The sequence below is a fragment of the Topomyia yanbarensis genome, chromosome 2 (assembly GCF_030247195.1).
Source record: "Topomyia yanbarensis strain Yona2022 chromosome 2, ASM3024719v1, whole genome shotgun sequence".
NCBI lineage: Eukaryota > Metazoa > Arthropoda > Insecta > Diptera > Culicidae > Topomyia > Topomyia yanbarensis.
Genome location: NC_080671.1, coordinates 259,701,866 through 259,762,813, shown reverse-complemented (window position 1 = coordinate 259,762,813; position 60,948 = coordinate 259,701,866). Strand labels below are relative to the sequence as shown.

Sequence of the window (60,948 nt, the reverse complement as noted above, 5' to 3'; positions counted from 1 at the left end):
ACACCGCTTTCTCGATCCCAGGAAATGGCCTTTTTCAATTCACACGGTTGCCGTTTGGACCGATCAACAGCCCGGCAACTCTGAGTAAGCTGATGGATCGAGTGTTAGGCTATGGTGCGCTAGAACTTTCCATTTTTGTCTATCTGGATGATATTGCAGTGACCAGCAATTCTTTTTTTGAGGACCACATACAAAAATTACGAGAATTTGCGAGACGACTGAGAGAGGCTAATTTGGCAATTAACTTTGAAAAGTCAAACTTCTGCTGCCATGAATTACCGTACCTCGATTACATCTTGTCCCGGGAAGGATTTAGGCCTAACCCAAATCGAGTTCAAGCGATCCTTGGGTATGAGGCTCCGAGCTCGGTAAGATCCTTAAGACGATTCCTCGGTATGGTGAACTATTACCGCAGGTTTAGCGATAAATTTAACGAACTCACTACACCTCTCACCGGCTTGCTTAAAAACAAGCCGAAGAGAGTGCAGTGGAACAACGCAGCAGGGGAAGCTTTCAAGGCTATCAAAGAGAGACTGATTTCAGTGCCTCTGTTGGCCAATCCGGACTTGAGCACACCATTTTCAATACGAACGGACGCTAGTGATACAGCTCCCGCAGAAGTTCTTACCCAGTTTCAAAACGTAGAGGAGAGGGTAATTGCATACCATTCAGAGGAACTGAAGGGAGCAGAGCTGAGCTATCATGCAACGGAAAAAGAAGGGCTCGCCGCTCTCCGATGTATAGAGAAATTCAGGTGCTACATTGAAGGCACGAGGTTCATGCTGGTGACCGACTCATCCGCACTTTAATTCATCATGAAGGCGAAATGGAAGTCATCGTCAGGTCTTAGTAGTTGGAGCATAACTGTACAACAATATGACATGGAGGTAAAGCATAGGAAAGGAAGGGAGAACATGGTTCCTGATGCGTTGTCCCCGACCATAGAAACAATCGACACGATAGCTGAGGATAAGTAGTAAAATAATTTGTACAGTTCGGTAGAGCAATGCCCGAAGAATACTTCCGGATCGAAAATGCAAAGCTGTACAAGCTTGTTTCAGCACGTTCGGATATCCTCAACTATCGATTCGAGTGGAAGAAATGCGTACCAGAATCTAAGCGGGTACAAATAATGAAAGAGAAGCATGACGACAATTTCACATAGGGTTTGAAAAGTGCATTGAAAAGCTGAAACAGTGATTCTATTGGCCTAGAATGTACGCTGACCTAAAAAAGTAAATAAGTAACTGCAAAATGTGCAAAGAAAATAAACATTCAACGGTTTCTACTGCACCACAGATGGGCAAGCAATGGATTACATCCAGGCCATTTCAAATTGTGTGCATGGATTACATTTTGTCTCTTCCCCGGAGCAAGCAGGGTAACGCTCACTTATTAGTCATTTTAGACATTTTTTCTAAGTATTGCCTACTTGTACCGGTGAAGAAGATCTCGTCCAGTGATCTTTGCACTACATTCGAAGAAAAATGGTTGCGAAGGTTGTCGGTTCCCCAATTTGTAATCACTGACAATGTCACGACTTTCGAAGGCATTTCAGGAGTTGCGGAAATACGAGGTACAGCATTGGGCGAATGCTCGTCATCGAAGTCAGGCGAATCCAGTGGAACGCTTAAACAGATCGATCAACTCCATGATCCGTAGATATGTTCGCACGGATCAAAGATTATGGGACACTAGAATTTCAGAAATGGAGCATATTCTGAATAACAGCGTGCATTCGTTAACCAAAATTACCCCACAACGAGTTGTTTTTGGACATGAGATGGCAACTCGTGGATCAGATCATTGTTTCGAGAGAGAGAGAGAGAGAGAGAGAGAGAGAGAGAGAGAGAGAGAGAGAGAGAGAGAGAGAGAGAGAGAGAGAGAGAGAGAGAGAGAGAGAGAAGAGAGAGAGAGAGAGAGAGAGAGAGAGAGAGAGAGAGAGAGAGAGAAAGAGAGAGAGAGAGAGAGAGAGAGAGAGAGAGAGAGAGAGAGAGAAAGAAAGAGAGAGAGAGAGAGAGAGAGAGAGAGAGAGAGAGAGAGAGAGAGAGAGAGAGAGAGAGAGAGAGAGAGAGAGAGAGAGAGAGAGAGAGAGAGAGAGAGAGAGAGAGAGAGAGAGAGAGAGAGAGAGAGAGACTCAGTGAAGAGGAAAGGATGAGCAGGATGAAAGGAGTGAGTAGGAAACTTTGGGATTTGGTGAGTCACAACTTGAGAAAGGTTCATAAGAGCACGAAAAGGCAGTACGATTTACGCCACAAACGGTACTACCCCATGTTTAATGTCGGACAACTTGTTTACAAACGATCATTCCATAACAGTTTTAGCCTTCGCCTTGAAAGGTTGTGTTTGCTGATTGGTTGTAGCAACCAAGGCTGTGCAAGCCGTGAATAGGCTAGAAGTTTGTGTATCGTGTCAGTATTTGATGCTGTGTTGGTGCGGAGACAGGCAGGATTGTTGGCTGCGAGAGCGGTCGTTTGGTGGTGGTACCACTCGATAAGCGAGTGTTGGTGCGAAGGCAACGAAGTCTCAGGTAAGCGGCGCCCCACCTTGGTGGTAGTAGTAGCGCTTGCGACGGAGTGAGACAGAGCTGCATCTGGTTAGTGAAGCGGCTCGCTTCATCATCATCCGTATTAGTGCAGATACGGGATTTTGAGTATTTGTGTACCTATAGCCACGCTGCGTAGTAGGGGAATACCTCTGGACCCACAGGTAAGCGGCGGCCCCACCTTGGTGGTGGTAGTGGTTACGCTGCATACAGCCGGCGCTAAGTGAGACAGAGCTGCATCTTGTTGGTGAAGCGTCTTGCTTCATCATCACTTATTCATCTGTGCTAGTGCAGATACGGGCTTTTGTGTATTTGTGTACCTAGCCACGCTGCGTAGTAAGGAAATACCCCTGGACCCACAGGTAAACAGCGGCTCCATCTTGGTAGTGGTGGTTGCTCTGTGTTCAACCCGAGCGTGTGACAGAGGGAGACAGCGTGAATCTGCAACTCTTCGAAGGACAGGTAGATTTTAATATAATTTTGCTAGTGTTAGTATTTAATTAACTTACTGTGTATGGTAGGCGAGATGGAGGATAGTGAGATGGAATCCTCCATTTCACAAGAGCAAAATTCTTCTGATCCCCCTCTCTCAACTCCCCCTAGAATAAAATTATACCTTCAAGGGTCTACTGGACCTTGGCTGGTTTTCTTCAGGCGGAAAGGAAAGCCATTAAACCTTGTGCAAATTGCACGGGATCTGACTTCACGATTTTCTGCTGTAACAGAGATCGTGAAAGTAAATAAAGAAAAACTTCGAGTAAGCATTGATAACATTAGACAAGTGCAGCGCCCATAGTTTTCGGCCAGCATCAACCCTGGAAAATTTCTCCAAGTGGTGCACCATGGAAGCTAATTTCCTGGGTTACATCACCAGCTACAGCCTTAAGCTAAGCTGATATTTTGATGCACTCGCGCTTTCCAAGCCATATGCTTGCGGTAAACGAATACACACTTTGTTGAATTAAACACAGTTTGGTGCTGCTAGCATCAGACGGCGACGCTTTTGTAGAAAGTAAAGGCTTCCTAGTATGAGTCATAGTGAACTACTGATTCATCCACCGGGGTCTTTACTCTCGCGAGCGTGGAAAGAATGTTTTGTTTAGGTCTGAGACTCTCCCAGAGAGAAGTCTACACAGACGAAATGATAAAAGTCTTTTGCGTCAGATTGGAAGAGGTCAGTCGTAATAAGTTAGTTAGTGTTCGCGCGTAGCAGGCGCGCGCGTGCGGAAGTCAGCCAGTCGCAGGTCACATTACCGTAAAGCAAATATAGTGATCACGGTACTCATAATTCGGAATTAAAGAATATTGTAACAAGTACTCACATTACCGTAAAGCAAATATACTCATAATTCGGAATTGAAGAAATTGTAACAAGTGGGCATTTAAAGTAAACTGTGGAGAATTAAAACTATTCATACTATTCGAGGTGATTGTAATAAAACTGTGTTGAAAAAGGTAACTCTGAGGAAGTATTCCTACATTCTGGTGACAGCGGAAACTTAAAGCCGCAAAAGTGAAAGGCCAAAAACCTTGACCATAAGTGCAGTCACCTCGACTAGATTCGTGAAAAGCAGAAATTCGGCGATTTCTGATTGTGTTAATATTGAATGTGAAGAAAAAAATTCTCCACCTGTCTGCGGAATTTTATGGTGAAAACTGAAGAAAAATAACAAACCACGAAAAATGCGACAGTTTAAATGTGGAAAAAGGCAAACACTCAGCATATCTGATCGATTCAGTGCAAGTTTCTTTGTTCACAAAACTTTGACGGAGTGCGTCAACGATCTCTACAAATACATATGCGCTTGCTACGAGTTTTAAATTTTAACGACTGCTATCGTCAAAGACTTAAACACATCGAGATAAGCGTTGGTGGGTTGAAAAAAAAAATTGCGCGCAGAGTGAAAAGGCAAACGGAGCCATAAGCGAGCAATGCGAGCTATCGTCGGAATCAAATGACTAGTTTCAAGCGCGAGTGATAATCTTGTTCGAAAAAAAAGTTGAAAGAAGAGAAGTAATCAATTTTTATCGAATAAAACCAATTACAAAAGTGAATACCACGAAAAAAATAACAGACGAAAAAGGGTGCAATTCAGGTAAGTGAACCATTTTTACTTTATTTCTTCACACACACCAAAAAGAAAAAAAATCTGAATTTTATCGTTGACGTGTTTGCAAACATGACACAATTCAACGAACCGTAATTGACGAAATGATGGAACATTGCCGTGTTCCGTTTAATTTTGCATGAAACATATGCTTTACATGCGCAGTGACATGGGGTTACGCTTCCTACCGTTCAGAGCAAGCGCTGTGTGTGGAGTGGAATTGCATGATTTACGAGGTTGAGCGTCATGTGGGATTGGAATCAGATGTGGGACTAAGTCATTTTTGATGCTCGTGTATGTCAGGGTCAGGAGACGCAAATTTACACTATTTTTTCTAGGTGTGTATCCAATATTCTCGCTTTTTACCAAATATCTAATAAAATTGAGTCATACCGCTCGGAATCTGGCTAGCAAAAATCGGGCTTTGAGCTAGACAAGCGGAACAATTTGAACTGTCAGTGGGGCTCATGAATTGTGCGCCCGCCGAGATGTTGACTTGTGTCAGTTCAATACAAATAGGATAGGGGTGCTATACGGGGTTTAAAGTAATTATTCGAGCAAATAATCACTAACTTTCAGATTGATGACAAAACTAATTCGATGACAAATTTGTTATACTAACACTAACGGACCGTTAGAAATGGCGAGTCCAAGCTATCAGGTCAGTTTGTTTTATTAATACCGACCCTCCTTAAGGATATAAGGATCACTGATTACAGATCCACTGAAAGCGCTACCAGGGTATCATGACCCGGAGCAGCACATTGTAGGTGACACGCAAAAAGTAGCTGTCCAAGATAATTTGTCCATTGCGACGATGAAAACCATCGCAAGCAATGCAGTTGTTTTCTAAACAAACGGTCAGAGGTTTGATGCCGCGTATATGATGCACACAGCACTATATGTGTTTGTGTTTGCTTTTAACGAATTAATAAGCAAAGAAAAGCGTACGAGATACGCAGTATAAACATGACAGAAAGTTCAAAAATTAATAAGAATTAACCATCACTCAATACCAGGGAAACATACATTGTTAGTATCGCTCGGAACAAGCCTGTGGCGAATCAATTTAAAAATGGGAAAGCACACAGCACTATATGTGTTTTTGTTTGCTTTTAACAAATTAATAAATAAACAGAAGCGTACGAGCTACGTCTCCGACTGAGTTTCACATTATCAATATAGATTTGGTCCCAATCTGGGTACTGCTAAGTACAGTTCACATCCCAAAGTTGCATTGCAGCTGTTTTTTTTAACACTTTCGAACGGTTCTTACCAGTCTCACCCGTGAACAAAATTCTTGGTCAGCATTTTTTCTTCGCTCCGCTATGCAGCACAGCTGTTTAAATAAACAACGGTAGAACTAACTACGTAGCGCAAAACAGTTGGAAGAACGAATTAAGGGTCAGGTTCGAGCAAATGCAAGCGTCGGAAATTGAAGGTCAGGTTTCAATAACTTGACCGCGAAAATAATAACTTAAAACCATGCAGGCCATTGGAATACGGGGTTTACCTTTGGGTAAAAACACTGTTATGTGCTGTCTTGACCACGGTCAAGACTATATTATGTAACACGATGCTTTGCGCAAAGTGACTAATAAATTAATTTATGAATCACGTGCAGCAATGATGAAATTCTTTTTAATTTTTTTTTGGAAACATAAGCCCATCAAAGTTATATGAGTGGAATTAAAATTCGAATTTGCCACTATGAATATTGGAAGGAATGGTAACGGTGGCAGAAATGCTTACCGATTTCCTATGCTGGAGGCAGTACAATGCATCCCAGAATTTTACGGCTCAGCCTATGAGTTGGTGCCATTTTTAGGGCAAATACAGCTTTTTGCCGATGAAATTCCAGAAGGAGAAAGCCAGAAGTACCTACTGAATGTAGTGTTGATAAAAATGAAAGGTGAGGCGGCTAAATTTATAAGACGAATAAAAGCCGAGACCTGGAATGAAATGACTCGAAATTTAAAAGAGCAATTTAGCATGAAAATATCTGCAGAAGCAATTGAAGATTTAGAGCGAAGTTTTAATGAATCTTTTAAGGAGTATGCCGTTAGAGCACTCTGTATCATGGATCAAATTGATGAATTTTACAACCAACAGGGCCAGCAACCGGACCCTTATGCAGAGAAAAATTTGAGAATTCATTTTATAGCTGGTCTGAAAGATGTAAACCTCAAGAATTCAGCGAGAGGCTACCGAACAGCTTCGTTTAAAGAGCTGGTAGAACTTTTAGAAGAGGATAGTGTTCGTATGTACCATCTTAAAAATATTAAAAAACGGTTGCAGTCGTGGCGTTGGGCTAATAAGCAACAACCGGAAAACTATTGCGCCAGCTTCAATGAATATGATTGCTACGCTGAACAGTCTTGTCAGCGGGATTTTTATAACAATAATAACGACCGGTATGTCAACTCAAATGGTCCGATTAACCAAGACGTTGAAGATGACCTCAGCGCAATACATTACAATGACAAAAATTTCGAAATTTTCCAGAATGAGGAAAACGTTAGCAATTGTAGCAATTCGATAATGGGAGACTTCGAAAACTTGAAAGAAAATCTTCCGGAACAATATTATACGCAAGAAATTGAATATGATCATTCACCGCAAATGCATGCGAGAACGAACTGGTCCGATTATGATCAGAATATTGACACTAACAAACAAGAACCATATGTTAACTACGAACAAGTGGGTCATTATGGAGACCAAAGTAACGAAGTAAGTGTGAATTGCGTTATAAACAATAAAGAAAGCGCAAATAATAATTTAATACATCATGATAGAAGATATTACGACCTCGAACGGTCTTTCACCATATCGGAAAACGGTAATAATCCAGTTCCGATGTTACCGGATGAAAATGAGTTATTGCATCAGCAAGAAAAAGTTTGCACTATCACAGATTTGGAGAAAGTGCATAATGACGAATTAGAAGAAATAAATTTGACAGATAAGGAAGGTCAAATGGAAATAAGGGATAATAAAACGCCCACAATGATAACGCATGAAAGTACAATTATAGTTGAGGAAGCGTGCCAAACAGAGCAAGCGATCACGAATAGTAATGTTGAAACTCATGATGATGAGAAAAGTAGTAGAACGAAAAATATTGTTGACTTAGAAGAGGAGAACGACAATAATTATGTTACATGTACGGGAAAAAATTCTGAGGATGAACAAGAACACAACGAAGAAAGATGCATAAATAGTGTGATCCCACAATGCGGATCAGAAAATATTACGGAAGTTCAACATGTCAATGGCATTGATAAAAGCCCGTTGAGGGAAAATAACTACTTTGGGTATAATTATGGGAATTATGTCAATGACGAAAATTCCGTAGACTCCGGTTTTAAGGAGCAAACCGGAGAAAACGATAACGACAACCAGTATAGCTTAGCTGAGGGCGAAAGCGAAAGTAATCAGTTACGGGGTAATGACCGAACTGTGAAATCATCAGAGGCTACATACTCGAGCCATCTAGAAAAAGGGCTTTTCCACCGATGGAAAGTGAAAAATTCCCCAATAGTCCACACCTTGTGGAAATTCAATCCCGTTAAGCAAAATGTACATAGTTGGGCAAACGTGTGTACATATTTATATTATCTAAGTATTTATACAATAGTTTGCAAATACATATAAATATACTTGTTTCATTTAAATGACACTAGAAATAAATGACAAACATAACGAACGAAAGACAACACATCATACAAAGACAAAATTAAATTGAGGAAAGCATAAAGAATTGATCAGAAGTATTAGATAAAAAAGCAGTGTCTGTCGAAAAAATCAATTTAAAATGGCAGAAGATATAAAGCCAGAAAATGGGAATTTTTTTATTTACAAGTCAAGAAGACTGTCGTACAAAATATGGGATACAATAATTTTTTTTAAAAGGTCAAATACAAGTATAAAATTGAATACATGGAAAAAAGTGCAATCAGAAGGAAGTTTGCAAAACAGTGATAATAAAATCGAATACAAGAGATGGTCAGAATCTGAGAAACATGAACCAAACTAAGGGAAAAAACGGAAGGGCCAGAGTCAAAGGACCTGAGCCGATCACAATGTTACAAAAAGGATTAAACTGTATCGATTTTGTTGGCTATTTTCGGCAAATTTGAGACTAAGAGAAACGAAAGCAATGAAATTGAAAGACGGATAGGTATTCTAGAGCGAATCAGTTATAAACTTAGAACGGAAAACTAGAACTAGGCAGGCTCATATGGGCGTGATCGAAAGGAAATGTGAAGAATTTTTTGCCTTCTGCATAGTAGGAGTTGGGCGTTCCACCCAAGTCTACCGCATGGTCTATGGTAGAACATAACTCATCATCATGTTTTACCGCAAAACATGATGATGAGTTATGTTCTACCATAGACCATGCGGTAGACTTGGGTGGAACGCCCAACTCCTACTATGCAGAAGGCAAAAAATTCTTCACATTTCCTTTCGATCATGCCCATATGAGCCTGCCTAGTTCTAGTTTTCCGTTCTAAGTTTATAACTGATTCGCTCTAGAATACCTATCCGTCTTTCAATTTCATTGCTTTCGTTTCTCTTAGTCTCAAATTTGCCGAAAATAGCCAACAAAATCGATACAGTAGAACCTTGCGGCAATTAAAACATAGTAACACAAAAAGGATTAAAACATGAATACACATAATGAAATGCAGATGAATATTAATGGCGAATAAAATGCCCAGATGGGAAATATTTTACGAAAAGGGCAAACATGCCAAAACAAGAAAGTTATCAACAAGTTGCAGTAGAGACAGACACTGCAGAAGAATTTCATTTTAAAATTCACAAGAGTCGCAAATCTGCCAAAGTGCGTTATTTTTTTCTATCTTTCTAAATGTTAATAGGAGAATTTCGATTTGGTTTCACAAGTTGCGCATCAGTCCACCTTGGCAATTGTAATTTTCAGGTACTCTCTAGGATGGATGTAGTTGATTATGGTAAATAAGATTTCAGAGTATTTTTCTTTCATAACCGCATGGTTACAAATACCATGTATCTTTTCGGGAATTTAAGTCTTTATTTACAGGTACCCTCCTGAATCAACCTCAATTGGATAGGGGGAGGTGTCGAAGCAACATACACGATAGCCACAATAGACAGGAAGGAAGACAATCAAGTATTCCCACAAAAAAATACTTACCTCGCTTCGACAAATGTTGTCGGAACACCATTTTTGAAAAAAAATTTAAAGAAAAAAATATTTTATTATGAAAAAAAAATTTATCATGAAAAAAAATAAAACACAATTAAAAAAAAGACACAACTCGAGGAACACACAAAAAAAATATATTATCCATCTCGAGCATAAAACAATATTACAAAAAAAATACTAAAAACCGAGCACAACAGGCAAAAGAACTCGAAATTATTAAAACGAGGAAAGTAGCAAAAGATCTCGAACAAAAAAAAAACACATCTGGGGAAAAAGAAGGAATTGGGGGAAACATACTAACCACTAACACTCTTTTTTTTTTGCAAAGAATCACCGACAAAAAAAATTAGAAGATTAGGAAGATTGCCAATCGAGTCGGTTTTCACTTTAAAATAAACTATAAACAAAAGTAATTTCACATATGACAAATTTTAAAGATTAAAGCAAATGATTGAAAACAAACATAAATTTAAATAATTAAATAGATATAGTAAATTACAGGTTGAGAATGAAAATAACACAAAAAAAATTTAGTTTGTTCATATTTTTAATACAATAATAATCTATAGCAGTCAAATTATCAAAACCGTACAACAAATAAGCAAATAACGTATATTGACAAAAATAATAATAACTCTTAAACATAGGAGATTTTGTATAAAGTGGAAGCAGAAGTCCAGAGAAGTGTGTGCCCTGTGGAGAAGGTAGTCACGAGCACTACCCACCGCGTTCGACAAGGATGGATTAAGGTAGCTTTGTTAGACTACCCAACGCGTTCGATAAGGATGGAACCAGTCGAAGGTGGTGACGGGAACGATTGAGGGGCGCCACAGAAGACAACAAGAACAAGAAACGGAAAGCCAAACCGGCATGAAATGAGTATACGCTACTGGAAGTAAGAAGAAGACGTAGGGAGTGAAGTCGGTACAGCCAATACCCGGCTCACTCCAAAACACTAGCAAAAAGGCCACAGCCCGGACATCACAACCCGACTACGGTCATATAATTAACTACAAAGTGAACAGCCCCACAATGGTAAACACCTAAAAATGCGCAACCAACAATTCTAAGGTTGACCTGACAGAACTCGCCACTAGCGAATTTGCAAACGCAGCAGCTTAAGTCGCGGTGCACATAGCACAACAAACGTGAGTCACTGTGTTGCTCGAAGAATTAATGATTGTTTATAGGTATCCGCGGTAAATAATCGATTTCCAATGACACCGGCTGCAGGTGTTTATACGATTGTATAGAATTTGGCTGTGCCAATATTAATTAACGTAATTATTTACATAGGCGTGGCGTTTTTATGATTGTGAGCGCATCGATACAAATGCATCATTATGTTCGGGAAATAGAGCGTTCAACTACTTACGAATAGCTTTAGTTAGAACAAGAGAACACGAGGTTCTAGCGAGAGCCGAAGGCTCACTAACACTAAACCAATTAGGAAGTACTCACGTTCGGGGAACCTTCGTAAAATAATAGAAGACAGCAAGAGTTACTTTAAGATAGAGGAGAATAGGAATACATTAACATAAAAATTACATACGAAGGAGAAAGATAGAAAGCGATGCGACACTAATACAAATATAATGTCAATCGCATGCTGAACAGGGATAGATAGTCAATAATTGAAATTTTGCTGAAGTAAGCAAGAAATTTACTATATAAACTTCAGAAGATTTAGAATCGAGGCTTTTTTCTTTTTCTCCCCTTTTTCAATTAACTCGATCAAGGCTGGGCCTGTACTGTGCGTACCTCTGGCTGCCAACAACCGAGATCGATTTTAAGTTTCGAATAGTTAGGCGCGAAAAGAATCGCGAGTTAGGGCAGTTTAGAATAGTTTAAAAAAACGTGTAACCAAGTAGGAATAATATACATTTGCTGAATTTTTCAAGAGACCAATTTGTGTTTTCGTTCTTGTTTTCCGCGGGTGCGTGAGTTGCTCGAAATCGTCGGGAAGTATACACGGTGCTTGTGTGGTATTTTAGGAAATACGGAACAGTGAACGCCGCATATCATGCGGAACGCCTTTTGTGATCTTGTAACATTAGGAAATATCGAAACAAGTTTCGGTGCTTGAGGCGCCGCATTTGGTGACAGCGGAAACTTAAAGCCGCAAAAGTCAAAGGCTAGGAAACGCCAAAAACCTTGACCATAAGTGCAGTCACCTCGACTAGATTCGTGAAAAGCAGAAATTCGGCGATTTCTGATTGTGTTAATATTGAATGTGAAGAAAAAATTCTCCACCTGTCTGCGGAATTTTATGGTGAAAACTGAAGAAAAATAACAAACCACGAAAAATGCGATAGTTTAAATGTGGAAAAAGGCAAACACTCAGCATATCTGATCGATTCAGTGCAAGTTTCTTTGTTCACAAAACTTTGACGGAGTGCGTTGGTGGGTCAAAAAAAAATTGCACGCAGAGTGAAACGGCAAACGGAGCCATAAGCGAGCAATGCGAGCTATCGTCGGAATCACATGACTAGTTTCAAGCTCGAGTGATAATCTTGTTCGAAAAAAAAAGTTGAAAGAAGAGAAGTAATCAATTTTTATCGAATAAAACCAATTACAAAAGTGAATAACACGAAAAAAATAACAGACGAAAAAGGGTGCGATAGAAAAAGCCGAGCGCTTACCTCGGCGCTTTAGAGTGGCGTTCCTCAGTTTGGTGGGGGAGGTGATACCAACCACCAGCTAAACTATCGATCTAGATCATTTCGACAGGAACTAACGAGTAGATCAACAATGCAGCTCAGGTAAGTGAGGAAAAGAAATTTTCTTTTATACTACGCAGGGACAATATAAAAAGATCAACTTTATTGAGCATTTACGCCGCGATAGTAGGATCATAGGAACTACATCTGGCTATTTTCGTTTTTTTAAAGCGGATTTTTGTTCAATTTCCGCTCAAGATGGATCAGTCTTCTGGTTGCCATTTCCCTAGAGTCACCCAAGGTGTTGGAATTTTCCAGGAATAGAAGACGCACTACGAAATGTCCAAACTCGTTTCGGGTAGTGTGCTTCAGAAAGTGATCCTCACACTGTGTTTCTTGGTTACTGAAGTACGGTTTAGTGTTAGCATACTCTTCGAGCTCCCAGAATTGTTTTAACTGTTTCGATAGAAGATCATCAGTAGAAGCCAATAAGCATAATGGTAAGCTCGATTCTGCCGATTGTTTGGGATATTCGTATCCACCTGAAACCACCCATCCTAATTTGGTGTTTTGAAGAACAGGCAACCGGTTCTCTAGGCAGAGCTTGATGGTTCCTGGTTCGAGCAAGTTGAAAAAAAGCTTGTTCCCGAGCAGCATACTGATTTTGCCAGGACGGTGGAATTGGGGATCGGCTAGATGAATGGAACTGGGAATAGGCCAATTGCTGATGTCCACCGGTTTTATTGGTAGCTCGGACGTGATACGATCCAAAACTACGCACGGAATGACGTTTTGGTACTCCGAGCAGCTAAATGTCACTAATGCACCCTTACTGGCATGGCCAAAGGTTCCAGAAATTCCACCAAATTCAAAGTCGACGTCAGCGGTTGATAGACCCAACTTATCGCACAAATCTGTGGTTATGTAACTGGTGTGAGAGGCGCAGTCAAGAATTGCTCTGCAAGCGAGGGGCCTCCCATGTTTGTCCTGGACGTTGATTGTAACTGTCAGCAGGAGGACGTTAGTATCGACAAGGTCATTTGTCAGGTTGAGGTGTGAAACCAGTGATTGAGACACTGAATGGGGACCGGAAAGCTCCATAGCGGATGACGTGCTAGTTGCAGTTTGAGCGGCTGGTGGGTGGAAGGCTTCGTGCAAACGAGTATGATGGAATTGGTTACACCTTCTACAGCTACCAGATTTACAGGATTCGCCGGCATGTAGCTTCAGGCAGTTTTGACAGAGCTTCTGTCTGGAAATATAGGCAAAGCGTTCATTAGCCGTCGAGTTGAAAAACTTACCGCACTGATATAACTAATGCGGTGATTTGGCGCAGTAACCGCAGATCGTATGTGAAACATGGTTGGTGGATACGAGTGTAGGTGTTCTAGGTTGAACCTTGGCGGGGAGCTTGAATAATGTTGTTGATGTTCTCGAACGACTTGGTTGCATAGATTTTAAAGCGCAGCTATGTGAATCGACGAATTTCAAAAATCTGTCCAGCGTAATTTCTTCATCCGTCATGTCAGCCTTCTTCTGGAACCACAACTGTTTCGTATCGGGATCCACTTTATCAACGAGGATGTACAGCAACCAGATATCACGGCCCTCACGTTTCATGGCCTTGAGCGCTCGAACAACTTCGTCAGACACATCGTGTAGAGAGCGCAATCCAGTGGCGGATGGAGACGTCATTGATGGTTGGCCCAGAAAGCGCTGTATATGCTGTGCAGCTATTTCGAGTGTCTTATCGTATCTGTCCCTTAGTTTGGCAAGCGCGGGTGCGTAATTGGCGTCCTCGATCCTAAGGTGAGAAATCAAAGACCCAGCTTCGCCAGCGAGGTTGGTCTTCAAGAAATAAAGCTTCTGACTGTCCTGCAGGTTCGGATTTTTGTGAACAGCACTGTCGAACAAATCGTAGAACGATGGCCACTCGAGAATGTTACCGCTAAATATTGGAAGATTCATGCGCGGTAGTTTAATATCAGAAAAAATCTGTGCGTTCTGATCAACACTTGTTGCAGCGGTGCTCGAGTTGGCAGCTTGATGCACAAAGGAAAAATTGGATGACAAATGGTGGAAAAATTCTGCTTGCTGTTCTGCGAGTTGCCGAATGGCGTCGGTGCCATTTTGCATTAGCGGGACCTCGTGTTGAGTGGAGGAGAAATCCATCCTTTTTAGCAATTTGTTGAATCCATTTTTCAATAAAACGACGTCTTCCTCGAAATTGGCCAATTGATCGAGAAGGTCATCAATTTCGGTGTCTTTGCATACCTCCACCATCCGTCCGTGGATCGACAGGTACCCACTCCAAACTTCTTGGAGGTTGTCCAGCTCAGTCTGGATGTCTATATCGTCCAGCTCCTCACTTGCTCGGAACCGAGCAAAAATCTTTTTTATGCGATCCAATCGTGATTCCTGCGATTTTCTCCCGCGAACGAGTGAGTCCATTGTGGATAATCACGCACAATTTTTTTGCTCTTGAGGGTTTGTCTCAAACTGGCGCACTTTTGCGAATCGCGGTACGACGGCGAAAACGGATAAAACGCGCTTTAATTGTCACCGACGGTCCCGAGATCCGGTTCGAAGGACCAATTTGTTGCGGCCAAAGTCCGAAAAAACCGCGAAAGGGAAAGAAACCGAAAGAAACAAGTTCGTCGAACGGATTGAAAAACGCGTGTTGACGACTCGATGGTATAATTCACTGTAATATTTTATTCAGAAGATGCGAGGATAGTGGTAACAAATTAGTGGGTAAAAAAACAAATTTGTATAATGTTGTGATTTCCTGTGTCTGTACCTGATAAACGGGTAGATTAGTAGTGGTAGTTGACCGAGTCGCTCGTAGGGGCACATCCAGAGATTTCGCGCCAACTCTAGCATAGCTAACACCAAAGAGGTTGTTGAACTACTACGCAGGGAAAAAATTATTGAAATAATCAAAGAGCTGGGTGAAATAGTCCAGGTAAAATTACACGAAGAACTAATACTCATTCAAACCCCACATACTCCCATTAAAGCGACAGCAAACCAGCTAAAATTCTACGTAAGAACCTTTCTCCCAACAATATGCGGAAATCTCATAATGAACACTAGAAACGGTGTAATGACACACCACGAAGCAATGAAAAAACAGCTAGGAGGCCAAATCATTGGATGCACATACTAATCCCTAAATGTCTAGGCTATATGAAATCAGTGAATACATCTTACACGAATACGAGAATTCAAACAAAAACAAAGGAAGAGCCAGAACGCTCCAAGGAATCCTCACAAAAAAACATTTACTTAAGGAAGCCTTCGAAGAGTTCGAAGCAGTATTAAGTAAATACGAAAACAGAGTCGAAGTTAGTGTTTGGAATGAACTAACCGACAAATTAGACATAGTACAGAAAAAATACGACCAGTCAATAAAAATCATTGATAGGACAATAATACTCGAAAAGAAGTTAGATATAAAAGGAGTTATACCCAAACAAATACGCTTATCAGAAGCAAAAATAACCAAACAAAGAAGCTTATCAGACAGTGGATGCGAAATAAAAAGCAACACCATGCAGCGTAATGCACAAGAGGCGGAATACCGCTTCCCTAAAACAGAGGCTATTCAGTGTATCCCTGAGTTTAACGGGTCTCGGGATGAATTAGACGCGTTTTTATACCACGTCGATCACTTTGCCGAACAAATACCAGCAGACGAACCGCATACAGATCTAGTCTATGTGGTACTACTGAAATTGAAAGGAAAAGCGGCAGCAGCAATCGCTAAAATCAAAGGCGACACTTGGAATGAAACAAAGACGAACTTGATTAAAAAATTTGGGGATAATGTATCCATAGAAGGTATAATTACCAAAATAGAAACCCTAAGGCAAAAACCACAGGAAACATTTAAAGAGTACAAAAAACGAGTGATGGAAATAAATACCCACCTCGAATATTATGACGAAGGACCAGGGGAAGTAGACAGGGCTATGACAAAAAGCTTGAGGCTACACTGCATATGCGGTGTATATAATAAAGAACTTAAGCAAATAGCCCAGAGTCAACGTGAAATGCCGCTAGTCGAGCTACTGAACTACTTAGAGGAAAGACATGCAGAATGCGAGCATTTGACGGAAATAGGTAATAGACTGGAATCATTGGAATTAGTACAAAATATAAACAAATTCAAAGGAAGATGGGCGACAGACGGGAGGCTTAACAATCCACCAAGACAGTTTAGGAACGACGACCATAGAACTCGACGCGAGGATAACCAAAACGAGCGTGGTAGATACAGAAACGGCTATCAGCCACCAAGAACAAACAACAATAGAAGCTACCAACAAAATAGACAAGGAGAGAGTGGGCGCCCAGGAGGTAGTTACAACTACCAAACGAATAACAACAACCAGAGGAGCATGCGCCCAGACGGAAACAACAGGACCGATTGGAGGCAAAATGAACCGGGCCCAAGACCATGGAGGGAAACGCAGCAAACAGGCTGGAGGCAAAATGAACCTGGCCCGAGACCATGGAGGGAAGCACAACAAGTAGGTTGGAGGCAAAACGAGCCTGGGCAAAACCAGTGGAGGGAGCAGCAACCCCCCTGGAAACAGAATGACTCAAACCCTAGACAATGGAGGGAGCAACCAGACTGGAAAAGAGGCGGGTCACCATACAAGCAAGAGCATAGAAGAGATGAAAACCAAAGAAAGAACTGAACGATGGGGAGTTCGGGCAGATAGATGGCAGAACCCCCTACAATAACAGGCCAGAAGATAAACCGTTTAAACAACCCCGACAAGTATGCGTAAATTGCGGTACATACAGTAAAACAAGCACAAATAAGAATTTAAGAAATTATAATACAACTAGACAACGACTGAGTATTAAGTCGCTCAATATACGATATAATGGCCACGGACGGCCCACCACATTGCAAGAAAACACGAGTAATCAATTCCAAGGAACCATGCCTCCATATGAGAAATTGGACATAGAATGTACCAGAAATCATCAATTATTAGTAAATATCGCCTCAATAGAAAGGCCTGATATTAGGATTAAATATATGCTTGATACAGGAGCGTTTCTTAATGTAATAAGATGGGATACGGTCGCGAAAATTGGAGCCAGATTTATTAACTATCGGGATAAGTTATACATTACAGGTTTTAATCTGACACAATCAGAAACTATTGGGTCAGTAGAAACCACATTAATAATTGGGAACTCGAAGTATCCAATAAAATTTTATATTGTAAAGGATTTGTGCGTCCCGGGAATTATAGGAGCGAAATTTCTTAAGGAATGTACAATTTTTATATCTCAGCAATTGAACTACATAGCCCTCCGTAAGTGCGACAATGAGCCAAATGGAGATAAAATGCAAAGTCCTGATACTTTTGCGTCAAGAGAGGAAAATATTCCGAACTACGCGGATGACATGAATTCAACTAAAAACATTGAAGAAGTACGTAACAAGACCCCCGGAGGAAGGGATGGGATGAATAATAGATATCAAAATAAAATAGCAAGGGATGATGAAGTGCCCTTAAACATGACGCGAAAATGCGAAATTCTGGCCGAGAAGGCATGCCAGACAGAGGCAATTACAAAATACACTGATGATAAGACACAGTATGATAACGAAGAAATGAATCATATAACAGATATGACCAAACTAATAGAAAACAGAAATAACAATAAAACGTCAAGGAAAAGTTTTATTGAATCAGACACATCTCACAGAAGAAAGTGCATGACTAGCATGATCCCGGAATGCGGATCAGAATATAAGATAGATTTTAATGATTATGGTACAAACAAGAAAGATTACTATAAAAAGAATTACACGAATGAGTCCAACGAAAAAAATTACATGGATTCCTACTATGGAGAACAGGTTTTAGAAAACTTGGATGACAACCAGGACTATAGTCTGGTTGACAATAAAAAGTACGATCAGTTACGTGGTAATGAACGAACTGAAAAATTATTAGAGAACCTTAATTTGGATCATTTGAAAAGAAACAATTTCCAAGCCATGGAATCAATTATGGCGGAATATAGCGATGTGTTTTACCAAAAGGGAGACCATCTAACAACTACAGACGCGGCTGTCCATGAAATAGAGACGACGTCGAACGTACCAATAAATAAAAGAAAGTATAGATTTCCCGAAGCAACAAAAAAGCATATAAATGCAGAAATCGAGGAAATGTTGAAGCAAGGCATTATTAAGCCCAGTAAAAGTCCATGGAATGCACCGGTTTTGTGCGTACCCAAAAAGGACGATGAAAACGGAAATAAAAAGTATAGAATCGTGGTTGACTTTAGAGCGCTAAATTTAATAACAAAACCGTTTGTATATCCGATCCCACTGATCGACGAGATAATTGATAATCTCGAAGGAGCTAAATATTTTTCAACATTGGACCTGAAATCAGGTTTTTATCAAGTCCCAATTAACTCAAAAGATGCGGCTAAAACAGCCTTTTCAACCCCTAAAGGGCATTTTGAATTTACAAGAATGCCTATGGGCCTTAGAAATAGTCCATCAACATTATTATTATTATTATTATTATTATTATTTATTTATAAAGGTTTTAACCACAAGGGTCATTCGCCTTTTTTAGAAATAATAAACATTTCAGGAAATTACATTTCAAAAGTATAAGAAAAATGCGAAAATTATTGCGATCGTCTGTCCTGGGCGCACTGCTTGCTGTTTCTCGTTATCTTTCTCGGGGGCGAAGCGTTATTGCCATTATTCCCTTTACCGTTTGCTGCTTGTTGGTTAATCTGTGTGTCCTCTTCATCGCTCTCGTGTACGTCCATATCACTATCGCTAGAGTTGGTTGATTGTTCACTGTTGGCTGATATTTGATGCTTTTTGTGTTTACTAGTGACCTTGGTGTATCCGTCTTCCTTTTTAGTCATTCCTGCGGCCGGTGTACTGGATGTTTGCTTTGGGCTATCGGAGATTATCTTTTGGCCGGTTGACTGTGGTTTAGCGGTGGAAGGCTGTTTATCAGTGCGTGTTGTAGTAGATCCATTTTCCGCAGCAGTTTTAGCGCATGGTTTACCGTAGTGTGCCGTTTGGTTGCAGAACTGGCACGTGGGCGTCTGTCCAGGGTATGTGCAAAGGGTTTTTTGAATGTAGGTAATCCCTTGAGAAGATTTGCATTCGAAGGTCAAGTAAGATGGTATAGGTTTGTGCAGCTGCATTCTGACGATACGAACCCCGTTGAGAATACCGGGGAAAAAGTTTCTCCATGTGTCATTCTTGACGGATTCCACTTCTCCGTATTGGGACATGTATTTTTTAATGTACTCGGAGCTGGTGCGCGGCGCCAAATCATGCAATAAAACTTCAGTAAAATCTCGGTCTATATAGACGGGGATCTTGGTTTTAATGTTTTCGTATTCGATTTCGTGTTGCATATTATTCATCACACTAAAGAATTCTGCATCGGATAGCGTCTGGAACGTTATTAGTATCACGTTTTTAGTATGATGCAGCTGGAGGTGTGTAACTGCCGCAAGATCAAGATTCATGTTCACTTTTATTAACTGTTCCACCTCACGCACTGTAGGTCTTCGTCGAGTTTGCGTAAAGTCAATCACGACAGTGTTTTCCCTTAGCGGGCGCACTTTGCTTTTTTGTTCGCTCATTTTGCTCACCGTGGGGCAACGAGGCTTTTTTCTGTTACTGGTGTAAAGAAGAAACGAAGCGACGCGGGTAAAAATTCGTTCGTTTGCTTTGCTGTGAACGAGCGGTGTGTATTTAGCTTCTGGTCTGTGCGAGATCAAGAACTAGACTGACCATCAACATTTCAGAAGTTGATGAACACAATATTGTATGAAATTGAAGGTGTGAAAGCTATCGTTTACTTAGACGATATTATCATTAACGGTTCAACTATTGAGGAACACAATGAAAACCTCATAAAAGTTTTGAAGGCTATGCGCCGACACAATTTGAAAATTGAGGTAGGAAAATGCCAAATTTTAAGAACCGAAATTAAATATCTCGGACATGCAATTAATGCTGAAGGCATTCGGCCAATGGAGGATAATATAAAGGCCATCAAAGAAATGACTGTGCCAAAAACAGTTAAAGGAGTCCGTTCGTTCTTAGGAACGGTTAATTTTTATGGTAAATTCATACCACAAATAGCAGAAAAACGTAAACCATTGAACGATCTGCTAAAGAAAAATGTAAAATTTATTTGGACCAATGAATGTCAGAAAGCATTCGAAGAATTGAAAGATTTTTTAACTTCAAATACTCTGTTGGTAAGACCAAACTACAAAGATACGTTTGTGATCACAACAGATGCTAGCGAGTATGCCATTGGTGCAGTACTCTCTAATGAAAAGTCCACCGATAGACCATGCGAGCCATAGCCTATGCGAGCAGAGGTCTAGTAGGTGCAGAAAGAAGATACCATACGATAGAGAAAGAATTACTCGCAATTGTATGGTCAGTGAACAGATTCAAACATTTTATTTATAATCAGAAATTTATCGTCTACACAGATCATAGACCTTTAATCTCTATTTGGAAATTGAAGGAAACATCACCCACCCTGACACGACTTCGTTTGAAGCTCCAAGGGTTGGAAATGGACATACGCTACAAACAAGGAGAAGATAATGTTGTAGCAGATTTTCTATCAAGACTTAATCCTGATGCTGAGATAGATGAAAAATCTCACACGGTCGCTGTAGTCACACGGCAACAAAAACTGCAACAACAGCAAGAAGAAGACGAAAAACTTGCCAAGCAAACCGAAACAAAGACCACGAACCAGATTACAGACCCATCGGGAAGATTTGGGCTATTCAAGGACACACAGCAATCCGAATGGAACCCTCACATGGACGGGCTAGAAAATATCGATTTTGAATGGGACGAAAAAGATGATCTAGAAGTAACAATAACACATGAAGATTTTGAAAATGATCTAGAACAGGGACGTATAGATTTTAAACTATTAAAGTTTTCAAAAAGCAGGATCGACGAGAGCGAAACAGACGCCACATTCGTTATCGTTAATAGTAGGTCAGCATATAAAGAGCTGAGCGAATTGGTCGACCTCCCTCATGGGTTGAAAGATTTTTTTAAATGGTAGAATATTTGCCATCCCAAACAGAAAAATATGGGGTATGATTCTAAATGGGTCAAGCCGATCAAGAGCTGACACAAAAGTATTTTTCCAAGGATTAGTTGACGCGTTCGGGAACTGCCCCGAACACATGAAAGAAGATAAGAATATTCAAATTATCTCCTTTAGAAACATACAAACGCCACCAGAAACTAACATTTTACGATTTGTAGCAGGTAAATTCAATAAAGTATTCACCCTCTTTGCGCCAGAGAAAGACCGAATGCATGTACCAGTAGGAGAAAGAGAAACCGTTCTTAAAGAGTTTCATGACTCTCCGCTGGGCGGACATGTCGGCAGTAAAAGAATGTTGAAACGCATAAGCCCACTATTCGAGTGGAAAAATATGCGACGAGATGTAGAGAACTACGTCAAACAATGTGATTCGTGCCAAAAGAACAAGATTGGACGATCCAACAAAATTCCAATGAAAATAACAACCACATCGTCCGAACCATTTGAAAAGTTATATATGGACATTGTGGTATTACCAGAATCCGATTGGGGTAACAAATACGGTCTAGTTATGCAAGACGACCTAACAAGATACTTGATTGTAGCACCGATGGAGAATCAAGAAAGCGCAATTCTTCTAAAATTCTTCTTCTAAAATTCTAAAAATTAAGAAAATCACTACGAGTACCTATCATCCACAAGCAAATTTAGTGGAGAGGTCGAACAGGGAACTTAAAATGTACCTGAGACAATATGTTGGAAATGCCCCGAAAACTTGGGACCAACATTTGCCTTTCTTTACATTCGAATACAACACCACGTCAAACTCATCGACGGGCTATACACCATTTGAATTAGTATATGGTAAAAACGCCAACATTCCTAATTCAATTTACAAATGGAACAGTGATGGGCTATATTACGAGGACTACGTCAACGAAATGCGGTCCACGTTCAAACACCTGCACAAGAAAGCACCTAATATTGTCAAAAGAAAAGAGGAAGGACCTATACGATAAAAACGCCCACGAGTGGCAACCTATGCGGGGCGATATGGTACTGGTAAAATCCATCCCCACGGGTACAGGGCAAAAACTGCAAGCTCTGTGGAGAGGCCCATATGAGGTCGTAGAACTCCCGAGTGAGTGCACGACCGTGATTAAAAACGGAAACAGATTAGAGAAGGTTCATAATAACCGACTCAAAAAGTATATGGATTAAACTACAGAAGCGAAAAATGTACATGGCTGTAGATACTAGTGTACATGTTTAAAATCAGTAAATAGCTATTACTCCTCGTTTAAGGCTAGCCATTAAAATCAAATTGTCCTTAATAATAAAATAGTAAATAAAAACTTTATTGTATTAAACCAATCAATTATTGAAAACACTTCATATAAGAAAGACGAGGGATAAATAAAACAAGAATGTGATACGAAATAAATTGAAAAGAATAAGAAAATTTTGATAAGCAAGAGACACAATACAAATTAAATGAACATCGTTGTCATTAATTAACATGGATATAAGCAATTTACAATATGAAGAAAAGCGAAAGTAAAAGGAAAATAAAGAGTAAATAATCAACAGCGAGAACATAAAATTTCGGAAATATGGGATTTTTTCTTGTGAAAAAAAAAATTAGATAAAGGTAAAGGTATACAAATATGATAAAAAGGAACAAAATTACCACGAAATGGGTAATCGTTCGTTTGATATAAGATGAAGAAAAGCTTTTAAAATGCGAATACAAAAAAGGAGTATAATTGACGAAAATATTTATTTGTAACTAAGAAAGTTATATTTGCAAAGCCAGAAGCAAAAGTATGGAAGAAATAAATAACATACTACAATATAAGAAGGAAAAGATAAAGACAAAATTTATTGAAAACTCTTAGATTATAAAGACACTACGGCGCAATATAAATAAGAGGTTAAAAGCTTTGGAATGAAAAAGTATATCAGAAAAGCTGCGAGTAACGCAGAATTACAATGCATGATTTACAAATAATAAAAGATGGAGACTCACTCTGGAAATCATGAAGCAGAACCTAGACACAAAGAAAACATGGACAACAATATACGAAAAGAATGAACAATTTTTAATTGGAATTATTTTTTTTCACCCTACGCTGGCCAGCGGATAAAACATATGCAATATTGATTTAGAATCATTTATATCACCTAATACAAGTATGAAAGCTAATACACATATGAGTGGACAAGGAAACCGGAACCCGGAATGAGTATGAATATCTTTATTTTGTGAACGTGATGACAAATTCTATTTACATGACGACTAAGAATAGCAGTCGAATTAAAATATACACGAAAAAGAAAAACGTAAAACATGAACGCAGCGACAGAAGGACACAACAAGAAGAAACACAAATATAACATGACCTACAGAGAAGATAATACAATAAAGAGAAAAAAAAAGTTAAACAAGAGGAACGTTTAATTAAAGCGGCAAAAGTGGTAAAAAAACCAATGCAATCATGAAAAAGCAAAGAAAGTATTCAAGGAGGGCTAAAGAAAACAAAATAGAAGGGTTAATAATAGGAAGCTTTCATACTTCCGGGCAATAATATTTTTACGGTATCTTTATAGGATCACCCTGGGTTGCCAAATTTAATTAATAATTAAAGGAGTAATGACATACAGGATACAGATGGAAAAAAATGGTTGAAGGAATGTTTCAACAAACACGTAAAATATATAAATAATACTGGATACGAATCAATCAGAAACCCATGCCCAATAGCAGGGAACTTCATAGGATGAAATTAAGTAATATAACAAAAACACCTAACAGACAACATATCGGGAAACGGGAAACAAGAGAAAAACAAATAAAGTGGAGAATTATGTATAAATAAATAAAACAAAATAATAAAGAAAGAATCTAAGTCTAATTTCAGTAAAACCAGGTCCCACCTGCAACCACCTTACTGGAAATGGGGGAGGAGGCCACACCAATCCGAATAAAAGATACCAAAATCTCGCCGAAAGAAGGAAACATAGGTAACATTCAATCACATTTACAGCGCACTAACAAACTAAGCTAATCACAACAATTCGAAGCATATTACTAACAAACTACTATGTCTTCATATATAAAAAAAAGAAAACAGCATATTACTAACAAACGGTTATTTCTCCATATGAAAAAAACATTACATAACTAACATTACTAACCACTTGTTCGAAAAAACATAGATCAGATAGAATACCCGAACGTGAAGATAGACTAGATTGAATGCCTAAACGCCAATATATGATTTGATAAGCGATGAAAATTACATAATAAGAAAGATTAGATTGAATGCCCAAACGACAATATATGATTTGATAAGCGATGAAAATTACATAATAACATTAATAAGCGGATAAAAAAAAAATTTACACAATTTAATATCAATTTATTATCCACAAAGAATTTTTTTTGAAAAGCAACAAACAAACAAGTGAAATCTGAAGATCAGTGACAAAAGAAATTTTTCACCCCCAGGAAGCCAACATCACCACATACTTTTGGTCTGAAAATTTATGATGACAAAGGATGAATCAAGCGGAAGACAGAGGGTTGAAGGTGTTGGGTTGTGACGGCAAGGGCGGAGCAACAGTGAAGGATGAGAACTGGACCAACGAACAAAAGGGCAAGACCGGAGCGGGCAAATAAATCGAAGGTAGAGAATGGTCGCAAGACAAGCCGCAATATGAAGGAAGTAAAAGAAAAACCATAGCAAAGAATCGGAGTCGCAACCACTGAATAAAATCGACTCAAGCTGGACATACTGCCAGTCATTATGTAGTATTCAGTAAAGCGCACTCAGAACCGTCAAACTCTGGCTGGAGCTAAAACACCAACTAAATATATAAACAATGAACTAAAGAAACGCATCAACACCAAGCATTTTTACAAACTAGATGGCAGGAATCAAGTAGCCATCAGGAAATCAGCAAGGCAGATTAAACGTCAGTAGGAAGAATCCAGTAGGAAAGGTCGTAACACTAGCAAGTCAGCTACAGCTTACGCATAGCAAAGACGACTGAGATAAGTTACACATCGCAGTTCGTCTGCAACATTTTACAATTCACGAGGCAGGATAAGTCAAATATCCTATCCTCGGCAACCACAAGAACGACAACAGCAAACGGAGAAGAAGGAGAGGAAGGAAACGAAGTAACGAAATCACATAATCCACTCGAAGAGGACGCAAACCAAGCCCCAGATGCAGCATAGATGAAGGAAGCTGAGGCAAACGAACGGAAAAACCAACCCCGGATTCACGAGATGGGAGCCGAAACACCCACACCCGATATCCAAAGTCGACCAATTGATAAGTCCCGAGATACACGGAACATATGTACAGGCAGTACTATATGAACGAACAACCCAGAAGACGACATCCCAAGGCAGACTTCAAGCAACAGCAACTACAACGGCTTCTGGGAGGGCAGCATGGTAACATATTTAGGAGAACAGTAAAGAAATTAATATAAAACCAACACGTAACATTGATAATGATCTCTTCGAGATAATTATCAACTCATTAACAAAGGGGAGATGAACAGCCCCACAATGGTAAACACCTAAAAATGCGCAACCAACAATTCTAAGGTTGACCTGAAAGAACTCGCCACTAGCGAATTTGCAAACGCAGCGGCTTAAGTCGCGGTGCACATAGCACAACAAACGTGAGTCACTGTGTTGCTCGAAGAATTAATGATTGTTTATAGGTATCCGCGGTAAATAATCGATTTCCAATGACACCGGCTGCAGGTGTTTATACGATTGTATAGAATTTGGCTGTGCCAATATTAATTAACGTAATTATTTACATAGGCGTGGCGTTTTTATGATTGTGAGCGCATCGATACAAATGCATAATTATGTTCGGGAAATAGAGCGTTCAACTACTTACGAAAAGCTTTAGTTAGAACAAGAGAACACGAGGTTCTAGCGAGAGCCGAAGGCTCACTAACACTAAACCAATTAGGAAGTACTCACGTTCGGGGAACCTTCGTAAAATAATAGAAGACAGCAAGAGTTACTTTAAGATAGAGGAGAATAGGAATACATTAACATAAAAATTACATACGAAGGAGAAAGATAGAAAGCGATGCGACACTAATACAAATATAATGTCAATCGCATGCTGAACAGGGATAGATAGTCAATAATTGAAATTTTGCTGAAGTAAGCAAGAAATTTACTATATAAACTTCAGAAGATTTTGAATCGAGGCTTTTTTCTTTTTCTCCCTTTTTCAATTAACTCGATCAAGGCTGGGCCCCATGTACTGTGCGTACCTCTGGCTGCCAACAACCGAGATCGATATTAAGTTTCGAATAGTTAGGCGCGAAAAGAATCGCGAGTTAGGGCAGTTTAGAATAGTTTAAAAAAACGTGTAACCAAGTAGGAATAATATACATTTGCTGAATTTTTCAAGAGACCAATTTGTGTTTTCGTTCTTGTTTTCCGCGGGTGCGTGAGTTGCTCGAAATCGTCGGGAAGTATACACGGTGCTTGTGTGGTATTTTAGGAAATACGGAACAGTAAACGCCGCATATCATGCGGAACGCCTTTTGTGATCTTGTAACATTAGGAAATATCGAAACAAGTTTCGGTGCTTGTGGCGCCGCAAAAGTACTTCGGTCGGAACATTACACTCTGACCGAAGATACAAGAACAAGAAGTATGCCGCACAGTCGACACACTACAATTCGACTGATGCTTGGCCAACACATATATATTGCCCCAGTCGGAACTACCATAACGTCCGACTGCGGTGAATTACCGAACGAAGACACGACTGGAGAAAATTAAAAGCCCAGTCAGCCGCTCCAATAATGAGGCACTATACGCAGTCGGAATTACCAAAACCGACTTTGCGCCGAAAGACAGCCACCGTCATGTTAGACACTGGTGGTTGGACATCCCGAAGCAAGGCGAATGGAAGGCACAGTCAGAAACACCAAACTCTGACTGGTGCGAATATAAACGAAACATGAAGACAGTATACCACTAGGAGGGTGCAGGACCAGGGGAGGTGCCCCGAGATCAAAGTCCCGAAAACCATTATCGACCCGAGAGGAAGCAGCCAGGCAGCACACTGGTGAAAACACCGGTATAAGCATTGGACGGGCCGCGAGAAGGACAGCAGGGGTGCACACTAGGACCATCGTAAAGTTAGGATGTTAAGAAAATGTCAAATAATGATAGAAAATTGTAAATATTTGGTTTTGATAAAAGTAATAACAAATATGATTTTTGTAATGGCAATCTTAGGAGTTAGGACACAAAAGACTTTTTGACACAAATTTTTCTAATGACCCGCGCAATCGTCTTGATGATACGTCTCTCCGAGGCAACATCAAGCTCAGTAAGTAAGGGGGTATGAACCGCCCATAGTTTTCGGCCAGCATCAACCCTGGAAAATTTCTCCAAGTGGTGCACCATGGAAGCTAATTTCCTGGGTTACATCACCAGCTACAGCCTTAAGCTAAGCTGATATTTTGATGCACTCGCGCTTTCCAAGCCATATGCTTACGGAAAACGAATACACACTTTGTTTAATTAAACACAGTTTGTTGCTGCTAGCAACAGACGGCGACGCTTTTGTAGAAAGTAAAGGCTTCCTAGTATGAGTCATAGTGAACTACTGATTCATCCACCGGGGTCTTTACTCTCGCGAGCGTGGAAAGAATGTTTTGTTTAGGTCTGAGACTCTCCCAGAGAGAAGTCTACACAGACGAAATGATAAAAGTCTTTTGCGTCAGATTGGAAGAGGTCAGTCGTAATAAGTTAGTTAGTGTTCGCGCGTAGCAGGCGCGCGCGTGCGGAAGTCAGCCAGTCGCAGGTCACATTACCGTAAAGCAAATATAGTGATCACGGTACTCATAATTCGGAATTAAAGAATATTGTAACAAGTATTCACATTACCGTAAAGCAAATATAGTGATCACGGTACTCATAATTCGGAATTGAAGAATATTGTAACAAGTGGGCATTTAAAGTAAACTGTGGAGAATTAAAACTATTCATACTATTCGAGGTGATTGTAATAAAACTGTGTTGAAAAAGGTAACTCTGAGGAAGTATTCCTACACAAGCTAACGAGATAGTAGCCTGCGAACTCTTCAAGCGTGAATATAATGTTTATATACTTTCGCGCGATATAGAATGCGATGGAGTCATCTCCGAACCCAGCATCACTGCCGAGGATATACTTAAGCATGGTGTTGGTTGTTTCAAGAACACCCTGCTTAATAAAACAAAAATACTCGATTGAAAGCAATTGTACTCAGTATCACATGAAGAAGAGAAAAAAGTTTACCGACCATCCTATTCATTTCGTGTAACTTTCGCTGGGTCTGCTTTGTCTAGCCATGTTCTTATTAATAAAATTCGTCTCCCCGTTCGCCTTTTCATCCCTCGTGTGATGAATTGCCTCAATTGTAAACAGCTTGGCCACACAGCCACTTACTGTTCCAATAAGGTACGGTGTGGCAAATGTGGGGGGCCTCATCAAGAGGATACATGCAATAAAAACTTAGAAAAATGGAGAAAATTCACACGAGCTCCTTGCATGTCCCATATATAAATTGCGGGAGGATAAAATTAAACGATCCTTGAAGGAGAGGTCCAAGCGCTCTTATGCAGAAATACTGAAAAATGCTACCCACGGTCCCAGAAAACAGATACGCTATTCTATTGCCGAAAGAGTCTGACTCTGACGAAGCGTCCGAAGGTACATCATTTGTTTTACCAAGAGGATCCAGGAAAAGAAAACAATCCTCTTTTCCCAAACTGCCAAGCAAGGGCCTTAAAATTTCTCCACCAGCAAATAAATTGCGGCCAAATCTAAAGAATTCCGATGCAATACCGAAGCCAGTCCCTCCCGGTTTTGGTAATGTACAATCCAAACAGACCACCATTACTGGAAATAATAAAACTTCAACTTCCTCCGAGCCTCAACCGGGGATAGGTTTATTGAAATTTTCTGAAATTGTTGATTGGATTTTCAAAGCATTCAATATTTCTGAACCACTAAAAAGTATACTTTCAGCGTTCCTCTTAACAATTAGAACATTTTTAGAGCAGCTGATTGCTCAATGGCCCATCCTTGCAGCGATTGTATCTTTCGATGGATAATTCACCTCCTTCAGTGAAAGATTTCATCACTGTTTTACAGTGGAATTGCAGAAGTATCATACATAAAATTGATTCCTTAAAAATTTTGCTGCATAATTTGAAATGCGATGCTTTTGCTTTATGTGAAACATGGCTTACCTCAAACATTAATTTCAACTTGAATAATTTCAACATTATTCGCCTAGACCGAGACACCCCGTATGGAGGAATGATTCTAGGAATTAGAAAGTGCTATTCTTTCTATAGAATTAACACTTCCTTGTTTGCGGTCATTGAGGCTGTAGCTGTCCAAACGAATATTTAAGGCAAAGACATGTCTATCTCTTCTATATATACCTCCCAAAGCTCAAATTGGACAACGTCAGATTTTTGAGGTAGGGGAATCCATGGCTGCTCCACGGCTGATACTGGGAGACTTCAACTCGCACGGAGTATTGTGGGGTTCCCTCTTCAATGATAATCGATCCTCTTTGAGACGAGCTCAATATGACAGTTTTAAATACAGGCGAAATAACACGCATCCCCAGACCACCCGCACGACCAAGTGCATTAGATCTATCTCTATGCTCGACATCACTTCGGTTAGATTGCACGTGGAAGGTTGTACCTGATCCTCGCGGTAGCGATCATTTGCCAGTCGTTATTTCAAAAAACAGTGAATTAGGCCTCACGAATTCAATCAATGTCCCTTATGATTTGACACGAAATATTGATTGGAAAAAAACCAATCTTTAATTTCCACTTCTCTTGTTTCGACGGAAGAGCTACCACCTACCGAAGAATATGAATTTCTAGCGGCTTTGATTATTGAAGCAGCAGAACAAACCCAAACGAAATGCAATCCTGGCATGACAATGAATAGCCGGCCTTCTAATCCCTGGTGGGACAAAGAGTGCTCGGATGCATATGAAGCTAAACAAGTTGCTTACAAAGAAATTATGAAACGGAAAGGGTGTACACGTGCGAACTTTGAAAATTATTCGATTTTGCAAAACAAATTTGACTGTCTCCGTCGTGCCAAAAAGTCTAGTTATTGGAGACGCTTCGTTGATGGCTTGTCAAGAGAAACATCAATGAGTACTCTTTGGAATACAGCCAGAAGAATGAGGAATCGAAACTTAACTAATGAAAGCGAAGATTTTTCGAATCGCTGGATACCTAATTTTGCCAAGAAAGTTTGTCCAGATTCTGCTCCTGCGCAGAAAATCATTCGCGATGCTCCCACAAGTAACGATTCCATAGATTTGCCTTTGACAATGATGGAATTTTCAATTGCACTCCTGCAACAATAATGCTCCGCATCCAGACAGAATTAAATTCAACTTGGTGAAGAATCTGCCTGACCTAGCAAAAAGACACTTGTTGAATTTATTCAATAAGCTTCTTGAGCAGAACATTGCCCCGCACGACTGGAGACAAGTGAGAGTTATCGCCATTCCAAAACCGGGAAAACCAGCCTCCGACCATAACTCGTATCGACCGATTGCAATGCTATCCTGCATCAGGAAATTATTGGAAAAAATTATCCTACGACGTCTCGACAATTGGGTTGAGGCGAACGGCTTGCTATCAGATACCCAGTTTGGTTTTCGGAGAGGAAAGGGAACGAATGATTGTCTGGCGCTACTTTCGTCAGAAATCCAACTAGCTTACGCAAAAAAAGAACAAATGGCGACTGTGTTCTTAGACATAAAAGGAGCATTCGACTCTATTTCCATTGATGTTCTCTCAGAGAAACTACATCAATGTGGTCTTTCACCAATATTAAATAATTATTTATACAACTTATTGTCAGAAAAGCACATGCATTTTTCATATGGCGATTTGGCAACATTCAGAATAAGTTACATGGGCCTCCCACAAGGTTCTTGTTTAAGCCCCCTTCTCTACAATTTTTACGTGAATGACATTGATAATTGTATTGTCAGCCCATGCACTCTAAGGCAACTTGCAGATGATGGCGTGGTTTCTGTTACAGGACCAAAAGCCATAAATTTACAACAACCACTGCAAGATAGTTTGGATAATTTATCAAGTTGGGCTTTGAAGTTAGGCATCGATTTCTCTACAGATAAAACAGAGTTGGTTGTTTTTTCAAGAAAGCGTGATCCAGCTCAGCTTCAGCTTCAGTTGGTGGGTAGAACGATAGCCCAAGTCATGACCTTTAAATATCTCGGAATTTGGTTCGATTCTAAAGGTACATGGGGAGGCCACATTAGGTATCTGATAAAGAAGTGCCAACAAAGGATAAATTTTCTCCGAACAATAACCGGATCTTGGTGGGGTGCTCATCCAAGTGACGTGATAAGATTGTATCAAACAACGATACTTTTAGTAATGGAATATGGGTGCTTCTGTTTCCGTTCAGCTGCAAACACTCACACTATTCAATTGGAACGAATACAGTATCGTTGTTTACGAATCGCCTTAGGTTCCATGCAATCGACACATACGATGAGTCTTGAAGTACTAGCGGGAGTTCTTCCCTTAAAAGATCGATTCTGGGATCTCTCCTCTCGTTTACTTATACGATGTGAGGTTATGAATCCACTGGTAATTGAAAATTTCGAAAGACTTGTCGAGCTTAAATCCCAAACCAGATTCATGACAGTGTACTTCAATCACATGTCACAAGAAATAACGCCTTCTAGTTATGTTCTGACATGTGTTAATATACTAGATACTCCCGATTCCACTTTATTTTTCGACACGTCCATGCAAGAGGAAATTCGTGGAATCCCGGATCACCTGCGCTCTCTGGAGATCCCTAAAATATTCATAAATAAATACCAACACATTGACTGCCATAAAATGTTCTACACTGATGGGTCACGAATCAATGAGGCCACTGGCTTCGCTATTTTCAACAATAACACCTCGATCTCTTTCAAGCTTGCAGAACCTGCCTCCGTTTATACAGCCGAACTAGCAGCAGTTCACTATAGTCTGGAAATCATTGATACTTTACTTCCGAGCCATTATTTCATTCTCACAGATAGCCTCAGCACAATTAAGGCACTACGCTCATTAAAGCTTGATAATCACGCTCCGTTCTTTTTGAAGAAGATACGAGAATACTTAACTAAATTAACAAATAAATCTTATCAAATTACCTTAGTGTGGATTCCCGCTCATTGCTCCATACCGGGTAATGAGAGAGCGGATAATTTAGCCAAAATAGGGGAACTGGACGGTGACATCTATGAAAGACCTATTGTCTTCAATGAATTTTATAGCGCTTCTCGTCAGAGGACGCTTACTAGTTGGCAAACATCATGGGGCAATGGAGATCTGGGACGGTGGTTGCACTCAATTATCCCTAAAGTATCAACGAAGGCATGGTTCAAAGGTTTGGATGTAAGTCGAAACTTCATTCGTGTGATGTCTAGGCTCATGTCCAACCACTATACGTTGAATGCGAATCTCCGCCGTATTAGGATCGCAGAAGATAATCAATGTGCTTGCGGAGAGGGTTACGAAGACATTGAACATGTTGTTTGGTCTTGCACTGAATATCGTGAAGCCAGTTCCCAATTAATAGACTCCTTACGAGCCAGAAGAAAACCACCCTGTGTACCTGTTCGTGATATCCTCGCTTTACGAGGCCATATTTATCATTTCCTGAAAACAATAAATATTCAAATATAATTATCCCCACAATCTTTCTAGTTTTATCCCTTGCTACCCACAAACAATTTAGATTTCTTCGCAGTTAGTTAAGTTAGATAAAACGATATAAATAAAGAAAAAAAATAAACAAAAATTACAGAAAAACTATCAATAGGTTTACAATGAAATTCAAGAAAATAGAGTATAATTAAAAATATTCAAAATGATGATTATCCTCAGTGTTAGCATTAGAAAGTGATTTTTTTATAACGTGATAGTATTAAGAACCTTTGTAACATGTTATGTAAAAAAAACCCCGGCGTAAAAAAGCTTTTGCAAATGCCGTGTCAAATAAACGTTTTATGAAATAAAAGATCATTCCGACAATCTTCGGTGGGAAATGCTTTTAATGCGAAGCTTGTTCCTCCGTATACTCAGTGTATTATAGTCGCCAAGAAAGGGAAAGGCTCATATAAGGTCTCCGACTTGAATGGCAAATCTCTTGGAGTATTTTCTGCTGCTGATTTGAAGGCGTAGAGCTCTAAAATTAGAAGAGAGGGTTCTGTTCTTGAGTGAATGGAGGTCAAATAGGGTGACGATAGTGTTTCGTTAATATCTATGTCTAGACCACTCATCAGATCTCGGTTGCATAATCCTGGAACAAGAAGAGAACAAATTCTCGGAAACAGCATACAAATGTAATACAATGAAATTTTACAATAACATCGGAGGAGAAAGTGAATCAGAAAATTTTTAAAAGTTTTAATTCTAAATCCATGGAAAATCGAGGAGTTGATTCATTTAAAACCTAACTCACAAATGACGAATTTCGCGAACAAATGTTGACAGCGCCCTCTCAGATTTCAATGAAAATTTCTGTACATGAGAACTTTGTCACAAAAAGCCACTTTGTTACTATCTTTTAATTGCCGCAAGGTCCTACTGTATCGATTTTGTTGGCTATTTTCGGCAAACATAACTCATCATCATGTTTTACCGCCGACGCCGGCGTTAATGCGCCCACCTTTACTAATGAGTCGGTCTTTTCATTGCCCGGGATAGAGCAATGAGAGAGGACCCAAATAAAGATAAAAAATTTCAGATAACGTACACAAGGACGCCCGTATTTTCCCCAGGAAATATGGGAATTGCTTTTTGGGCTTCATCGCACGAAGAGCCTCGATAGCGCTGAGGCTGTCCAAAATGATGAAGTAGTGATCTGTGGGCAAAGTGTCGATGATCCCAAGGGTGTACTGAATTGTAGCTAACTCTGCGACAGTGTCGCTACCTTGATGTATTTCAGTAAGGTGTGCATCTTGGCTACTTTGCTGTCATTTCGTATGATGTGCGTCTTGAATCAAAATCAATAATAATTTTCAATAACTATTATTTGAGAATTTCGCAAAATTGAGAGAAAATTTAGTTACGTTTTTCATTTTTCTGTTGAAATCAACTATTTTTTGTTGTAAAACTTTTATTGTCCTGGTTTCTAATTTTTAATTACATGTCAAATAAAACTTATATATATTTACATTCTTCTCATTTCCTGGTACGCTTGTCATGTAGCATATCATTGACGAAATTTTTTTGAGGATTTGCTGGCGGGTGCGTCTATTTTATTGTTGGAAAACCGGGTATATCCAGTCCTCATGTTGCAGATGTAAAAACCGTCGATGCATGCCCAGAAAAACGCTTCGTTGATAAGTCCAAATGAGTTTGTTTTCGTTGCATTTAAATAGGTGGTGCTCGATGCTATCTGTCTGACCAGGACGAATGTTGCAGTTAGGGTCAGCTCTCCTGTTCACCCTATACAAAAACTCATTGGTTACAATTTTGCGATGTACCACAGAAAACCACATTGATCGTTGGTGTGAGTTTAAAAATTTGGAGTGAATGTTTTTAAAGATAGTCTTCCAATCACGTTGAGGATTTTCCCGTACTATTTTTGGCTCCTTTAGCTGTTTTAAAAAGTGGTGGTATATTGTACTTGAATCCGGTGCTCTAGCTATTTCTTCGGTCAGGAATGCTGTCTCTTTGACTACTGTTCGGATGTGCTCGTATTTTCGTGGAATGCACGACAAATTTGGAGGATTTGCGTTGGGCTCCAGAAAACTCCACAAAAAGGGTACATCCGATCCGATTTGTATCATGCGGTTTGTTAGCAGGGCCTTTGGTTTGATGGACGGTGAATGTAAATTTAAACCACCTTGGCAGTATTAGTGTTTCGAAGGCAATTCTGGTCCAATTCTTCCCGTATCACAGGAAGGAGCCGATTCGCGAAATGAATTTTCCAGTGTATTTATTCGGTAGGGGGATCACTGATGCTGTGAACCAGATTTTCGACGTTATGAACGTGCTCAGCAAAATTATTTTCTGTATGAGATTTAGATTTCTGGAGTTGTTCATCCACATACATGTTTGTACTCCCCGTAGTACCGCAATCCAATTTTGTTCAACCGTGCTCGAGAAGTCTTCCGCGAAGTGTATTCCGAGAATTTTCACTGAAGTCTGCGTTTGCAACCACTCACTTTGTGGTGTCATATCCAATAAACCGATCCTCAAGGCTTTTGTTTTCTGGGTGTTGAGTTTTGCTCCTGAAACAGCTGTGAAGTCAGCAAAAATGTTTATGATTGCGAGTAACTGAGATTCACTTTCGATGAACATAGAGATATCATCCGCATATTCATTTAACCCAGTGCCCAAATTTTTTTTTGGCTTGAAAAAACTTTTGGAGGTGGGCCTCGTGATGAGAAAAACGAAAATAATGTCGAAAATTCTTGGAAGTAATGATTTTTTCATTAAGGCCTTAAAATAAGTAAATCGCCTAGAGGCGGTGTTGGGCACCTGGGCGAATAAAAAACAAAAACTTTTCTTTCTTCTAGTTAGTTCAACATAAGCGAATACAGATGGTTTCTTATATTTTGGACTCCATCAGAACGCAAAATACCTAAGCTGTAAGGAGTATTTCTCTAGTGCATTGGTTGTTTAATTATTGACTTCTAATTTATAGTAGGAGAGACCAGGGTCTGCTGGCGATGCTTTCACTTATCATGTTTTATGTTTTTAATTTAAGAAGATCGTGTAAAAGTGAATGCGTTGCATAAAAGAGCGGACTATTGTCTGCATTACAGAATTTTAAATATGTGACGCGAAAATCTCGCCAATTTACGACTATACGCACAATGATGCCACCTGGCTACTTTTGATGATAAAGTATGGATCGCGTGAGATGTTTTTTGATTAAAACTGCAAATCAATGATACTTGTTATTATTTTTCAGCCTCAATGCTCCTGAATTTTAATTTCGGCGTACAATTTGTATTCAAAAGCTAAATTTTCGAATTTTTTTTAATTTTAAGAAATTTCGAAGTAAACAAACAAAAAAAACAAATTTTACTTGAGGTTACGTATATTACATATACGGCCAAGGAAAGTTCTTTTCGTGCGCTATCGAAATATCTAGTCATTAGTGGAATAGCTTTGAACTCGCCCTAAATAACAAAAATGCTGAAATTTAAAAACGTTACCTAGGGTAATGAGCCTATTTTCGTCATAACCATGTAAAACCGTTGGTTAGAGCGGCGTTAGCCCTCTTTGATCAACTTATTGGTTCAAATGGCGATTTTTGATATCATAATGGTTCATAAGAAGAAAGCAAAGATATTGATTCCAATTCATACGCATTGCATCAATTGTATTCCGAGTAATTAATGAAATTGTGAGGCACCCTTCCAAATACGACTAAAGTAGGCTCTTCACTCTAATACGCTCGAAAACTCAATATCACTTACAACGTGTACGAAACAGAATTTAATGCAACATAAACATATTGGAGAATGGATTAAACAGTACTTGAAGTGCAGAACTAGAGACAGCGCCATATGTCTAATACTAAAGGAGAAAAAAAGATTCTGCCAACTAGCCCCAGACTCCCCTAAATATAATTAAATGATAAGAATATCCATATTCTAACTGCAACATTCACCCAAAGTTTTTAAAACATAAGTTTTTTCAGGTAAAATTGCACATAAAACTAGTTTCGGTACGATAAGTAATCACTAAAGACTGAAAAAAAATTTCGCTCAGGTGCCCAACACCGCCTCTAGGCGGGCAAAGTATTTTACCAAAAAACCTAAACTTCCGAATTATTCCACTAAACCAATTCACATCTACAGTGAAATGCTAGTAACAGGCTACTCAAAAATATTTTTTTTAGTTACTGAAATTTCCAAAAACAGTTAAAATTTGTTTAATGAAGATTACCACTAAACACAAAATAGTTTTTTTTCCACGTTTTTATTCGAATTTTCAACTTTGAGCTTCAAATGCCTTTGACAGAAAGCTACGAATATTAAAATAATGTGTGTGTATGAAGGGTGTGAGCGTTGGGAAGAAATGCTAGTGCGGATGACAACATACAATCATGTTTTAGTAGTTTTATTTAGATTTTTATAGAGACCGCCTAGAGGCGGTGTTGGGAACTAGAGGGTTAATACTGCGCGAGGGAATTGTCTCCGCAGCTTATCAAGCAATGGTTGTAGGTAGATGACAAACAGAATCATTGAGAGTGGCTCACCTTGGCGCACTGACCTTTGAATTTTGATCTCACTTCCCAATTTACCGTTGACCAGAACTCTGGAGAAACTATTATTCATACAGAACATGAGGAGGTTTATCAGTTCCGAATTGAAATTCATTTGTTGCATGGTTCTTGCAAGAAAGTTGTACTCCACTCTATCGAAGGCATGATCGAGGTCAAATGCTAACAACATCGAGTTTCCATGCTATTGGTTTAGCTCACAAATGCGGTCCAGTATGCGGGCGGCAGCCTCAAAAATGTTTCGCTTTCCGTTGCAGCATTTTTGATAACACCAGTAGAAGGAGGGGGCTTATTCTGTTTTTCAGTATCCAAATGAAGATTTTGTAGTCAGCGTTCAGAAGTGAAATCGACCTGTACGATTTTATGCTGTCGTCGCTTTTCTTCTTTTTGACTAGCACAATGACACCGTCAAAAAACTCCTTAGGGGCTTGAGAAGACAAGGCTTCATTTATTATAAAGGTGAACTATCGCTGAATTACTTGCCACGATTTTAAATAAAATTCCTTTGGTAGACCATCAATGCCAGGAGATTTGCGTGAGCTGTTTGTTTTAATTGCTTGTAAAATCTCGTTGGATGAAATTTCACTCACTATACGCTGGTTGTCCTCATTGTCGTTTGCGATGCGTTGTGTTGTGTTGAAATTTTCGTTTACTGTAGTATGCGTGGAGGAGTTCAGATTCGCAAAATATTCCTGTACGCTTTGGCGTATTTCATTAGGCTCCTTTATGGTATCAGCGTCAATCTGCAGCGTTTTGAACGAAGTTTCAGCTCGTCGAGTCTTTTGATTTGCTACGTGTAATATTGATGTACTTTCGCCTCCGATGTATGCTTCGTTCCAACTCCTTGTTTGTTGTGCATAGTTTCGTTGAAGCGACAGCATTTTCCCTTTAATGTGATTGATAGCACTTAGCTGGCTGGAATCGCCATAATAACGGTCATAGGATGAACGAAGCAGAGCATAATACAATTCCATTGTGTCGCAGAAGGAACGTCTTTTTGTCGATGCTTTCCATTTGAGGAAGGAAATAAGTTTTGGTTTAACGTATTTGATCCACCAATCGATCCAGGTGCGGAAATTCCTTCGGTTTCTTGTCCAATAAGCCCATTTGACGTGAATTTCATCTATAACTGCTGGATCGTTTACTAAACTTGGGTGCATACGCCATACACCCCGACCTGGTGGATTCCCGAGCGTGGGAAGCACTGTGCGGATAATGTATGCTTTATGATCCGAGAAGGCGGTTGCAGCAAAATGTGCTGTTCTTATCCACTCGCGTATGTTGGGAGTGAGAAGAATCCGGTCTATCCTGGAGGCAGAGTCAGATCTGATGAAAGAAAATTCGACATGTTGACGATGTATAAGCTCCCAGCTGTCGTCAACTCCTGAGGCAACCATGAATCTTTTAAGCATTGGACTGTGTGTATTTGAACCGGTGGCGTCTTTTTGATTCACTACAGTGTTGAAATCACCCCCGATGATCGCAGTGTTCGTTGCATTGTAGAAGTAGTATGGTAGCACGTTGTTGTAGAAATTCTCCCGAGCGTTTCTATTTTGCGTTCCCGACGGGGCATAAACGTTAATGAAAGTAATATCATTTATCCGTGCGCTGATTATTCTTGAATCTATCAATGTGAGTGAATGAGAAAAAATTTCGTGCTGCAATCGCTGTTCCTCTTCTGTGCTCGTCCACATTGTACTCAATGCTGAAACCTGGTATGCTGAGGCTTGACGTTGCCACCTCTTGCAGAAAGATAATATCTAGTTCAGCAGACCGGATGAAGGAATTCAGGGCATCAAGCTTTGTTCCGTTTGTTACTGCGTTCATGTTGATTGTAGCAATCTTGTAGCTCATCATATCAGCCATTTCCATCGTAGAGGGGGTGGTTCGTTGGCATGTTTGCGCGACGAGCTAAACGTTGTCACGATAGTGGCAGGAACACGAAGACCTTCGAAGCAATTTATGGAGGCGGCAGTAGCAGCGAGAGCTGAGAACGGTGAAATCTTGCTGAGGATGGCAGTATTATATGTTGCTTCGGCGGGACATATACTGCCCAAAATGCTTACCGAGGAAACTGAAATCGATGCTGTCATATTCGTTCTATGCAAAGTTCCATCACAGCGTGCGGACGCTTGTAGATAGTTCGATTGGTAGCTCCGACAGGACGGACAGCTGATGGGTGCCGTTGTGATGTCTACGTGAACTTGGAATGATGGAAGCAGGAAGGCAATAGGCGCAGTTTGCATATCCACCTTGTTGCTGCGGTGTTGAGACAAGCAGCTAGTCAAAATTTTCCTGGCGATGGTCGCTTGCATAAACATTTGAGCGTTGCAAGATTGAGACGGATGGTTAACGAGTGAAACTGTAGTAAAATAATACTGCCTCCTGCATTTGTTCATGTTTGGTTGACACGACGAATAGTAGCAGGGCTCAGCAGCAGCGGGGGAGCTGGGAACGGTGAAAACTGGCTGAAGGTGGCAGTATCTAAATTTGCTTCGACGGGACATATACTGTCCAAAATGCTTATCGGGGCAACCAGAATCTCTGCTTGCAGATCAAGTTTGTTGCGAGGCAAATGCAGTTAAGGTATTTTGCCTTCTGCATTTGTTTATCTCTCGCCGACACGATGAATAATAGTAGGGCTCAGCGGCATCACGAGAAGAATAGCCGGGCGGTTTCCGAAACATCAAATGATTGCCCCGACAGGACGGAAAACTGGTGGGTGCAGTTGTGGTGGCGACGTGAGCTGGGATCAATAGAAGCAGGGAATCGAAATACGCTGCTTGCACACCCAGTTTGTTGTTGCAGTGTTGAGACGCGTATATAGTCAAATTTTCCGTGACGGCAGGTGTTTGCATAATCATTTGAATGTTGCTCAAACTGGACGGGTAGTTGACGAATGCAAACGCTGTATATGTATACTGCATTCTGCATTTGTTTTTATTTCGCGGACTCGACGAATAGTAGCAGGGTACAGCGGGAGCGGGGGAAGCTGCGAACGGTGAAAACTTGCTGAGGGTGGTAGTATCAAGAATTGCTTCGGCGGGACATATACTGTCCAAAATGCTTACCGAGGAAACTGAAAACACTGCTGGCATATTTGTTTTCCGCACAGTTCTATCACAGCAGACGGACGATTGCAGAAGCATTGAATGATTGCCCCAATAGGACGGACAGCTGATGGGTGCCGTTGTGTTGTCAATGTGAACTGGCAACGGTGGAAGCAGGGAAGCAAAAGACACTGCTTGCATATCCAGTTTGTTGCTGCAGTGTTGAGACGGGTAGCTATCCAAAATTTGTCTGGCGATGGACGCTAGGGCATTGCCAAAAAATTTTTTTTTTGAATTCTCAAAGGCCCCCCCTCTCACATTGTGCCAAATGTCAAAGTAAGCTCAGATGCCAAATTTCACATCATTTGGACAATTCTAGACCCCCGCCCACTTCGCTTGAAATTTTTGAAATTGGTGCTATGGGAAAATGTGGAGGAAAATTATATTAAATGCTATAACTTTTGAAATAGCAATCAGAAAATTACAATTTATACCTCTTTTTAAAGGAAATAACCTTAGTATTGGAATGAAGATATTCCTGTTCCTAGAAAAATACGAAATTGTGGGGTATTGGGTCATATTGGCCCCAAAATCCCCTTTTTTTAATTTTTCTGCTCCGTGGTGAAAACCATATATATTTTGCAGTTTTTCTAATGTGAAAAAATCTCAGAAATCGTATGGAACCTTTTAGACCTTTGTCCGAATACGAGAAGTTGGGGTTATAGGGCCTTTTGTCATTTATGTTAAATTTTATCATTTTCTCGTCTCTTTATTATTCTTCATTCAATTTTAATAAATTGTACCTTGTTAAACGTGAAAAATTCTTAGAAATACAACAAAAATAGATTCGTTTGCGTTAAAATTCAAAAACATAAAATTTTTTGACATTAACTCTACAAACCACATTTTTTTCATTAAATGTCCTAATACCTCAACTTCACCTATTTTTCCAAGTATGAAACTTTTCTCATGTGATTCCTAAGCGCATTTTTCACTATAAATAGTAAATTAAATAAGAATTTTGTTGTTAAATGGAGTTAATGTGTGCGATTTTATGATAAAAATGTGAAATCGAGACTATATGTCAGATAATTTGATGTTTCTGAATTTTACCGGTAACGAGTTTGTTTTTATTTTGTTTCTTAGGATTTTCCACGTTGAACAGGGTACAATTTATGAAAATTAAATGAACAATAATAGAGATATATGCACGAGAAAATGATAAAATTTAATATAAATGACAAAAGACCCTATAACCCCAACTTCTCGTATTCGGCCAAAGGTCTAAAAGGTTCCATACGATTTCTGAGATTTTGTCACATTAGAAAAACTGCAAAATATGTATGGTTTGCACAATGGAGCAGAAAAATTCAAAAAAATAGGGGATTTTGGGGTCAAAATGACCCAGTACCCCACTTTCCCGTATTTTTATAAAAAAAAGAACATCTCCATTCCAGTACTAACGTTATTTCCTTTAAAAAGAGGTATAAATTGTAATTTTCTGATTGCTACTTCAAAAGTTATAGAATTTAATATATTTTTCCTCCACTTTTTCCCATAGCACCAAGTACAAAAATTTCAAGCGAAGTGGGCGGGGGTCTAGAATTGTCCAAATGATGTGAAATTTGGCATCTGAGCTTACTTTGACATTTGTCACAATATGAGAGGGGGGGGGCTTTGAGAATTCAAAAAAAAAAATTTTTTGCAATGCCCTAATGGACGCTTGCATAAACATTTGAGTGTTGCACAATCGAGACGGATGGTTGACGAGTGAAACTGCAGCAAAATAATACTGCCTCCTGCATTTGTTCATGTTTGGTTGACACGACGAATAGTAGCAGGGCTCAGCAGCAGCGGGGAGCTGGGAACGGTGAAAACTGGCTGAGGGTGGCAGTATCTAAATTTGCTTCGACGGGAGATATACTGTCCAAAATGCTTAACGGGGCAACCAGAATCTCTGCTTGCAGATCCAGTTTGTTGCGAGGCAATTGACAATGGTTCCTGCAGATTTCTACCTTTTACGTTGTGTTGGAATTTACGGTTGTTTCGAAATACATAGGTGGCGAGAGCAGGTAAAAAGTTAGCACTCCTTTTTTGGCAGAGATGAAACCAGTTATAGGTAGCAGTGGTGGAAGGCGGAGAGGAATAAACTATCACATTCGTTTTTTTTTTTGTTGTTGATATGACGAGGCTGGTTTAGGTTGGTTTTCCTGCTTATTGTTTGTTGCGCGAAGTCGATCGAGTGAGATGTGGCTCTAGCCGTGTTTCGAGCCGGGACGGTCTTTTTTCGTTGTTCTTCCTTTCATTTTCAAGAGGTGATGCCAGTCTTTTTGTGTTCGCTGTGCTGGTTTTGTTTTTATCTGCGCTCAATTCGTTGCTTTCGTCTGCGAAGCCGGCAAACGGACTCGTAATGTTTACGATTTGACAATCGTTCGTAGATTGGGAAGTACTAATAGTCTCTGCTTGTTGCTGACCACTGCTCTGAGGTAATGGCTCGTCTACTACCCGGTATCACTACCAGCCAAAGATATGTTTGACCCATGGTGAGGTGCGCCTTTTTTTAACCCTGCGGGGCTGGCATTTGGCTGACGAAAAGTTTGCTGCTGAAACGACCGGCTGTCACCGGCTTTTCACAATTTCGGCCAGTGTTAAACGACCGCTGACGCTCGGCTTCATAGACTTTGCATACTCAGAGCACTTTTGAGCATAGTGAACTCGTCGATAGCAATGTTTGCATGTGGCGACTTGACCTTTGTAGGTTATGAGAGCCATAGTCGTGTCCACCGTCACATATGACGGTATCGGTTTAACAAGTTTCGCATTATCCTAACTCCATTTGGGACACCAGGAAAGAAATCTTTCCAGACTTCATCACGGATTGACATGATTTCACCGTACTCACGCATCCGGTATGCTAGCTGCCTGTTCGTTGTGCTCGGGCGGAGGTCATGAACTCTAACCTCAATAGATCCATCTTCCATTGACAGTGGAATGCTGTAGGATTTCCCGTCGTGTTCTAGCTGGTGCTTCATGTTGTGTTCTTGTACTATGTCCTGTGCTGTTTGAGCGGAATCGGTGCCCACGAAGACACGTCCGTTGCTGACTTGCAAGTGCTGTAGTTTAGTTGCTTCGATAGCGAGATTTTTTGTGATGAATTCTGCGATCGCGGGAAGGTTCAGTTTAGTCGGTACAACTTTAAAGTTGATGACAAATGTTTTTTCAACCGATGATGCCATATTGGCAGTTGCTGGTTCCGAATATCGGAATTAAACTTCTTTTACTATGCCGGACTAAGTCCGCGAATTTCTTGAAAAACCAACATCGTTGTTGTCAAAACGCGTGTGCTCACGACAACAGTTTGCTGTCAACTGACGTGAAGAATTATTTGCCTTCTGCTTAGTAGGAGTTGGGCGTTGCACCCAAGTCTACCGCATGGTCTATGGTAGAACATAACTCATCATCATGTTTTACCGCCGACGCCGGCGTTAATGCGCCCACCTTTGCTAATGAGTCGGCTTTTTCATTGCCCGGGATAGAGCAATGAGAGGGGATCCAAACCAAGGTAATCAGATAAAAATTTTCAGATAACGTACACAAGGACGCCCGTATTTTCCCCAGGAAATATGGGAATTGCTTTTTGGGCTTCATCGCACGAAGAGCCTCGATAGCGCTGAGGCTGTCCAAAATGATGAAGTAGTGATCTGTGGGCAAAGTGTCGATGATCCCAAGGGTGTACTGAATTGTAGCTAACTCTGCGACAGTGTCGCTACCTTGATGTATTTCAGTAAGGTGTGCATCTTGGCTACTTTGCTGTCATTTCGTATGATGTGCGTCTTGAATCAAAATCAATAATAATTTTCAATAACTATTATTTGAGAATTTCGCAAAATTGAGAGAAAATTTAGTTACGTTTTTCATTTTTCTGTTGAAATCAACTAATTACGAAAACAAGATTTTTTTTTTGTTATTTTCTTCATCGAATAGTTTTCAGTGAATCGACGCCAAATTTTTCACAGTTATTTGGGACCTCAAAAGGAACCAAAAAAGTGCTGTGCTAAAAAACAATAATTTTGCCCCACCCTAACGAACAGTCAAAAAGTATATGAATGATAGGAATAAAATTATCGCCATTTTTCGCTCTATAGCAATATGATAAGGAAATATTTTTTGTTCTCTGCAAACTTATGACTACACGATACTATACTGATTTTAAACTTCATCAAAACTTTTTTCTTTTTAAAATATTTAGCACAGTGTATTGCTTAAAACAGGATTATTCGGAAATTGAGTCTACAGATAACGACGATTTCGTTGGGTACGAACCAGTTTGCTAACTCATGCGTAATGCAGTCAGAGCAGAAAGTTACATTTAACATCTCTTCTCTGCCAAATCATGCAAATGTTGGGTGATTTGCTACATTCAGTATATACAAATTTGTGCTGCTTAAACTGTCTATCAATTCGGAGCCTCTCAAATTGATATCTGAGCTGCTGCGAATTATGTGGTGGGTATTCGCATCACTGCCGATTTTGAGTGGAAACCCATGATGACAGTATGATACAACCGTTTTGAAAGCATCAGAAGGTTACGGTTCATTATGCGGCGAATATGCTGAACAATAGACGTATTTCCTGTTTATGTTATCAACAGTCACATTGACTGTGACAGACAAATATTACGAGTTTGAGGTCGGATTAAAGATATACGTCGATAGCACTATTTACAAATTCACATGCACGAGGCATTCAACGTGGCTTTGTCATGCCATTTTGTTGTAAGCTACGAAGACGGGGTTAAGTAGCTTTCCAACATAGAAGTTTCCTTCATGGAAATACGGTTTTTGAAACTATGAAGCTTTTGCCTCCTGCAAAAGGTGGAGTAGATTGATAGTTGCTGTACGTCTATGCTGACGGGCTACTCGAACCATGGTCGATCATAGGATTGCACATTTCACCACCAGCACTTATTGTACAGCTACTAGAAGATACCAAACACGTTGGTTTATAATCGCCTATAGCGAACCCCGAAGTGGGCATTAATGACATGACCATAATTTGAATCTCATGATTTGCGAAGAAACAAACGTTCACTGTGAAAGAGATTCGCTTAACACAGCAAGGACAATACCCACGACACTCCGTGCGCGACTGGCATATTTTAGACATGCCAGCCATTCAGTCTTCGGCATGGAGAGTCACTTCGACTCGAGGACTCCTGTTTCTAGTCGCTTCTTACGACATGAGATCTGGAACCCAGTGGATCAATTCATGGCTGAGATACTTCAACCCGCCGGATGCCACAGGTCTCTAGGCTGATTTAGTCAGAAGAAAGATAATAAACTGCTATCAACCTGCTGGTGGACCACAGCCACACTGGCTTCCTAAATATTACTAACCCTTTCGGTGAATTAAATTTTTTTTCCTTCAAAGAAAGTTTATCCGTGCAATGAACAAGAGTGGCAATCACGGCTTTATGATTTTCATTGTTGTTACATTGACGAAACAAAATTTGGGATGTAGCAAGCGGTGGTGCGCATAACATTCAGCACTAGCACTCTTATTCCCGATCCGCCAACCCGGAGCACGCACCCTTAGGCTACCTTAGTCTGTTGTAATCTTTGGGAGACTTGGCTTAGGACCATCTATAATTGAAGTTACAATACCAGGGATCAAAGCCTAAATTACCTGTTCTAGCAAATCCGGAATATAACCAGCAGGTTTTTTGCCGTTCTCCATAGAAAGGTATAGCAATTGCTCTAAAAGTCGACTTTTTAATCAACGGCCGAGTTTCATGTACCATTCGATACATTTCGTCGAGTACGGCAAGTGTCTGTATGTGTATGCATGTGTATTTTAATAGTAAGGTCTGTATGGGACTCACGACTCAAATGTGTACCTACTCACAAAAAACATACCACAATCTTTTTTCGCCCTTCTTCCCCACGGAAGTACATCAAGGAATTATACTATGTTCGCACTACGAGTTAAAACGTGTTTTAACGCTATATTGATAACATTTTCTTAATTGCTGATAATTAAGGGGTTACACCACTAGAGTATAACTTGCGTATCGCTAATACTCAGCAAATATGAGACTCGCTCTCTCAACGCCTCAGGGTCGTCATACGTTCGTGGCCAATCGCGGTCAAGAAAACACCTGATCTTTAACCTCAAGCAAACACAACTTTTATTTCCATTTTCATCGACACTTTTATTCCTTTGCTCCCACTTTCTTACTGTCTGTCTCCTACCTTAGCACTTCTCTCTTCTCCGATTTTCTTCCTTTTCCACTCCAGTTGTTATCGCTGCCACCCCACCACCGTACTCCACTGCTTTACTCCATTGATTCTGCGGTTCCACACGGTGTCCAACGGCTACGGCACGTCGCTCGCTACCGGTCGTCTGCGCGGACTCGAGTGTTTGATGATCTCGAGCTTCGACGAGGGGTTCTGTTCGTCGGCTATACCAGGTTTCTAAGTAAGTATTCGACGTCGGACACGATAGGGCTTTCTGGGTTCACAGGGGTTTCACAATAAACACCACAGCTACACAGCAAAAACTACGGGGTCCTGCGAGCACAATGGGGGATGTCATTGGGGGACGGTCGATGCTTCACATTGGTTAATTTAGAGGACGGTCAATTACCTGGAAATCTGGATTCTCAGGTTAACTATCAACTTCCTTAATTCTGCTTTTCTACGCACTTCACTCTTTCAATTTTTTTTCTACACCGCTTCACTTCTCTCTACTTTTACTCTTCTGGCTTGATTTGATTTGACTCTCCTCTTCGATAGTTACCGGGCAATTGAACTCCGGTTTTGTCGGTTATTGACCTTATCCCCTCGACCGTTGACCCTTTGGTTCGCCAATGAATTCCGCCCAAATCCTCTATAATCGCCACCCCAATGACTGCCTGTTTGTTGAATCCGGCACCTGGTGGTGGTTGACGGAAATTGTGGGGAGTTTTCCTGGGTGCGTTCTGGCCTTCTGACGGTGTTCAACTTTTAGACACTTCACAGATCCTTTCTTGATATACACAGATTTAATAAACGTAAACTAAACGCGACAAACTCACAAATCTTGGACAGAAACAAATTCACTGGTTAAACTCTCCCTCTGCTCAGAAAAAAATTATTAGTGAATCTAATATTTTTTTAATACCAAACAAATACACAAGAAAAATTCAAAGCACGCCGCGTACCTCTGAACCTGAATTTTCACAAATAAAATTAACCACATATCACACTTCATTACCTTTTTTAAATTTTTGAATCCTGTTAAATTATCAGAAATCCAGAAATAAGCGAGGCAAGGGGTAGCATTTCAAACAGTGCTAATATGAGTCGGGGTCATAAGGCTTCACCGTCGCACAGAGGAGTAATTGGGGTCGAATCCTGGCCAAAATTATTTGCTGCTGCAATTGTTGTTATTATGCCTTAATATGAACTAAAAATAGACAATTACTAGTTTTTGGAACAATTTGGCATCTACCCACCTACCAGTGCAGAGGCCAATTTTCTATATCCTTTCAAATACTAGTAATTTCTAGGTGATCTTTGTGAAAAAAAATAAATGTATTCCAGCTGCATAAACATTTGATCAGTGGGAAAGGGAGAAGAAAAGGGACGCCTGTGCATATTTTCATAGAGATACATGTTGGCAAACATAATATTTGGCCCTACAGCATTTCGGTGTACCTCAAATTAGTCAAAATTTCAATATTTTCAAATCGCTTGGGATTGGTGGATCGGACAAGATCGGAAGAGTTCGAATATTTTTTGTATAGCTGAAATCTTGTATTGTAATACTGCTTCAGCAACTTTGCTGGATCTAGCCGTATAATGTAACTTTTTTATAATTCAAATTTGGAATAAAATGTTAAAATAAGGTATTTTTAAAGTTGGTGCAATACACAGCAAGTTTACTTTTTTTAGTTAGTTTTAAGCTGAAGTTAAACAAACGGTTGTGTTGAACTACGTTTGTAATAATATTATCTTATTTAATACAGTCATCATCACTAGAAAGCGATTTTGCTGAATATATGTATAACGAAAACGATTAAAATATCCCTTAAAATATCACCATTGGAGTGAAATTGTGGCAATGCAATGTATGTATTGTCAAGAAAGAAGACTTAATGTGAGTGAAACAATTATAGTATCATCGCATAATGTATTTATCTAACATGTTTACGTCCGTTTAGTTCCCTACGTATAAGATGTGTCAGAGGTGGATGTTAAGCGCCATTTTGAAATCCAAGATGGCGACTCCCGGTTAATCAAAATTTTTAGCAGCACAATCAGTATAGGAATTTTTAAAAATGACTGATGAGTGAGTGTCGATGGTTGATGTTTAGCGTCATGGGACCATTCATAAATTACGTAACGCATTTAGGGGGGGTGGGGGTACGACAAGTTGTGACAAGTTGTGACATAGGGGGGAGGGGGTGTTAACTAGATCGTTACGTAACATGTTTTCATCGAAGAAAAAAAAATTTTTCTTGGAATTTGTTACGTAACAGGGGAGGGGGGGATGGAGAAATTTGTGACAATTTGTTACATAGGGGGAGGGGGGAGTCAATTTTGGGCAATTTTTGCGTTACGTAATTTATGAATGGTCCCCATTTCAAAATTAAAAATGGCGACTTTCGGTTTAACGAAGGAATGGTTCGGATGAGTTGGTTCCAAAGACGGAATTTTAAACCCCATTCTAAAATCCAATTTGGCAACTTTACACGCAGAAAAATTAAGCATATTTAAACCAAAAATATGTGTTATTGAATCCTATCATTTATTGTTTATTACTTCAAATAATAAACTTATTGGTCTGAAAATATTTTTTTATCGCAACAACAATAAAATTTTGTTTTCAATAAAATCATTTTTTATTTCAGTAATTTTGTTTTAATTTCAATAAAATATTTATTAAAAAATGGAATAATATTTTTTTGAAACAATAAATAAATTTTATTAAATTAAAATAAATAAATTTATTGTCTCCCGACCAATTATTTTATTATTGAATTTAATCCATATTTTTATTGAACCTACAAATTCGTAAAGATGGTTGCCATTTTGTAGGTGCAATTTTGAATTTTCGAATTCTGGCATCAGAATCGTAATCAGTGACCCCAAAAACTCTCGTTAATCGAGTTTTATGCGCATTTTTTCGAAAAAACTGACCTACGAAAAATTCTGCTAAAAATATATTGTATTTAGTTCAATGTTTGAGATACTTTCAAAAAAATGTTTGAGTCTCTAGGACTTGTAGTTCAGACACAGTCGATTTTATTGTAATAAACGAGATTTTCGAGTTTTAATTGTTTATAACTAATAAGTAATTAACAAATTCACATATTTTTTTGTGCTAGTTAGACTCCTTACATCCTTACGAACAATGTTTGGTGGTGGGGGGGGGGGGGGAGATGGGGCTTGCAAAGGTTTTAGCATGAAAAAACACTTTTTTGAGATTTTTTGAAAGTTAGCGTGAAGCGAATTGATTGAATCTTTTATACATCACAGTGAATTATTTCAATAACATGTTATATTTTTTCTATGCAAAAATATCCACAAACGACTCGGTGATGCAGCTTTTTGTAGAACGCCTCTGGAAAAACATAATTTGCGGTGTTACCTACCATTCAAAAACTACTCAACCGATTTCTTTCAAACTTTGCATAAACATTCTATTAAAAAAAATACCTAACTCATACGTAGAGTTTTTACGATAAATTTTCAATTAGGGATTTTTACTCATTTTTTTTTCGTTTCGCGAAAAATTCTGCCTTTTTATTAGTAAACACCCCTTTAATCGAAAAATTATCTCAAAAACTCAACGTAGGAGTTAGATATTTTTTACATAGAATGTGTACGCAAAATTTGAAATAAATCGGTTGAATAGTTTTTGAATGGCAGGTAACACCGCAAATCATGTTTTTTCCAGAGACAAAAGGCTTCGTCACCGAGTTGCTTGTCGATAGTTTTGCCTAGAAAAATTATAGCATGTTATTGAAAAAATACACTATAATGTACAAAAGTTTTGATCAATTCGCTACACACAAAGTTCTAAAAAAATTCGCAAAAAAGTGTTTCGAAAATACCCATATTGATTGTATTCTAAAGGACTTCAACTGAATCAAATTAATGTCGAAATATAAGTCTAAAAAGCAGGAATTTTATTTTTTTAAATCAGTAGAAAAAACGTTAAATTTAACCAAAGCCGTCGCAAATTTAAAAAATTGACATTCTAAATTTAACTACGAAAAACTTTGCTTAGTTGTCCTAAATAATAACTAATTCAATTCAGTAAATCAACTAAGGTTTTCGCATCTGAGCTGAATTTTGGTTCTCTGTGTGGGAATAGAGACACATTTGTCGCTCAAATCTCGAGCTTCGTTTCTTTGATGAAGCGTAGTACTGCCTTCTCTCTGTTGTCGTCGTTCGCTAAAATTTCCGTAACTGATCCGTTGATACTGCACTGTTGTCGAATCTGAACATATCCTCGGCAGTCCACTAGAATATGCTTCACTGTTATTGGAATTCCGCAGTAGCAACAATTCGGCAGGGATTGTGCTAGCATTATGTATGAGTGTCTAAAACGAGTATGCCCGATTCTGAGTCTGGTTAGGGTGCGCTGTTCCGATGCACATTTTCTATCTGCATTTTTTCCTACGTTCGGTTTTATCTGTAGCAAAAACGATGAAGTGCGGTTCCATTCACATTGCCAAGCGTCCCATATTTTCGTCTTGATAAAGCGTACAACGTCTTGAGAAGGAATTGAAATGTTCATTGGGTTTCCAGTTCTTCCTTCGTTCGCAAGTCTATCCGCTTCTACATTACCGGAAACACCTCATGTCCTCGAATCCAGCTGAGCGTGATTTTTCGTCCTTCGAGTGCACGTCCCAGTTGTTGGATCCACTGGTGCCTCGAGCGGCCTCCGCGGAGGGCGTCAAGACAGGTAGCGGAGTCGGTTAGTATGTTTGTCTCGTAATGTTCGTCTGTCATTGAAGCAGCAGAAGCCAGTGCATATGCTTCGGCTGAGAATATGTTGCAGGGTCCCGGTAGAGTACAGCAGATTTTTTCCCTGTTTGTCACTAAACCTGCACCTACTTTCTCGTCCTCCCAGGAGCCGTCGGTGTTGATTTGTTCGTGCGTAGCGTAGTGGTTGTTTATGAAGTCCTGGAACTTTGGTACGGCTATCTGACAGGATGTACCGGCTTGGACGTTTCTTCGTATTTCGTCATCGATTTTTGTTGTTTGGCAATACCACTCCCTATCAGTAAGTCTACGAAGAATGCATGTTTTTGGCATGGAATATCCAGTGGTTCGGTGGAGAAGTTCTACTGATCTTTTGGCTACTGGATATTCCGCCACGTCGGCATTTTTTTCGGTGAGACGTGTTACTAGCTGCACTAGCCACTGAACTAGTAATAGTCTGAACGGCAGGCAACCTGCTTCAGCCATAATTGAGGATATTGGAATCGTTCGGAAGGCACCTGAGGCCTGGCGTATCACTTCGTTGTATACTGGAGCAAGCATTCTTTCCATTGCGTCGTGATTTCTGCTGGTGACACCTAATCCGAAAAATGTTATTTTGGATTGATTTATGAAATATCATTGGTACACCCGCAGTGTTGGTAATAAAAATGATTTTTGGCATTTAATTCGATATATCGAACTTTGAACAGCTATAACTTGGTTTAGAAACATTCTAACACCATACATCCATACTAATTTCCATATAAATTTCAAACGCTATGTGCAACGCCGGGTCAAAACCAACACGGAAAACCGATTCATCACAATTTCAACTAAAAAATTAGTTGAGTTTTTGGTTTCGTCTAGTTAATATTTGGGCGAACTAAATTTTTGTTGAAAACAATAATCCAACGTTGTTGGTTTGATGCTGTCAGTTTCAGTCTGGACACGAACGTTTCAGCCTAGCACACAACTTAGAAAGCCTACCTGAGCTAAAGCTTGTCTCAGCTTGTAACGCTTGTTTAAGTTCAGACACAACCCAAGTAGCACGCTTTGTTACTGTATAGTATTTGTAACTCTCTTGGTAACAACTATGTTATGGAAAAAGCGCACTTTGTTTGTATGTTGTGCAACATGTTCCTAATTGCAGCAAAATAATGAAAACAATAGCTGTGCCATTTGTCGAGCACTGGGTAGTTGAACAGTTCTGTTTTAGGGTGGAATGGCAAAGAAAGAGGCATTTGCAACTTGTTAGACTGTTTGTGTAAGTTTGCAAAGTTTCTGATTAGTTTCACAACTGTTATTGATGTTTGCATACTTAACACTGTTGGTCAGCTCTATAGTAACATAGTTGCACAATCTGTTTAAAAACCCGTGAAAATTCTTTTCAAATATATCCAACAATAAAAGATATTGTGTAGCAGTTGTGCAACATTTAAAACTTTCAACAAGTTGCAATTGCTACTTGGGAATTGAATATGCCGTTACACTACCTTTTCATCTTTAAACTGGAGTCGACTGTTTCCAATTTTTGGGTTAGGTGTATGGCTTTGCAGTCTAATTTTTAAGCAAAAACAAACTATTTTGTCTTCATCCGACGTTTCGGTTCGTTTGGGACCTTTTTCAAGGATTCGATAATTGTTGTTTTGTTGTCAGATGTATTGTTGTACAACAATGGATTGTCATATGGTTTTTCAGGATCATCTGTTCCGATCGTGTAAAGTTTTATCGGGATCGAAATGCTCGTCTTTTTCCTCTAAATTCGGTTCAGTCAATCTTTCAACTAACTGCTAACTTTTTTGTTAGCAGTTAGTTGAAAGATTGACTGATAACGAACAGTCAAAAAAATATGAATGATAGGAATAAAATGATCGCCATTTTTCGCTCTATAGCAATATGATAAGGAAATATTTTTTGTTCTCTGCAAACTTATGACTACACGATACTATACTGATTTTAAACTTCATCAAAACTTTTTTCTTTTTAAAATATTTAGCACAGTGTATTGCTTAAAACAGGATTATTCGGAAATTGAGTCTACAGATAACGACGATTTGAGCTCGTTGGGTACGAACCAGTTTGCTAACTCATGCGTAATGCAGTCAGAGCAGAGAGTTACATCTAACATCTCTTCTCTGCCAAATCATGCAAATGTTGGGTGATTTGCTACATTCAGTATATACAAATTTGTGCTGCTTAAACTGTCTATCAATTCGGAGCCTCTCAAATTGATATCTGAGCTGCTGCGAATTATGTGGTGGGTATTTGCATCACTGCCGATTTTGAGTGGAAACCCGTTTCTGCCACAGTATGATACCACCGTTTTGAAAGCATCAGAAGGTTACGGTTCATTATGCGGCGAATATGCTGAACAATAGACGTATTTCCTGTTTTTGTTATCAACAGTCACATTCACTGTGACAGACAAATATTACGAGTTTGAGGTCGGATAAAAATATACGTCGATAGCACTATTTACAAGTTCACATGCACGAGGCATTCAACGTGGCTTTGTCATGCCATTTTTTGTAAGCTACGAAGACGGGGTTAAGTAGCTTCCAACAAAGAAGTTTCCTTCATGGAAATACGGTTTTTGAAACTATGAAGCTTTTGCTTCCTGCAAAAGGTGGAGTAGATTGATAGTTGCTGTACGTCTATGCTGACGGGCTACTCGAACCATGGATTGCACATTTCACCACCGGCACTTATTGTACAGCTACTAGAAGATACCAAACACGTAGGTTTCTAATCGCCTATAGCGAACCCCGAAGTGGGCATTAATGACATGACCATAATTTGAATCTCACGATTTGCGAAGAAACAAACGTTCACTGTGTAAAAATTCGCTTAACAGAGCAAGGACAATACCCACGACACTCCGTGCGCGACTGGCATATTTTAGACATGCCAGCCATTCAGTCTTCGGCATGGAGAAACACTTCGACTCGAGGACTCCTGTTTCTAGTCGCTTCTTACGACGTGAGATCTGGAACCCAGTGGATCAATTCATGGCTGAGATACTTCAACCCGCCGGATGCCACAGGTCTCTAGGCTGGTTTAGTCAGAAGAAAGATAATAAACTGCTATCAACCTGCTGGTGGACCACAGCCACACTGGCTTCCTAAATATTACTAGCCCTTTCGGTGAATTAATTTTTTTTCCTTCAAAGAAAGTTTATCCGTGCAATGAACAAGAGTGGCAATCACGGCTTTATGATTTTCATTGTTGTTACATTGATGAAAAACATTTCGGAATGTAGCATGCGGTGGTGCGCATAACATTCAGCACTAGCACTCTTATTCCCGATCCGCCAGCCCGGAGCACGCACCCTTAGGCTACCTTAGTCTATTGTAATCTTTGGGAGACTTGGCTTAGGACCATCTATAATTGAAGTTACAATACCAGGGTTAAAAGCCTAAATTACCTGTTCTAGTAATTCCGGAATATAACCCGCAGGTTTTGACGTAGGACTACGTCTTTGTTTTCGATATAGGGGTGCACGTTGCAAATTCTACAAAAATGGTATGTAACGAAAAGTGGTCCAATTTTAAATGTATATAATTCAGCCATCTCACGATAAATTTTCAATTTTTTTGCGCATATCGCCCCGAAATACTTCTAAGAATACATTCCAATAGATAAACGCAAAGATTTTTGATATCATGGCATTAAAAATTTAAATAATAAACAACCTAGTCAAAATATCGCGCATTTACACACAGAAGATAGCGCTTCCCTAGTCCAGCACGACAGATTTGTGTACCTAGCGCGCTACGCTTCTATGAATGACGTCATCATCGACTATTTAAACGGACGAATTTCGCCGCACCAGCTCAGTTGCTGGTTGAACAGCAGACGAAGCAGATCACAGCGCTGTGTATTTTCACAGCCAGTGTAGCTGAGTTATAAGTCCGTTCCACTGCCTGTGGTGGTACGCTACCCAGTGAATGTGAACACTATGCTATCTTTTGTGTTGTGCTCGTTTCCAGCACACTTTTATGTATAATTATTCGTACACAAAATAGTTTGTACATGCGAGCTTCATTTGCAAACACGGTTAACATAGTGTCGTGGTATTAGTTGTCTCTTTCGCTCTACCCATCATCATCAGCGTTGATTCATTTTGCTTTGTGCGCTTGGGTTTAATATTTGAGAAGAATGTGTAGGTGGGTACATCTTATTTGTTACTAAATTGCACAAAGAAAGTTTATTATTTACGTTCAATCAATTCATTTCCCCTTCACGTGATTCATTTCCACTCAGCCTGTAGTATTTTGATTCTACTAGTAGGTACACACTACAAAGCCTATTTATGAATGAATACACTGCCACTTGAAAACCGTTGCAAAAACGCATCTTTTTTTTAAGTTGTAGAGCCTTGATTCCACTGCGACCATTTAAAGAATATTGTGGTATGATTCAATTTGATGTTATGCACCTCAGCTTTCCCTTCATAATTGAGATACGAAGGGCCTTGTCTGATTTTGCATATTATCCCAGTTAGAATCAACTCGTTTTATGAATCTGATTACCTTACTAGGATTTGATTGCCAAATCTCAGAGGGCTGTAGGAGCCCTTTTCCATGAATTGAATATCTATAACTAACAAGAGCGCTGCAATCACAAAGTAGATGCTCCGCTGTCTCATTCTTAAATTGACAGAAACGACAAATCGGACTTTGAATTTTTCCCATTTTATGTAGATGATATCTACTAGGGCAGTGACCGGTAAACAAACCCGTTATTATTCTAAGGTTCCTCTTACTTAGATTAAGTAAAGTTCGAGCGGCTTGTCCATATATAAAATTGTTTTCGATTCTTGTATATTTATAGTTACGATATATGATTAAGACCACTGCATTCGCTATATTTGTATGCGTACTTTAGGAAAGTTACAATAATGGCAAAATATAACTAGAATGCTTGGTCTATAAATGAAATGTGATTATATTGTCAAAAATTTGATTTTTCTTCACTGGTCCGGGTTTTTTACCAAAGTTTTTACAAGCTAATCTTATGCTAAAAAGATTTAGTTCCAGATATTAGTTTGGTCACAGTTTTCTGTCTTCTTTCTTCAGATCTTCTTAAATAAGTTTAATCGGATTCGATCACCTACTACAAATGAAATGACCTGATAACCAAGAAGGTTTGGTTCAATATGTAATATTCGATGTTGATTGGTTGTGATTAAACCATACGTAAGAAATATATTTGATTTATTATTACTATAAATGTACTAAGAAAATAAATATTTTACATTAAGTAGTATAGTCCTACGTCTACAGCTCGTGCAACCCCATAGGGCTGCCCTTGTAGTTTTTTGTGCCTTCTCCATAGAAAGGTATAGCAATTGCTCTAAAAACCGACTTTTTAATCAACGGCCGAGTTTCATGTACCATTCGATACATTTCGTCGAGTACGGCAAGTGTCTGTATGTGTATGCATGTGTATTTTAATAGTAAGGTATGTATGGGACTCACGACTCAAATGTGTACCTAACCACAAAAAACACTCCACAATCTTTTTTCGCCCTTCTTCCCCACGGAAGTACATCAAGGAATTACACTATGTTCACACTACGAGTTAAAACGTGTTTTAACGCTATATTGATAACATTTTCCTAATTGCTGATAATTAAGGGGTGACATCACTAGAGTAGGGGAGACTGAGGAGACTTGATCCCCGGGGAGACTTGATCCCATCATTGTAACTCAAAGGCGGATTAGAATACATTAATCGAATATACTATAAAGTTGCGTAGTTTTATCTAAACATAAATTTCATTAACACAGAAAAAAGAAATTGGACTTTTGTGTAACCGAATTTTTACCGATTTAAAAAAAAATCTCAGAAGAACTGAAGAAGATTTATTTTCTAAATTTTCAAACTTTTATAAAATTGATAAAATCACCCACTACATACTCTAATTTTGCATACAGAATTACAGGAGAATGTCAATTATATGAATACGTTATGATTAAGCTGATTCTTTTGTTCAACTATATTTTTACTAAAGTTTGCTGAAATAGATGCTATGGGTTCACTTGATCCCTTCAAATTCGTGGAGATTTGATCCCCTTCGCCATACTTCATACACACCACTAAAAATAACCAAATTCACACCAGAACAATTGAAGTCATTGTTGTCATAAAAACGTGTTTAATCCACGTAATAGTGTGATGAGACATTTCTTATAACACTTATCACTCTCTTCGGATATTAAAACGATTGAGAATATTTACGACGTGATGTTTCGCGATGTTTTTGATAACATAACACATACTACATGGGACAGTGGTAGGCCTCATAATATCCGAAGATGTTGATTTGTGCGTATCTCACATATCAACATCTTCCGATGTTATATCGATCAAATTAGCATTGGACAACATCTTTGCGAGAAATGTTGAAAGTCAAATCAAAATAAAAGATAAACGAAAAACGCTTTTAATCCACCTAACAGTGTGATGAGACATTTCTTATAACTCTTATCACTCTCTTCGGATATTATATCGTTTGAGAACATTTAGAGCTTGATGCTTCGTGATGTTTTTGATAACACATACTACATGGGATAGTGGCAGGACTCAGAGAATCGCTCAAATCAGCATAGGACAACATCAGTAATAGAAATCTCAAACCAAAGCAATGGGAAAGCGAAAAAATGGCCCATAAAATAGACATACAAACAAATTATTGCTAATGCTCTGTTAATAAAATATCTAAATTCCTCAATCCATGCATTGTGGTGGGAAAACTGAATTTTCCTAAAGGGGCTATATATTGTACTGAGCCAAAAAAATCGATTTTTTTTATTGTTTTGAAGTTTATACTTTACTCAAATTTCCAACGCGACTGAGAACTAAGAAATCTACGCTTTTTCTTGAAAAGGGCGATACTAGCAGTGATACCATTCAAAGAAAATCAACAGTGAATATTTCCAGACTTGGTTTTATTTCCTATTTAGGAGCTATTGTGTTTTTTTTACATTCTTGATTGCATGATTCAGTGATCGAAACCCAAAACTTTATAAAGTATTTGAAATTATTAAATTAAAATTTGTTTTTGCTATTCAAATTGACAAAATGATAGTATCGCCCCTTTGGCGATTGTTTACCTTTTCAGTCCCACCTATCAGCATTGAAGTATCGCCCTTACGTTTTTTTACAATAACTAATGTTTTACACCACCGATTTCGTCCGGGTTTTTTCAATAGCGATCATTGTTACTATTTACAACTGATACCAGCTTAATATTCCTAAAAAATACGAAAAAAAACAGTTTCGCCTCAAAACTGCTAGCAAAAAAAGTATCGCCCTGTTTGTTTGCATGGAGCGTGGAGGGCGAAACTTTAAATAAACAAACAAAATACAGTTTCGCCCGTTGTATTTTTTGCTGTAGTTTAAGAAAGCAATATCGTAGAATCCAAATTTTTAGGTTAATTTGTTGCGTTTCAAAGCCATGTATGAAAAAAGCCTTATATTTACATTTGTAAGTATCGCCCTTTTCACAAAAAAGCGTTGAAATGAAATCGCAGCTTCTGATATCACGCTATCTCTGAAGTGCATGCGTGCATAGTTCCAAATTTTACTTCGACATCGATTTTTTCTAAAGGTGACTTCCTTGATTTGGTCACTATTTATTAAAAAATCGCGGTTAAATAAAAAATAAAACTATTAAAAAAATTCAAATAGTTTATAATTTTCACAAACTTATTAGGTAAAATTGCTTTCGTAATATTGTGTAGGAAAAAAGCTGAAAATTTCAGTTTTTTCTCTATCTGCAACATATAAACCCTTAAGTATACCAATTAATTGGTATACGAATTGGAATAGGTTCGCCAAATTTTGGAAGAAGTCTATAGTCCCTTGAAAACTACCTAAAAATTGTTGTAGTTCGAAGCAATAAAAAATCCCCAAAAATGAAATGTACCTATTAATGTGAAACACAGTGAATAATACATACAATAAAGACCCATTTTCATCAGTCTCGTGGTGCATTTTAGGCTGACAAAATGGGGACATTGACTAAATCGGGCAATTTTTTTTCTTTATAATAAACTGAAACTGTTAAAATATTCTTCCCGTCCCTTGATGTGGTCTGATAACTATTTCTGATTATGATGAACTTTTTATTTTTGCATATTTCCATTTTCATGATAAGGAAACATGCTCAAGAAAGGATTTACTCGAATTCAGTCTTGTTCGTCTGCTAGAGCCCATCAAACATGTGTTCATATTTGCCTGATAAAATCGGGGTTTCAATTTATTATAATAGATATTCAGCATTCGAAGAACTTTCTTGTGAACGAGCGTAGAACGACTTTGTTTATACTTACTTGAAGTCAGCGGCGTAGCCAGAAATTCGGTTTGGTGAGGGTTTGGTGAAAATCGATCTTACTGTCCAAACGGCATAATTCCGAAACCGTAATTTTTGAAGTTTTAAAATGAAGCAGAATTATTTTTCAGAAAACAGAAACTCGTGTCCTTAGCGAATTTGTTGAGTCTTTATTGTAGTCATGAATGTTAACCTGAGAAAATTCACCATAAATACTTCTTGGACGATATACCGTCAGAATTTTTTTAACAAATGAAGCGCTGTTTAACGTTTGTAAAACTCATCTAAAATACTAAACCTCCGAGATTGGCGGTTTCAGAATGATGCTATCCTTAAATTACCGTTTTTGAGCATTTGACCTATACATATAATTGGCCATACAACAAAAATGAAATGCTCGTCAAAATCGATCAGGACCTGCTAGAGTCGCATGGAAATCGTCATTTTTCATAAATTTCTCTCTACATTCGGAAAGTGTTATCCTCGTTACGTTATTACGTTTTCGTCTCAACTCGACGCATTCCCAAAATAAAAACCTGTTTTAATCCACCTAGTGGTGCAATTGTGCTTTTCTCATTTGTCCAGACTACGATT

The 60,948-nt window shown here is 39.2% G+C and overlaps 1 protein-coding gene across 1 annotated transcript; it reads right to left on the bottom strand.

The window, feature by feature from the left end:
- Positions 1-12,732: 12,732 nt before the first annotated feature.
- LOC131680282 (uncharacterized) lies at positions 12,733-14,958 on the bottom strand. The gene is made up of 3 exons (XM_058961002.1): positions 13,990-14,958; positions 13,809-13,894; positions 12,733-13,759 (listed from the first exon to the last, which is right to left on the bottom strand). The coding sequence occupies exons 1-3, from the start codon at positions 14,956-14,958 to the stop codon at positions 12,733-12,735; spliced, it is 2,082 nt and encodes a 693-aa protein (XP_058816985.1).
- Positions 14,959-60,948: the final 45,990 nt, after the last annotated feature.

What these genes read in the sequence shown, in the direction of transcription:
- LOC131680282 (XM_058961002.1), bottom strand. Translation starts at nt 14,958, where the DNA reads ATGGACTCACTCGTTCGCGGGAGAAAATCGCAGGAATCACGATTGGAT. An exon ending in TGGACAGATTTTTGAAATTC is followed by an intron (nt 13,895 to 13,989) that starts GTCGATTCACAT and finishes GGTTCAACCTAG; the next exon opens with AACACCTACACTCGTATCCA. An exon ending in GCATTAGTTATATCAGTGCG is followed by an intron (nt 13,760 to 13,808) that starts GTAAGTTTTTCA and finishes CTATATTTCCAG; the next exon opens with ACAGAAGCTCTGTCAAAACT.